The sequence below is a fragment of the Osmerus eperlanus genome, chromosome 14 (assembly GCF_963692335.1).
Source record: "Osmerus eperlanus chromosome 14, fOsmEpe2.1, whole genome shotgun sequence".
Taxonomy (NCBI): domain Eukaryota; kingdom Metazoa; phylum Chordata; class Actinopteri; order Osmeriformes; family Osmeridae; genus Osmerus; species Osmerus eperlanus.
In genome coordinates, this window is record NC_085031.1 from 12,175,302 (window position 1) to 12,245,298 (window position 69,997).

The following is a 69,997-nucleotide window of genomic DNA, read 5'->3' on the forward strand; positions in this document are numbered from 1 at the left end:
GAAGAGCAAATAATTTGCTGTAAGAAAATCCTTCAGCCAGATTTGAACACAAGACCCCTCACACTGAAGCCCACATCCTTAACCACTGAGCTATCAGGGATCATAACAATTTCCACTCAACTTTTAAATTTAACATTGAACTATCTAGTTGTAATAACCTGCAGAGTTGGGGTGTCAGAAAACCACAAGAAAGCAGGGCTCCCCTGTTAGCTCACTGGGTTAGTGTGCGTGCTCTGTAAGCTGGGGCAGCACCGCAACCCTTTTCTGTACATCTTCCTCCCTCTCTTTTCCTGTCACACTTCAATTAACGGTCCAATACAGCATGTACAATACTGAATACGATCGTACATCGATGTTTAATCGAATCGTGACCCCAAGAATCGATTCGAATCGTGAGGTACCAAAAGATTCCCACCCCTACCATCTAGTGTTGAGAGGGGTTCCAGTTATACGTGTGAAGACAGTTCATCCGTGTGAGGTCACTAAGGTGATGAGACTGGGCCTTCCCAGATTGAAGCCCTCACCTTGAACTCCTCTGGCGTAGAGTTATGCTCCTGCTACAGTTGTGTTGATATCATGTTTCTGCAAGATCGAAATTCCTGGATTACTCGGTGATACTGTGTACATACTGTATATTGTCTGTTTACCAATTGTCAACTGTCATTTTCAAGTAGAATGTTGAATTTTCTACAGCAAAGATACAAAGCCCAAAATAATTTGCAAGCACAACACAATGGTTTCAAATGTTTTTTGTTTTTATATTTCAGTAAAATCTACTTGAATACACTTTGAAACAAGAGTACAACAAAATAGAATATACTTCAAATGTTGAATATACAAACTAGTTCAGTCTGAACGCAAACATCTCTTTCTCCCTCTAAATCGGTTAACTAGGAAAGGCAAAATGCAGTGGACATGTCGGGTGGGGGGGTTATAAACTCATGCTGCCGAACAACCTGTCAATTTCAAATAGCTAGAAGTGAAGCGTCTAAAAGGGCAGTACAGGGTACCCAGGTCAGTTACTACAGATAAGGGAGGTGAGGAAGAGTTAACATCCCACTAGGAGAAACTCCAGGAATTCTGCGACAACAGTAAATCCATGGGCGAGACCAATCAGAAGGAACTCTTAAGAGCCTGACCTACACTGAGAAAACGATAACAAAATATGTGATTCTGTACTCCTCAGTAATACTGTGCTTGGTACAAGGTATTGTTCGTCAGAAAAATTATGCGAAAAAAAAAAAAAAGCTTGATTAGCTTATAAACAAACAAGAAGTCATCAAAACTAAGGCTGCTCTTGTTTTAAAATTCGTAAACTGTATAGTAGATATATACACATCAAGTCCCTTTTTCTTTACTTGCCTTCCAGGAGCCTAAAAGCGGTCTTTCCAAAAGTTCCTGGTGAGTGTGTGAGTGTGCGAGCGCATTGGTATGTGGCAGTGGTGTGACACTGAGTGTGAGTGGGGGGGAGACCGACATAGCACCTGGCACTGTCACACGAGTTCTGCACAGTGATAGTCAAACTAATTGCTGGTTTTACTTTGTCAATGCAAGAGAAACACACAGGCAAAAAAATAAAGAACGTTTCTATACAAAGTGTAACAAACTTCTTCCTCCCCTCCCAGTTCACATTCTGGTTCATTTGAATTATTTGCCTGCTGTAGTGTTGCGGTATCCCTTCCGATTTATCTTTCCAAGGAGAGACCGTTAAAATGTAGTGATCCCAGTTGGTCCCTTTGTCTAGACAAGTCTCTTCAAATGTCATTTGCCGGATTTCTATGTCTATGGGTTCCACTTTGGGAACCGGAGATCTGAGAAAAGAGGTGGACAAGCCCGAAAGAAGGGAGGCATGATGGGAACTTGAGTTTTCAAAGTGTCTCAAAGTATTTTCAATAATAAAAAGAACAAATAAAAATGTGGGGCCAACTTGTACTGTGCCCCCGCCCTCCCCTAGAGGCAAATAGGGGTGGTTGGGTGGGCTTTGATAGGTGTGTGTGTGTGTGTACGTAAGTCCACAAATCCCCCTTAAGTCTCTTTGTTTTTCTCAGCATTCCGGCTCTTCAGATTTGACAACGACAGTGCCGACCTCCACGCCTGCAACTTCTGATTGGGTGACGAGTGGCGTGACCTCGTTGGCGTCCTGGTTCACTCTGTCCGCCCCTGTATGGTTGGGCCCGGATAGGACCGGTATCACCTGGACCGCTGCCTGCTCCGCCCCAGTCCTCCCTCCCCCTCCCGCCACCGCCTCCCTGCTCTTGATGATGCTGCTGACGATGCGGGGCGCCACCACCGCCACTGTGGGATTGGCCGTCGTCATGGTAACCACCGGAGTCCCGCCCGCCTGCGACACCACCAGCTGATGGTGAAGCTGCTGATGATGATGCGTCTGCTGGGCGGGGACCGCCAACCTCATCACCTGGGTGCCGGGCGCCATGGAGACAGGGGTCAGGGCACGGACAGTGAGGGGGCCCCCCAGGAGACTGATGCCCTGGGAGGAGGCCCCGAAGCCAGACTTGGTCTGGAGCTGGCACTGGGCCAGCTGGTGGGCGGGGATGGTAATGATCTTGGCTAGCTGGACGGTGATCTTGTCTCCATTCTCCGCTGTGGCAGGGACCATGGTGGGGATTGTCTGGATCATGACCTGGAGGGGGGAGGGTCAAACACGTCACTTCCTGTTTAGCAATCTGACTGAATGGCTCCACACTGTGGTGGCTCAGTGTTGAGAAACTGAAGTGCACAGTGACCATTGTTTACCTTCTGCTGGGTGTTGGCGTTGCCCGTGGGCGAGGCGTTGGTGAGGAGGGTGTGGCCCGACGCCACCGTAGTCCCTTGAGCCTGCTGCACAGCAACTGTGGAGATTTTCTGGCCCATCGACGTCGTCATGACCACCGGCACCTGCATGGCGACCCGGACCGTCCTAAAAACGAGGGAGGGGGAGGGGTCAGTGACGAGGGGTCCGCCCTGTTTACAAGTCAACAGTGAGCCTACTAACTGGCACAAACACATCTATTGTTTTTGTTTAAAAAGACACAATTTTTGTTTTTGCATCACAACTCTTTTTCTAAAAACCATCAACCAATCATAAACAACCATACTTGGATATCAGCAGAGACAAAGATAAGATTTTGTTAATAGTTTCTTTATCGCTATAGAGCATTTATAGGAAACAACCAAAATAAAGTGACATTATCTCTTTGTAAATGCCATCTGAGGGGCATCAGTCTGTGGGAGGCTGGTACCTGGGTCCGGCTGCAGTGGGGATGATGGCTGTGTGAGAATGTTGCGTCTGGCTCCCGTCTGTCGCCGCAGAGACCGTCATTATCCGCTGGACTCCCGCCGCCAAGGCCCCTCCCCCTACCAGCGACGCCTTGCTACCCTTGATGACGGGGGAGTGGACCACAGCCCTCGCCCCACCCCGCAGGATGTTGGGCGTCTTGGAAAGCTCGACGGCGCTGAGCAGCGTTTCGGACGGGGGCGGGACCCGCTCGTAAGAGGCACACTCCTGGCCAATGAGATCATCGGAGTCCGCCTTGTCATCGTCGATGATGACAATGTTCTTGGGCATCTCCTTGAACTGGTACACCAGACGTTGACCTTCGACCTTGGCTAGGATGCCTCTCTGGTAGTAGTATCTGGATGGGAGAAGGGGCAGGAGGGTGGTGTTAAGGAGTTGGTAGAGGTGGAGACTAATCCCATGTTCAAAGTTGGTTTTCAAAACGGGCGTAGAAAAGCCACACAAGCGCACACTCCTCACCTGAGCGCCCGGCCCATGGTCTCGTAGTTCATGTCAGGCTTGTTCTTGTGCTTCCCCCACAGCTTGGACACAGCCTTGGAGTCCACCAGCTTGAAGATTCCCTTCTCCCTCTGAGTCCACTTGATGTACCTGGGACACGTGTTCTTGTCCTGGAGCAGGTCCAGCAAGAACTCCCACAGGTAGGTGGTGCTGCCCGCTGGGACACAAACACACAGGTTAACATTCCATGCTTATTTTCATGGCTGATGCTGTTGCTTGATACAAAATCAGTCATCATGACCAAGAGATGGCTGTTAAAATAAATTTCTGTTGGGTTGGCAACGGATAAAAAGGCCGGAAGTGTGTGTTCCACCTTTCCCCTCTCTGGGTTTCTTCTTAATGCCGAGGTCAAGTGATCCGTTGGGTATGGCTGCGTGGTGCGTCTTGGGTTTCCGCCCGGCTACAAGGACAGATGACCAATAAAGTTATTCAACCAGAATCGGATCAACGTCCAACCCCTCCTTGCTGTCTTGGCAGAAAGTAAACAGACTGATACAACTATGTCTAGTACGATACACAAGGACCATGAGGGCATTGCACCAACTTAGGATATGGTTTTAAGTCTTCCATACAGAAATGTTGCCTATTATAGGATGAGGTCCTGCCTCCCTGACAACCACAGGGAATGGGAGTATTCATTGGTTAGTTAGAATGAGAGATACATTATGGTCTGTTGTGTGGGCTGACCTTTCTTCCTCTTGACGGGCTCGTGGTCAGGTTCAGGCTCCAGGTCGGGCTCCTCGATGAGGGTGACCTCCATGGGGCAGTCATCCTCGCAGTCCTCCGTCGACACCTCCACCACAGTCTCAGTCATGGCGTCGGGCCGCATGGCGGCGTGCAGGAAGTCCGGTGTGGCCACGCATGCCGGCACAAACACATCTGGGGACGGCCAGAGGTGAGGGGGGAGAGGCAGGATTTGAATGTTGTTTTTGAAAAGCTTTTAAACGGCTGCATGGGCGGTGTTCCTATATGTGTGTGTGTGTGTGTGTGGGGGTCCTACCTGGACTGCGGTCCCCCCGCAGGCTGGAAGGTGAGTCCATATGCAGCAGGGCCTCTGCTGCTTCGATAGTCTTGTCTGAGCAGTGGATGCTGCTGCCATGGACAGATGCTTCCACTGAAACACACACACACACACACACACGTTAGAACCCGTGCACCGGAAGGGGGGCACACACTCATACAGGTAACAACCATATTAGCAATATTGTACACAACAGTAAAAACCTGCAACAGTGACGGCCACATTACTTGAACACAGATCGCTCAAATTCACTTGAGATTTCTGGTATAAAAAAACATTTTCAATCTACATCACAGTGAGAAACCTCTCAATGGTGCCCCCTAGTGACCTACAATACAATTGTACCTCTAGACTGATTTAGGATCAGCTCAATTTTTCCCAGTCCTGTCAGCCACTGTGACCTGCACAGCCTGACTGACGCTGAGACAGCAGACAGGCATCATGTTACCAGCCGTCCGTCCTCTGATCCCAACTGTTTGAAACAGTGCCTTCTTAGACATAGCCTTTCTTTCCTAATACCTGTCACTTAACTGTTAAGAGCTGAAATGTAGTGTGTGTGTGGGGGGGGAGGGGGATCCTTCCAGACTACTATGTAGACTGGGAAAGGAGGTGAGAAAGATGAGGAAGTGGGCCAGAGACAGCTCATGCAGCAGACTGAAGACTGGAACCCAGAACACCTGTTGCTGTCGTCAATCACTGAGGGAAATGGGAGGAGATGGGGTGGGGGCAATATCAGTTTACTTTCTACCCTGTCCTTGTTTGGATATCTGAGGGGAACAGAGGAGCTATCTTTAGGCTGTCTCAGTCATTCAGCCCTACACACACACACACACACACACACACACACAACATAGGAGAACACAGAGCAGCTATCCCATAGGCTGGACTGCCCTTGAAACCAGGCAGATCTGCAGAGATATTTCCACAATCGATTCGTTATGGTACTTTGAGTGCTGTTTGTTTGGTTATGTACTACATGCATAAATATTCATAACATGAGGAGCTAGTCTGAACACCACAGACAAATAAACAATGTAGTAAAAAAAAAAAACGGAAAAAAAAAAAAAAACGTGAACTGATACACGTGTGCATATACTACATTGTCATAATTCATCATGCTTCGTAAAAAAATGAGAAAGCTGGTACTAGTTTACCGAGCCGAGAATAGCCAGCTTGGACAAAAAGTAGTGCTGTCCCCTATGACTTCCGTGTTTACACTCTTCTCAGCCTTTCCCTCCAGTTCTCTTCGAAGACGCACTCAAATCCACCTGCCACTCAATACCCGCCCTGTGCACCATTGGCTACCTCTTCGCTTAGGACCCACCCCTCTTAAACAGCTTATTGGACGAAGGAAGTACTTCGAATGACTCGCTAAAGCCGTTGGACTAATGGTGCTGTCAATCATAGCGACGACCGCCTTGATGTATAACAATGCTTCCGCCATCAACTAAAACAAAATACTTAAAACAAAAAAACAATTCCTACAGAAATAACCTTTCAATCACTTACTACATGCAAACAATATGTATAAACTTGAACGCTAGATGGTAAATCCAAAAACTATGACCGGGACCCCTGCTGAAGCCACAAACTGCACGGGCCACGACAATCCCTCGTTTGGACAACGGGACCATTTTTGGCAATGAAATGTTGAAATGGAATAGAATAAAACAAGAGCATAAAATGACAGATAATTAACATAATGACCATTTCCCCAAACACGTAACCTCATGCTATGGTTAGAACGCTATGTCGCTTAGGGAAACTGTTGGTGGAACGTTATTCAATATGACCAGAAAAAAAAGATTTCCATTTGCAGCGGATAAGATCACAAAAGTGAAAACAGTGAAATCAAATACATGGGCACTGAATTTTAATTCAGTGGCCATTTACATTTTGATGAGAAATATTACAGATGTGTGGATAAAAATAAATAAATCTACATGCCCTTCCGACTCAGACAGCGTGGCAAAGACGTAGGAAAGACAACATCTTCCACACTTCCTGGTTTCTCAGCAGCTAGCTGTGAACCGTTATTCCGACAAATATCGAAAGCGTTATAGTGCATGCCGATGTGCAACAGACATTTTGTGCAGACTAGTCCAAGCTTGCAGAAAGACAGAATGAACAATACTTTATAGCAATTTAAGACGTGATGAAGAAATTCGGGAGAACGCCATGCATGTTGCTAGCCAAGGTGATTACTTCCTGATCTGCCCTCCATTACTTCACACAACTACTTAACGGATAAGAGCGCAGGGTTCGCCATAAACATAGGCAAGACACGTTACTAATCGCAAACTTGATGAGTTTTAAAGTAATTTCGTTACGTTACCTGCTCTGATGAGCAGATCGAGTTGGTTTGCGGGCCCCCCCTCATGCAGTGAAGTCGCCATGTTCTTCCCTTGCTGCAGATTCACATTGACTTAACTGAAATGCATTGGCAGCCACTATCTCAGATCACTCCGCCGTCACAGGAAATCTCAAATTCAGCTAAACGCATAACAGCCGCACTGCGGTGGAGAGATATCCTTCCGCGGCTAACACAGGAAATCCTCCGCCTCTTGCGTAGACTAGACGTCAACAGGAAGATAGCGACTACCTTCTAACATGACGATTCCTACATTATAATTTACCATCATTTACACTACGTTCAAGAATAGACAAGGTGGATTTTGACAAAGAAAAACTTCATGTCGGCTTCTTGATTCGTAAAATAAGGCTCTTAAAATAACATTAGGTTTCATGGTTTGTTTTCCTTCAAGATTTTCATACTCTTTTATAGATAGTTTTGGAGAGGAGTTACAAATTATGAGTGCTATGCTTACATAATTTGTAACTTTATTAATTTAATTTCTAAATTATTTTACGCTTTGATGTTAATAGACTTCTGCTTATTTCTTATTACAAGATGTGTTTAGGTAACTCAATACTGGTAGACAAGCAAGCAAGGCGTTGACTGTAGATGTCGATATGTCTAAGTGTCATTCTTATACAAATATTACTTGTGTAAAACTGGTTATTGTGCTTTTAATTATGTTGCGTGTGGATGTCCACACTGCCACTTACGCAATAAATAGAAAAGTATATTATCGAGCATGATTCTGACACTAACATTTATTTTATGTTTTACTACAAGGGAAAACCACAAGATGGCAGTGTCTACAGTGTAGCTGAATATGTGGTCAAAGTTTTTGTGGTCATACGTGAGTGACCTCGAGTTCTGCACATCTTCAACCTATCAGGTATATCCTATTGCTGAAGCAGTGGTGTAGATAGCAAAAATAAAGTGCCAACACTTTGCCATAGAAATTGGACTCGGACTGGGTGTATCTCACACCAGTAGTGTGTGTGCATGAGCGTGCGTGTTCACACATCCAGCTTCCTCTCACCTGTCTCCACCGTCTCAGTCTCCACCTCTTGCTCGTCCCCCACGTCATGCATCAGGTAAGTCCCGTCATCGTACACCAGTACCTGGGCTGAGAAGCACTGCTCCAACTCCTGCCCCAGCCCCGCGCCTGGAACCTCCTCTACAATCACTGCCTGGTACTCCCCTTCCACCTCCTCCTCTCCAGCCCCTGCTTCCACCTCCTCCTCGTAGGCCTCCCCCTCTACCTCGCCCTCTGCCTCGCCCTCCATCTCCACCTCAACTTCACACTGGCCCTCCTCCTTGAAAAATAAGGGATGGATGGAGGAGAAAGAGAGTGTCACAGTATGAAAACGGCCGTTGGACAGAGATATAAAATAAGCAAATAAACCGGGTAAACAAATATGTCCAAAAGAAAAAAGATGCAGCATAGAGAAACACCACCAATCATGTTCTTTTTGTTTATTTCAAATTGTAATACAAAATCTATCGTGAATGAGCACATTACCCCTATTTATCGAACGATCTAATTGAAAAATGTAATCCACTTCAGAGACGAGGGACAAGGTGTGTGTGTACATGTGCCTCACCTGTTGAGGGTCTTCCACTGCGGTTACATACTCCACCACCGCCCCTCCGCTGTCGACAAGCACCACTGAGGTCATGATGCATGCCCGTCCAGCCCTGGCTCAACGCCTGCCCCTCGCACTGGACCTTCTGTGTGGGTGCGCCCGGAAATACGCCCAGCCAACACCGGATCTCTGAAACAAAAAGTGGCATATGAGTTGCTTTGATAAATACCCACAGTGAAAGATTTAGAGACTAATTCGGTTTGGTAGCCACAACCTGGACGATAAACAACCTCGCAATCCCTATGCTCTCATCTGAGGACCCAATCAGAATGCAGTCCCAGGCTTCTGTAAGGCCTCCTACCTCCCCCTTCCCATCTCCTCTCTCTTGGCTACCCAACACAGGAAGTGCCTGTCTACTGAGTCAGGAATCAAAACTAAAACAGGAAGTTAGCTCAGTTACCTCCCTCTTGGTGTAGAGGATGACTCAGAGTGGGGGCTGGGGGGGGGGGGGACCATGGCAACCATTGCCATTAGCTACAGCGACGGCCTTCATTTCCTGCTTCGTAGTGCTCCGACAAGGGATGATCAGGCAGACAGGAGAGAGTACAAATCGCTCAAACACACACTTTTGTGAAAAGCACGGCAGGAAACTCACTGAAACTGAACCGTCAGCTCTTTCATCTTGTCTGGATCCAAACAGAACTCCCAGGAAAAGAGAAGGAGAGCACCATTTGTCCTCCTCTCACAGCTGTTGAGCCGCCTCTCCTCTGTCACAGTCACCAAACTCTGCCATCTATAATAGATAGGCCAGGCTGGTGTGATGTTCCCTGAGACTGACCCGGGATCTGTTCTAATGGAACCGCCTTCATTCATCAATTATTCATCAGCACACAGCTGAGACAGATCTGGGAACTGGCTCAGTCTGGAACAACCATGCACACTGTTGCTCTGGTTCCATGAGAGTGTGTGTGAGTGTGCGCAAAAACAACGAATATGTGTGAGAGAGGCAGAGAGTTTGTGTGTGTGGGTTTGTGTGTGCATGAGAAAAAGAGTGTATACTTGCAGTCGCAAGGCCTTGAAGATTGCATTGTCTGCAGGTTTCAATTCCATTGGCACTAAGATGATAACCACAGACGGGACCTTCATTAAAATGATGCTGTTGGAAAAGCGGATGCCAGCTCTCTGTTGATCTCTCTCTTTCCCACACTCTGTGCCTGGCTGTCTTTCCCGCTCTCTTCCTCTCCCAAACTCTATGGCTGCTTGTCTGTTTCTCTGTATCCATTTTTTTGTAGTCCTCACAAAAACTACCCTGCGCCCCAAAATAGATGTAGATAAGTTGTTAGTCTTAAAAGTTAGTTAATCTTTAAGCAATCTCTTTTTCTTTCCAATACAGATACACTCCTTTAAATACTGAGTCATTCCTTGGACAAAACAAGGTCTGAGACACTATCCCACTTTAGAGACGACCCACCCCTCCTTCACGCTCTGAACCAAGCCCAAAGGGCTTGACGAGCAAGTCTGCCAAACTAGACTTTCCACCACCAAACGGGTCCTACCAGACCTACAGGCCGGGGGCCAAGACAACAGCTCCATGACGCTGCCCATACAATCCCTTTGAAGGTTTTAGAAATCAACTTAGAACCAGGGAAATAAATTGCTAAAACCCCGAAGAGCAAGACTTGTGACACTGACAACGTTTACCACATCATCTTGGCTTGCTAATAGCAAGGGGAAGAAAAAAAGGTTAATCTAGGCTAATAAAACCTTGAGGTCATGAATCATTGATGAAGCCAGTTAGCGGTGTAGCACTAACTTGTAAAACTGTACATAAACATAGAATACAGGGAGGCCAGTAGGACCGAAACAAACCAACCACTTGCAGCAAGTTGGGTAACTTACCTTGAAGGAAAATACAGCCCATGATTCTATTACAGCAGTTAAGGGTTGCGATATTGAAAAGTAATTCCGTTTGCTAGGTGTCACCCAGTCTTATGACTGGTTGAATTCTTGCTGGGTCATCCTGACCAGGGAATAGGAAAATGTGTGTCCTGCTGTACGAGAGGATCATATGATATTCATGCTCAAATAGAGGGGGGGAGGGGAGGGGGGAGAGGATGGGAGAAATGTGGTCTCGCCAAAATGGATATTCTTCCACATTTCTCCCACCAGCCACATCTCCTCTTCAAATCTCTCATCTGCTGTCTTTGCATCCATCCATCCCTCCATCTCTCTTTTTCTCTGGCTCCTCTGGTTGCTCCATGCGGTAGAAAGAGCTTCTGAGGGCGACTCAGCACTTAGAACGAGCCCTGCCCCCAGATCACATGATGAGGGTGGAACACACACACACACAGTGTCACATGATCCAGCAACAACTGAGCTTTTGTTCAGACGGTTGCTAACGATACAACGCCCTGCCTTGTGTCGTGTCCTGTCATCTCCCTGAAGCTCACACACACACACACAGATGACTGACCATGCGAGTTTAAAATACACCCAGACATTTGCAATCATTTCAGTTTACACAACACGATAAACTCCTTCAAAGATTGTGGAATATTGATAAATAGTGACTGATAAACTATGACACACGCAGACCTATGCAACTATAATGCTATCATTAAAGCAAGGGTTAGACTCCATGTGGCCTCACCTTTCCCAGACTCTGTCCTGCCATGAACTCTCTACCTTAACAACAACAGTGATCTTGTCTGACTCTGAGCATAGTGAGACACACATAGGGTCTTTATTTCTCCCATCTCTAGCCTATTCCAGCACTGACCCCCCCCCCCCCCCCCCCCAAAAAAAAAACACCAACAGATTTAGTGTGATTTAATCTTCATTTGAAACCACACCTCACAGCTGCGGGGCTTTACTGAATTCAAAGAATGACCTTAATTTTTGGGGGGGGAAAAGACAAAAAACATTCCTCAAGAAGTTAACTTTTTGCACAAATACCCTAGTATAAGACTGAGTGAACTGCCATTGCTGTGACATTTGTGTAAATGATTTGATGTTCTCTTTAAAACAGCCTGGTGTATCAAAACGAGAAGTCTTAATGTCTCATCTTACGCCCAAGTGTGTGTGTGGTTATGTGTGTGAGAGAGACCTCCACACTTTGTAAACAGCAGTTCCGTTGTTCGACAAGTAAACCCAACACTGTTGCTTTCATAGCCCCATCCCCATGTTACCAAAGTAACCATCAGTCCTGCCACTGATCTCAGACGGATTTTTGGTCAAACAATAACGTTAACTAAACATTTATGCACAGACCAGCAAGCCTATAGCAAACATTACACAAGGCATTCAGCATTTCACCACAGTAGGGAAAGAGAGATAAGAGGGTTGGACTAATAGATGTTTAATGTCAGTTAGCCTACCCATGTGGCTTTGATTTCCATTCAAAATATAATTGGGCTTTTTGTGTTTATTGTACATGTTCTTCCGTCATTCTTAGTATAAGTATAAAAAAATATTTAAAAAATAATAAATAACAATACTGCAGTAGGATATAAATAATATTCCAAGACATATAAAATAGACAAATATAGGTGCAACTGAAGTTAAAATCGTTGTTTAATTGACTTACAGTTTATTTTGGTAGACTAGACAAGTATGCTCGATCGAAAACCTGAAACTTAACACACACATACAAACATCTGTGAGAATATCTGGCACCAAGCACATTTTTGAGATATGTTGGCTTTAGGTACTCTCTTTTAACAGAACACATCTTATATTTCCTAAAATATGCAAATGAAACTTGAAGTATCATTAGCCAACAAAGTAATTACAGATAGATAGCTACAACTGTATGCTTTTCAACATTGCCATCGTCGATAGAGTGTAACGTAATGTAATGTCAATGCCAACAACAACCACAACTTGGAAAAAAGCTAGCTAGCACTATCTATCTCAGTTTGGGGATAGCTATCGCCATATAGCTTGTTTAAAGGTCTAAGAGTTTGCTAGAAGAACAGTTCCAGTTGGCTATAAGAGTTTGTTTACATTCCTTTCTAATAAACGTGTTTACGAGTTCATGCAGACGGGCAATTGTTAGTGGTTAGCTAGCTAGCCACCTAGCTGAGCTGGCTTGTAGTACCACACGTCAATAAACAAGCTGCCCTTCCAAAAAGTCTGGCAAGCCAATTAACTAGTGCATGTCTTGCTATTGTGTAAAAAAAATTGACAGACCCGAGACACAGTTTGCAATTAAACCCGAGCTCATAAAAGTCATTTTGCTATGGAAAAACTAAAGCCAGGGCTTAGGCTAAAGAGATACATTCCAGGCAGTGACAGCAAAAACATGCCTCGCTTAATACTGTATTCCCAATTACAATAAAAACATTTTTAATATGTAGCTGGCTAGTTGGCTACACTGGCAAGCTGCAGCAGAAAACATGATCTGACAGACACAGGACCGAGGCAACCTGCTTACCTGGCTTAAAATGCTTCTTCAGCCCAATAAAAAGTGGTTTGATGATGAGGCGCCTTATTAATGCACACACAGGTAGCGTCTAGTAGCTGTATTGAAAGCAAACGTTATATGGCTAACTACGCCTAGGCTAACTTACTGTAGCTAGCTAGTTAGTCTCCAGTGGCAGTGGGTCTAGAGTTGACACCCCGTAGTAACCTAGTAGCTTGCTAGTTTCAGCTAGCTAACGAATGCGGAGTGGAGGATGAGAATCAACATGCCTCCGTAGCTGTAGTTATCCTATCCGGTTCATTTGCTTTTCAATAAAATAAGAAACACAATACATTGTTGTTCCAAACAGTAAACAAAGCCATTTTTCATGGAGGCTACTGCTTGTAGATGAGAAGATCCAGGTCAAAATCACGCACCCTGCCAGCGACTGACACACACATCGTGACGTCACGCTGAACGGCCACTGCCCCCCTCTGTTTCCAGAAATAACAACACACAATACTTCAGAAACGACCATCCAACAGAAATAATTTTTCCAATTAATTCCCTCTTTAAGTTTGACAGCAAGGGCATTTGCGACATGCTGGCTTTATGGAATTAATGTATACATGGCATATGAGACAGGCAACTTCATGCAGTGCACTGCAGTGTATGTATGTCCCACAGCATTGTTATATTGTTATGGTTATCTTTGAGCTTGTAAACTTGAATAAGCTGGGTTTACTTACCATAAACATTTAATTTTTCTCGAAATGGGAATAACTCTAACATGCATAGAATTGCATGTAGGCCTAAAACAAAGTATGTAGCACCATCTTCTGGTTAAATCAATGTTATTTTTGTTACAGAAACAATTGCCCACTGTTTAAATATTTATTCCAAGTGTCTAAACAAGAACATTGAAATATTGACTCACCCTGCAGGTGATTCAATGTGAGGTCAAGACATCTTCCTGTGATTCATTCAACAGTCAGGATTAGTGCAAAATAAGTTGATCACAAAATGTGTTATTTAAATGCATATTTACAGTTGTTTTTATTTATCTGTACAACATTCTATTGTGTGGCAAAAAAAACAAACAAAAAAATAAACACAAGTATCCTAACATACTCAATACTACTTTATATTTATATGATATTAAATATTATAGTCTAATGTTTAGGGTCCTTTGGAGACAATTGATTTACTTTTGTAGTTTATATTGTTTTCATAAAGGTTAGCAGTTAGCAGACGCCATTGCTTCATAAAACCATAATAGCCATTAAGGAACTGACATCACTTTTTACTTTGGGTATACAATCTATCAGACAACTTTAAATATGGTACTTTCAACAGTAAAGTGATTAACTTTTAATACATTCAATTGGTCATGTAAATAACTTTTAATACATTCAACTGGTCATGTGAATAAATTGTAATACTTTCAACTGGTCAAGTGAATACATTTGAATACAATCAACTGGCCACATGGATAACTGAATACAGTCAACTGGTCATGTTTATAAATATAAATACGTTCAATGAGTTTTGCAATGGCGGCACCTTGAGTTACTAAGTAGTAATTGGAACAAAAGGTCTAACTTCTAAACAAATCCTAAACAAAATGCCTATCCAAACCTTAGAAAAGTGCTAGACTATTAGCAGACAAAAAAGAGTACATGGTTTATTTGACCTATGGTTGACCACTGTCACATTAGTGTTGCTGACATTGGAACAGAGTAGAAGAACAAATCAGAGCTCATTCTAACGCTGTATGACTGTCCTGTTTCTGATTGACAGCTGGTGAAAGTTCCGGAAGGCACGTCTCTGTTCATCTCACGACTGGACTGAGATCACGGCCAGGCTATCAATGGCTGAGGAGAACAACAACAAAATAACAGGTTTGTTTAGAGGAAACTTCAACCAGTGCACTCTACTAGACCTACTCATGTACTATGGGGCCTAGTGTGTCGATCTGCTGTTCATAGAATTAGAATTAATTGAACGGACATTGCACCAAAATCCCAACCCAAATATTTTTTCTTCATAACAGATAAATGTAAAATACATGTCTATACAAGAATGAATAAATGAGTCCACCGTGAATACATTATTGAATATATCAAAGCTCTGATGCTACCGAATTCTGTTATGGGCTATTAGCTGTAATTGTTGCTGTATCCCATTCCAGAATTAGAGGAAGATGTCCGTTCTGCAGATTCAAATTCTATGTCTTTTTGTCTATTTACCTTCACAACTGTACTATTACATCACAGAGCAGCCTCTTTTTATTGGATTGGCCATCTCCTGTGATGCTGTGGGCATAGGCAGAAATGAAATGGTCTGTTTTTACTAACTTTATACGTAAATTTGATCACAAATTTCTTAGGTTTTGGTCATGTTTTTCATCGTTTCCATGAGCCTTGTGAATTAGGTGGTAGGTTGACAGGCTCACAGTATTCGATAATAAAAAAAAAAATTATATGTATATATATAAATAAAGCATCTTTTAGCGCCAATTGCACACTAAGCTATTATTGTACAACACTGAATAATGCCTGCCAGTTCCCACTGGTCAGAAGTAAAACGGAAGTCTTATTGACTTTCCAGGCCAATAGCAGCAAAGTAACAGACTAGTGTGAGCTATGGCATATTTTACCTAGCCCTGCCATGGGTGTTCCCTCCTCCTTGGCTTCCTCCGCCATCTCCACGGCTCCCTCGGAGGTGCTCTCCTCGAGCAAGGTCTCCACTGCCTCCTCCTCCACCTGGACATCCGCCTCCTGGACTTCTGTGCCTTGCACAGCTTCCTCCTCCACCCCACGTGGCACCACCTCCGCCTCCACAACCAGGGGTTCCGCCGCCTCCGAGGCCGGGCCAGTGCTGTGGCAGGAGTGGCAGTGCTCTGCAGCTGAGATCTCCGGAGCTGGCTCAGCTTCCTCTACTGTCGCTCCCGGCAGGACCTCCAGGGCGGCACTGACCGAGGCCGCTGCCAGGTGGGCCGCCGCTATGATGAGGGCTTCTGCCTCGGATATGGCCTCGGCCACCTCAGCCGCCTCCCGGGCTGGTTCTGCAGACTCCTCCACAGCAGACGCAGCTTCAGTTGGCTCTTCAATTGCTGTGGCTTCCTCCACTGCAACAACCTCAAGAGCCGGTGCCTCAAGAGCTGGTGCCTCAACCGCTGGTTCCTCAGCCTCTCCCACCTCTTCCACTAAAGGAGCGGAGGCTGGAGCCTCCTCAGGGAGGGGGGCAGCTTTCTCCTCTGCCTCATCATCTGCAGCAGAAACACCCGCAGCAGTGGTCTCCACCTCCACAACCAGAACTACTTCCTGCGGTTCAGAGGTCACTTCCGCCTCCGCCGCTTCTTCTGCACCTGCGTCATCAAGAACAGCCTCTTCAGGCCTGGGCTCCTCCATCTCCCCAACAGCGGAGGCCTCGACCGGCGCTTCCTCTTCAGCCACCACCACTTCTTCCTTGACTGTCTCTAGAACTTCCAGGGATTCTGGAACATCCAGGGCATTCTCCTCCAGGTGTCGCACGGCGCTAGCGATCCTCGTCTCACCCACGGATGCTGCTGCGATTTCCACTGTGGAGCTGGTCAGGATCTTCACAGCCGTCAGGATGTCAGAGACCGTCCCTGGGACCAAGGAAGAGGATGTGGCTAGGTTAGCGGTAGTGGAGGCAGTAGCACAAAGACTACATTTCTAATTCCCCGTTTTATTTACTATAGACAAAAACGCTAGTTATGCATTACACTACTACACTTAACGTTGGTCTTTGTCATGCTTGTTTTGTTTGAGATATTTTTGTGGTGTCACAGTGGCAACATTATCAACAGGGTTTTCATGTTTCACCTCTGCAGTAAAGTAAGTGACAATATTCTAGTATGGATGGGTACCTACACAGCACGGTCATTGAACATCCACATGGCACTCACCTCGCCCGCCGCTCCACCAAGGGGGTGGCACATGGGGGATGGCACAGGGACGTCTCTGGGGCTCTACAGGGGACTGCCAAGCCATTTCATGCTCCATCTTATATTATACATTATATAACATCAACATGACATCCACCTAACACAAGAGGGCATTAGTATGAAATGGCACCAGTGTAAGCATTCATCCTTCAGACCAGCAGGAGGAGTAGCAAGGCTGAGGCTTTTGGCAAAACTGTTGACAATACTGGAACTAGTCTTTTCTCCTATGGAAGGAACGTTTTATTATCTATGCTATGCCATCACTTGCATGAGAAGTATCTGTGGTCAATATATGGTTTAAAAGATGTCCACAAGGCAAATCTGTAAATAGAATTGTTGTGCAATAAAGAAGGATATGAAAACATCTCTCCACAGAGAGAGGTAAGTGTGGTTAAAGGAACTGGAATTAGTTTAGGTTCCAAGGACCCGTTTAACAGGTTCAGACCTGTCAAACCCAGCTGCTGTAGCCAGCGCTATTTGTGCAGTCACTTTTAAACTACGGTAGTGTATTTCAGGACTAACAAAGAAAATATACCAATTTGTGCCATAAATGTCCCTAAATAGATATCTACATGTTACATACTTCACTGTATAACATAGTAGCAGTATAACAGGGAATGTCCAAGTCATCCATAGGAGCATGAACAAGGCAGACATCAGCTCTATCAACACTACAGGAAGGGGGATAGCAGATCAGTAAGGTGTCTAATAGGCAACAAAATACAATCCTAAACTAGGAGCATTGTAGCAGTGTGGGTGGGTGTAGACTGGATAGGCTGAAAGGAACCAGTTGCCTTCTGAACTGGTAAACTGGTGTGGTTGTAAATGTTTAACAAAAAAATGCTTTTACATAATGCCAACATTAAGAAATTGATTTGAAGATGTCAGGCTGTAGAACATCGTGCCCTAAAAGAGCATACCCCAAGGTAAGGAAGAAAAATCTGTTACATCATAAAAAGCAATATTAAGTGCATTGTATATGCATGCAGTAAAAAAATGCAATTGAGGACGAGATGTCATGACGTCTTTATTGAATGACTTAAATGTCCTTATTTAGTCAGCAAAACATTCTCTAGATTAACACGATAGCGCATTACTTGGTCATGGCGACAATATACCAGACAGTAAAAAAATTCCAACGTTGGTAGAGAACAGATGTTTGGGGGAGGCTCATGAAAGTTTCCTAGATCTTTCCTTTCACAGATAAAAGATGACAAGAAAAAAATAAAGAAAATGGCTTAGACTCTAGAGGTTGGAGAGAGAAGTGTGAGGTGATTGAAACCCACCTGTTGTGGCACAAAGAAGTGTGTCACTTGTTAGAGTGTCATACGTGCCTGACGTGTGTGTGTGTGCGCGTGTGTGTGAAGCGCCTTGGTTACAGGAGGGCTTGAGTGCAGTGTATGAGTTGTGGACTGATCGCAGTTACACGTATAAGCACTCCACAAGAGGCAAAGGCGGGTAGAGTAAAAAACATTAAGATAATCCCTAAAGTCAGGTGAAGTAAACTGAAGGGAGACTGGCATCAGTTCTGTAAACTGCTGGTAAGGTTTGACGGTTTTACTGGAAGTCATCTCATCCCAAGCACTGATCTAAGATCAGCTTATTTCAACAATTACTAAAGGGCTCAGCTTGGCATTAGGGTAGGGGAAACTGATCTTAGGTCTGTGCTTGGATGAGTGAATGACTTATCCCTGGAGTAGAAGTACAGAATGTGACATAGAAGGGTCTGACAGGGACGCTCATTATATACAGTACCAGGAAGTACACCCGGGAGCCAGACAATAGTTTTATACGGTTCCATTTACAAAAAAAGTTGCGCTTGGCTCCCATTGGATATCCACTACTCCCCTAAGTAATTGAGCTGTATGACATCTCCGTCAAAACCTTGTTCATCTCATTCTAGAAAGGTGTGAGAGCAGCACTGTGGGAGAGAGGAAGAGAAGGCTGAAGCAGAGAGGAAGGCTCAGGAGCAAGAGCTAACAGGTTTTTTGGTCACATTTCACAATAAAATGCAGCAGAATTAGCAAGCCGTTTCATTCCCTTATTTTATGAAATCCAATGGATACAATTATTTTTGCATAAAAACCTTCACCTGCTTCGTGTCTTCAGGTAGCTGGAGTTCCCTGCACTTTGAATTGTCATTACGAATCAAACTGAGTGCAAACTGATTTAAATTGCATGAAATCCTGCAGCCCAATTAGTGCAAGAAGTCATGTTCCCCCATTTAGTCAAAGTAAAGGAAATAAAAGGTGCCATTTTGTGTCCTAGGATTTAAGGGGCACATACATCTTTACAGCTGTTACTCAGTGACTCAGGACAACTGTACTGTATACATTCAAAACTCCTCCACTTCCAATCCCTAAAACCCTCTTCTTTACACTCCTCCTAAAAACTGTTTGTGAATGTGATAAGTAGCCCAAACTGTAAAAAACGGCTCTAGATTTGCCCAGATAAGAATCAGCATAAACTAAAGTGTCCTCACAGAATAAAAGTCCACCTCTGCAGTTTATTGTCAGATGTTGTAGATTTGGGTCTGGGGATTGGGTAGAGCAGGGTAAGGGGGAGGGGACACCAAGACTAACCCAACCCCGTCCTCTAGGTTAACCTTTAACCTCTGACCCCACCCCCGTCTATGCTGCGACCTCAGCGGCGGGCGCCACCTCGGCCTCAGGGGCAGGGGCGGTCTCAGCAGGGGGGGCGACTTCCTCTACGACCGTACCCGCACTCTCCTCTGCAGGGGCCTCGGCGGGCGCCACATCCTCCACGGCGACGGATTCCACAACAACGGGAGCTTCGACAACGGCCTCCACGGCAACGGGAGCTTCGACCACCGCCTCTGGTGCTGCCTCCTCCACCACCACAACGACAGGCTCGGCAACGGCCTCTACAACAGCCTCGACGACTGGCTCAGCCGCAACCTCTGCAACGACCTCTGCAACCACTTCGGACGCCGGCGCTTCAGCTGCTGGGGTCTCTACGGCAACCGCTTCAACGACAGCCTCGGCAACAACCTCAGCAACGGGCTCTGGTGCAGCAGCAGTCTCCGCTACTGGTTCTTCTACAGCAGCAACAGCCTCTACGACCACCTCGGCGGCCGGGACCTCTACCGGAGCTGATTCAGCAGGAGCTTCTACGGCCACGGCCACCGGTGCTGCCTCTGCTGCTGGTACAAGAGGAAACGGAGAGAGTGAGGAGGGGGGGTCAGAGAGGATGCCCTGGCAGCTAGGACACATGCCAGCCAGAAGATTAGCACTAATATGACTAGCCATCAGTGGATCAGTGGCAGGAGAAGACCAGGTCAGCACCATACCCAAAAGGTCAAAAGGCGAGAACCATTTTAAAAGGGGCTTAGCGAAAAGGTTTTAAAACTTCAAATGAAATTAGTGAGGATGAGCTCAAAACAACCAGGTGGCAGAAATACATTTTCAGACAGAACAAGGCCAAAGACTAGGTCCAAGCCTCAGTTGACCTCCCATTTAGGCATGTACACAACTGGCACACCTCAACATGCAAATGCAATTAACAGTCAACACTGACAGATTTATTTCTATTACATTTAATAATTGTTGTCCAAAGACCTACAACAAGCAACACATCTTAGGTAGAATAGGGGGGTGATAGGAGGATGTCGGTCAGTAGCCGGAAAGATCCACGACAATTCAAGTGTTGTTTTTGTTTATTAGAACGAGCTTGGATCATTTAACAAATCAAAGCGGTTTGGTCAGATGAGTGTAGCACATGGGTTACAAACATCCTTATATACAATGAATAGACAAGTAGAAATATAGTTTCCACAGAATGTTTCCTTAAAAAGGCACAGCATGGGGTCAGCAAGTTTGTATATTTGAAAGACTACACCTGTCAATATCGTAAGTAATTTAAGCATTTTCCTGCATAATTTCTCTTCACTGACCCGTCAGTCTGAACAGGTGAGACCTTTATATGTGGACTGGAAGGCGCTCTACAACATGACCTCTTGACCTCAGAGGGAGAGAAGCGTCTCTCATACCAAAGCTCTACGTATCAGTGGGGAGAGATTCAAAAGACGGACAAAAGAAAGTTGAGAACAAATTTTTGGTTTGGTGTGCATTCTATGGAGAGTTGAAGATAAGCACTTGAAAAAACATCAAGGACATTTTTTATCAAAGTTCAGAGTACAGAACTTTTTTCTCCCCTTTTATGCACAAGCAAGGTTTAACTTCCAGATATGCAGAGCCCCTGTGGACTCAAATATGCACATTACAAAAGGGCTTTTATGTGTTGAGAGGCATTGCTATGGCTGTGAAGGTCATGTTGGCAACAGGTCTCCTTCGCATGGCAAGTTATGTAATTGGGTGGAGTACTGGCATGCTGGGTAGGGATTGGTAAAAATGCACGAGAGGGGTGTGATGAGCAGAAGGTTAGTGACTAGTTAAGAAAAACAAAATGGCTTTCACCATGAAGTATGAATGAGGACTACCTCCTCAGGAATGTGTGAAGAGAAAAGCCAAAGGGAATGCAGTCCACACGTTAGCACTGACATGCGCTTACAGAAAATACTCACCCTCTTCCGCACCTGGAACACAGACAGACACAAACACAGTTTAAAGTGGCATCTCAGGTTGTGTATTTGTGGTATGGGTGAGCCTTTGTATCCATGTGAACCCGTGAGAGGGAGTCAACTCTGACCAAGAGCAGTCTGCCCGGGCTCTCTCCCACAACACCCTCGGGTACGTAGACAAACTAATCACTGACGTATCGACTTTGACAGGCCAGATAAATGTGATTCAGATTGATCAGTCTACCATGTTGGCTTTGGGTTCCACCGCCAAAACATTTCGCCTTGCCCAGCGATGAAAAATCCCCTTTGCCATTTCACAATTGCCAAATGAAAACAGCTAGGCTTGGCTTACGAGCACCATGCTAGTTGTACGTAAAATTCCTTGTCCCTGACATAACCCTCTTAAAAGCTTCTCTATTTTGGAATGTGTGTTTTAATTGGTATATCATTACAAGTTTCATTAAATAGGTGAAAAGGAATATGTGTGCAGTACTCACTCTTTGTACTGGGGACTGCTGCGCTGTCACCATTCACTGTCTTGTAGGCCTGTGGGGGACAGGGAGGAATGTCAAGAGGACACTTTACTTTCCATAGAAACAAACCTAATAAATGCCACCAGTACTACCCACTTCCTTAACTATACCCAAACAAGCCTTTTATCAACATCAAATCAAATTTATTTGTATAGCCCTTTTTACACGCAAGCATGTCACAGAGGGCTTCACATATGCCCATAGAACTGCCCCTCAACCAACCTAAACCCTCAAGGAAGACAAGGAAAAACTCCCCAAAAACTCTCAACAGGAGAAAAAAAAATGGACATATTTACATTCATAAATTAAACAGGTTGGTGTTTAAAGAACATCTAGTTAAAGTCAAGAAAACTGCCCTATACATTGTTGGCTAACCTAGACAGGCACTTGTTACAATAACGGGGTCTACAGAAACAAAGACCCAATTGTGCTCTTCCACAGCCTGATCTATGGTAACGTCTAGGCTTGTTCCATGACAACAGTCACCACTGAGACCAGTCTCTGAGGGGTGAGCGCTGTGCAAATACACCATAGGCTTCTACTATGACACAAAATGGCCACCCAGACACCACAAATGTGCTGGTGGAAGTTTGGCAAATGACATCCGACTGTTACTCTTTTAAAAGTAATTTTATGACTACATTTGTAGTCTCTCTTTATCTCTCAATCTTTGCTACAGATTCAGAACAGCCCTGTAAAAATGTTGGGAGATGACAAACTGGCGACGACACAAAAGGGCTGTACTTACGTAGACTGCAGCAGCAGTGAGGCCTCCACCACACAGCACGACGTACACCACATTTGAGGATCCACCAGGGATCCCGAAGGACATCTGCCGTGCTGGAACAACTGAGGACAACGTGGATGAGTGGGGGGCAAAGTTAGGGGACGGACCAGGAACCAAACACAATCACAGCTGCATTTTACAGAGAATACAGTAAGTGAGTCTTTTTCATACACACTTGTTTTTGTGAATTGTGTACCACAAATTATTCTATGGAGCCTTATCAGCTGTGAACAATGGCCGGGTTTCCCAGATCCGTTAAGAAGCTCTTAGCGTTTAACGAATTTGGGAAACTCGGCCAATATGAATAGAGAAGATTGGTGGACACCTGTGCCCAGTCCATATAAAACGCACAGATATATGGAGGTAATACGCTTTTGAGAAGATTCCATCTTTAGTATGGGTAAATGCTGGGTAAGCCTCCTACTTAAAATCTCAATGCTTCAAAACATGATTTAGTTATGAGCTAATCAGGAGGTAGCAGGTCATTACAGTCCACCTGTGCCTGAAGACAGCCGTATTTTGGTACGTCAACAAGCCTACCGATCCTTTAATCTAATTAAGAAGGGTGCTACGCCAGTCATTTCCAACACCAGAGTGGAAAGTGTTCCCATAAGCCGAGCTGGACACATTTACATCCCAAATTTCTAACAAAGATTCCTTGTTTGAATTTTAGAGAACCAGCCCATCGTGCCCCACCATACGCGATGAGGGTTCTCCTTTCCTGCAGTCATCTACCAACTCATCTCATTAGTGTCATTATACCATACTTTACCCCTATCTTCGACAAGTACGCTAGTCTATTTTGTAAGTATTGTGCAGAGGAGCTTAGAACATTGCACTTGAAAACGCATTGGAAAGTCAAGGCCCTGGTAAATCTCATAATGGGCTGTTGTTGTTGTTGTTGTTGATCGTGATTGTATTCGGAAGCCAGGTCAGAAACCCTGCTTTGCCTGCTTATGGGATTGGTACCAGTGCATTAAGGCTCTTCCATAAATAAAACCTCCTAGCACTACCTTCACCCAAACACTGGCTAAGCTATGTACCCAGAGATGCAGCGCACACACATCCATGCAAACATCTACACCCACAGACACACACTGTAGACTACACTTTTTGGTCACTATATAAACCCTTTGAATGGATCTGTATTTTTTATATAAACACATATGGCCTCTGCTGTAATGCACAGTATACTGTATTCCTGCAGTACATAAGGAATTGGTTTAAAAGTTCAAGTGGAGGCTTGAGGTCAGATTTCTCAAACGAAAAAGGTCAGCATGGAATCCTACGCAACAGTGACACACAGAAGCACACACTTTCTATATGAGGCACTATACGTGTGTCGTGGAAGCGCACCAGCCTAGTCTGAACAGCAACAAGGGAACACAATGTACAACAGGCTAACCCAGCCCCCCCCCCCCCCCTTGCTCAATCCCTCCTATCTGACATGTTTCATGGTATCGCATTTCATCCTACACCTCTGCAGAGCACACACACTTACAAGGCATTCTCCCCAAGCGCGCGCACCCACTATTCCAATAGATTGTATTACGGCATACATTTTTAGAGCAGACTACTACATTTACATTTACATTTAGTCATTTAGCAGACGCTCTTATCCAGAGCGACTTACAGTAAGTACAGGGACATTCCCCCCGAGGCAAGTAGGGTGAAGTGCCTTGCCCAAGGACACAACGTCAGTTGGCATGACCGGGAATCGAACTGGCAACCTTCGGATTACTAGCCCGATTCCCTCACCGCTCAGCCACCTGACTCCTCGCTTTCATTCAGCCCCAAATGCAACACCACCATATAATTGCCTCTCATTACTGACTCCCAGTCCTCCACCTCTCTCCTTCTCATATTAAGATCCGCCCAGGGTTAATCTGATCACAGATCAGTGACAACTTTGACAATGGTGACATTGCCATCAGCTCTGACCCTGCAACACTAATACCTGTGACAGTACTGTTGCCTGGGAAGTCCAAGTGCAGTTATATATACAGGTAAGCAGTTAATCTGTGGCAGAGGTCAAACATGTCAGACAGGACACGCATGTGCCCTCTTCACGGTCAGCCTGTCAGTCTCTCCCTCCCCTGGCAACTGGCGTAATGTCAAACAAGTAACATGGCCAACATGACGTGTGCGATGTATGCATGTACACAAGGAAAGTGCAGGCAAGGGGAAATACGTAACATGCTAGGCCTGGCCAGGCTGAAGCTAGGCCCCTAGGCCGCCAAGGAGACAGTTATGTAAAGCAAGGGCAGATTCTGGCTGCTCCTTCTACTGAATAGAAGCCATTTTCTCCCTCTTTTGCACACATGTGCTCACATACAACTGTGTAGTCTCGCACACACACAAGCACAGGCACACTGAAGCCTTCCATGTCAGAAACATCAATATGAACATGAGTCAGCAAAGTAACCTGTGGTCAATTTTACTTGCGCAGAAAGAAAACGTGCTTCAAAGTCCAAGTGAGTTGGATTCACTTAGCTGTTTGCAGCTTGTGAGGTTCTACTACAAAAACAGGAAATTGATATACCATAAGGGCCCCAATGGCCCCCGAGAAAACATCACATTAATACGAGAACATTATGTGAATGGACGATCCACGAAATATTGAACGGGGTATTCTAAAAATACATGCCAAATCCTACAATCCCTGAGCCTGTGTACAATGTGGTCTCATTATCAACACATTCATCTATATATTTATGAGATTTTTCTAAACGGATACAATATATTTGACGTTTTGTTCCAAATATGGAGGCGCACGAAACTTGACGCTCAAGTTATAGCACACATTCTGCTTTGTTCCATATAATCCATACACTAGCTCTCGGACACACGTCCCCCCCCCGCATGCGAACATCCTCGGACATTTGATCTAATTAATTTTTCATAAACGACGAAGTTGTGACATTGCACGACGTTTCGTCCAATCTCATTTGACGCCATTCGTTATGTAAAAATGTCGAAAATCTTAGTGATGTGCGGTTTTTTAAATCTTTGTGCAGTAAGAACTGCGTGTTCCAAAAAGCAGGACACACCTCCTTTTGAAAAGGGGGCGTCCTGCCTGAACAACCACCGAACTAGGCCTAATGGTATATCGACATTCAATGCCACTCTTCTTGCATTTTTAAATAGTAACAATATATTTTAATAACATTTGACACAATATATCATTTTATTATGACTTCGTGTATGACACGGATGCAGTGCAGTGGCAACACGTTAAACAGTGCAATATTGAGGGACAAATGTGGGACAAACAACTCGAAAGATCACATTTGAGTGAATGGAACGAGTGTAAAAACATTCGACATTTAAATGAATTTCGATGCACTGATCTGGACCTATGCAGACAGAGACGCATTATACGTCGAGATGCACAACAGGCACTTCTAACAAATCTATTTATTGCCGTCGATATGAACAAAAACTCACCATTTCTGGATGAGGGTGTAATTGTCTTTCGTGCCAGAGGCCCGAGTCTCTGTATTGCCCGTCTGCAGAACATTTCTGTTCGGTTTCAGTGTGCGATGCGTGCCTTCAATAAGAGAGTCGAGGGATGAGTGGCGTCTGCGCACGCTGACTGAGGCGATGCTGGGAGACTGGAAACTCTCAGGATGGGGCAACCCCCCTTCCTTTTATAGCCTAAACGTCACTCCCTTGCAGGCGAAAGGGCAAAATAACACGTGGTTTTGGGGACTGACAAAATAGAGATAATTTTCCGGGTTGGAAACATCTGCATATTTTTGTTTTTTAAAGTGAAGTGTTAGGGGTTTGTGCAAGGTTCCAGAACATCTTATCGGACCATGAAGAGACTTCTAAGGTTTTGCACAGGTAGCACGCTCAGTCATGAGCCGGTTAGGCTATCTGTCACAGACAATTATACATTTTGATTATGCACATTAAATCGTCATAGCCGTGTTTTCAGAATGAATGGGCCGGTGTCCAGCTTCTTTTCTGCTAAATCCTAGTCAACAAACTGCCCCCTGCGATGTTTAAGGGAATTAGGGGCCTTCTTCTCTCGGAGGCTTGGGATAGTGGAAGGTCATGCACAGAGTCCATGTTAATGATATAAGACTTGGCTGCTGTGGGCCCACATCTGCGTGCTCAGCTTTGACTTCCAGGCCTCACGCTGACGGTAGGTCCTATGATAATGCACGGGAGAGGACAGTCAGACGAGAATCGTTGAGTCTTGACGCGAGGTCAACGTGTATTTACTAGTATCCGCGCACGCAACCAGACTTTCTACAGGAGGATCAAATTAATGTATTCAGTTGAATACATTTCCCTGTGTTTAAAGGCAGGGTATGCAATGTTGAGAAGCACTTTTTGTAATATTTGCCGAAAGTAACTTCGCGTCTTGATAGCAACCAATATATCTAAAGGGTTGACTGTAACATGAAATCAGTGGGCGTCGCAATACTGTAATAAACATGACCAATCATTAAGGGGTACCCTGACTATTGATTGGACGGGCTACCTGTCTGTCTACCTTACCTGCATGCACTCTGCCCCTCCACTCAATGCTTGTTACTGTAGTTGTGTGGGAGTGGCTTTGAAGGGAGGTGGGATATTTTGGTTTGAATCATGTCAAAAATAAGCTAAAATAGCCCTTAAGAAATACATTGCTATTTGTTATGGTGCCGGAGCCAGCTGTCCTCTCAGTCCATTATGCCTCTGAACAAGATACTACACACAGTGAACACCAGACAAGACTTGATTGATCCTCACATGGGACAGGGGCGTATCTAGGATCTGACCTTTAGGGGGGCTCAGCCCCCAATGAGAATGTGACATGGATACAGTACCTTGCAAAAGTGTTAAACCCCCTTGCTAATTTCACTGAGTAAGAATTCTTACATTTATTTATTATTATGCAAAATATTGAATGAATGAAAACTAAGAAAGTCCCTTTCTTCATAAACTACTAGCATCAAATGAAATGATGTGTCAACAATAAATAAACATTGTTTTAACACGTTAGAGCACTACAACGTATTTAAGATAATAATAATTCATAATAATTCTATTATTATTTTTAGGGGTGCTGAAATTTAGGTGTACTTGATCACCCCTAAAAAAAAGTCTAAAATTGCCACTGTGTTGGGAAATTTGGGGTTTTCAGCAGCAGACAGGCGAAAGATAAAAAGTAAAACAGTAATGAATATGAAGAAAATAAATCCTCCTTTCCAACACCGCTTCCAGACTGTCCCAACGACATAACCGGTCTTCCTCACCAGCTTGTAGTCTGTTGGTCTCCCCAGCCTTCATGCTGCCTCCCCATAATGCCGCAGCAAAGAACAGTGGGCTGGCTACCAGACTGGTAGAACATCTGCAGTGACCTGCTACACATGTCAAAGGACCTTATTTCTTGGAGAGCTAAATGGGCTTTGAGATTCAGAAGCTCATAATGCTTATCTTTGGCACCCTCTTGTGGATCTTAAACAAAAGAATGACACCAAAAAGTTAAATTAGAGGATTAAGTGTTATTTTGACAGTAGACATGTTAAACATTAAATGAAAAAATCAGGATATCTAAAAGTTAATAGATAAAACAAAGTTTCATTTAACATTGAACTTTTATTTTGAAAATGCACTTAAAAAGGTTACATCAGAGCTCCTGGCACATTCTGGAAAAAAAAACACCCCATCTAATGTACATCATTAACATCATGTAACAACATTCCAAAATTCCCCTACAATTTCCACTATAAAAATCCCTGAATTTGTGAGGTCACAGCATAACCTGAGGAAAGTTTTTCAGTCAATCTGAGAGGCAGAAGCAGATGTCCAACAGTTTCCATTTTGGCTTTTAAACTCCAAAAGCTAAACTTTCAAAATCCTTCCTTGCAAAAAAGAAATGAGGACCTAGAGGTTCAGATAAGGAAGTCTGCTGAGGAAAAAAAGGAATTAGGAGAGAGAGCCTTCTACTAGGCAGCGACATGGTGAATGTTGCACTAACATAACACATACTGTGCACGCACACACTTTTTCTGTCTGTGTTGGTGCACGTGTGTTTCAAGGCTTGTTTTAGAGTGGTTTGTGCACACCATGTGACTTGAATCTTTTTCTAGAGGCTCATGCACGCGATCACTCACTCTCTCACACACACACACACACACACACACACTCACACATGACAGTCTCTCCACCCACACTTATGCACAAGACCATAACATGACTGCATCACGTTGTTTTCTAGTGCATCCACAAAGAATCGATTTGTTCCAGTGCTAATTTTTTGGCAAAGTTATTCAACATTGATTATTTATTGCATAAAATTTAAGACAGTCTTAAAACCAGTATATCAAACCTAGTTTGCTTAGAAAGAGTGCTGTAGACGGGAATAAAGTTGATGTTACAGACTGTGCATGACCAGGCCCGACGACGCACAATCCAAAATGGATCCACCTTCAACCCTGCAGGTCCGAACTCACTCAACATTACTCCAGTCTTTCAGACTAAAATTTTTTATGAATTTCATATACCCACTAATCATACCTACCGCCCATCACAGAGGCTGTCCCTAGGCAGGAGAACGCAGTTCAGTCTCAGCAGGTGCACGACCACATGTTCTTCTCCGATCTCTTTTTAGCCGGTATTTTGAAAGAGCTTGTGTGTCCTCCAGTCGTGCTCTGCTCTGGCACCCTCCTCTGTCGGCTCAATCTGGCCCCCACTGATAGGAACACAGCCTCCACGCTCTCCTGGTTCTGGGTTCCAAACCCACCTCCTCGTCCTCCTCGTCCGCCCATGCCCTTCTCCCCCTGGTCAGGGCTCTTGGCCGAGGTCTCGAACAGCGTCATGCCGTGGGCCTCTGCAAACTTGGCCGCCTGCTCCCTGCTCACCTGCCTCTCGGACCGGTCGCCACGCTGGTCACAGAGGTCGATCTTGTTGCCCACGAGGAACCTGAGAAAAAGAACACCGGGGACACCGAAAACGTAGGAATTTTAAATGACTCCTCAATGAGATGTTTAGAAAACATACAGGGTCAATATTGACCCCTAACCCCTACCCCCTCCCCCCCCAGCCTCCCTGCCAAGCTCGCCAGCTGAACAACCGGAGTCACAACTAGCATCCAACTCCTCAGCATGAACATGTGACTGGAATGTTGAGTCTGGGACCAACTTCAGCATCAAACCCTGACCTCTGTTCTACCCTCCTAACTGTCTGGAATGGTGCCACCATGTCACTGGGACAGACAGAATTGTATTTGATTTGACTGGATGTACTAAACCCAGTGACGCTGATGACTTTATTGTTAATCGCTCTGACGCCATGATCATGATAATCGTGACAATGACGACCCACCATGGGATTTCCTGTCCGAGGGAATTCTGGCGGCACTCCTCAATCCAGGCAGGTAGCCCATGGAAGGAGGCGGGGCTCGTGACAGCATAGACGAACAGCACAGCATGCACGTTGCGGTAGTAGTGATGCACCATGGACTTTCGGAAGCGCTCCTGGCCTGCCGTATCCCATAGCTGCAGCTGGGGGTGGCACAACAAGAATGTTGTCAACAAAATGATTTGGGTTTTACCCACATTCCCACAGCACTAACCAATAAGACACTTTCACAAATCAAGAAAAATATGTAGTCATTAAAATAAGTAGGAGACTGGTGAATGAGAGTATAGGACTACAGACCATGTTCTGCTTTCTCAGTATGGACACTTCAGCATTGTGTTTGTGTTGGTGTCACTGCTCCCTGCACATGTGTTAATCTTGAATGACTAATAAACGATTGGTCTTCTAAAACAAAGTCTCAAATTCATTCAGGGACACTTCCTCAATCATTTGGTTGGCACAACACAGAGAAAAGAAGAACATGGGCAAACCCTCTCCTCCTCCAAGTTGCACATACAAAGCATATCACTAAACACATTTACGTTGGCTTACTTACAGCTAATAGTTTTGGCTTGCTTTGGAGACTGCAAGTCACGGAGAAATGGATGCATATAAACTTCTTGAGCATGTGTCAGTAGCAATTAAGTAGTTCTACGCCTATTGTAATTTACAAAGAGCCTTATTGATCTTATGAAGGTAGCTGGAGGAAGTTAAAGTTTAAACAGTGTCAAACGAATTGAACTGGGCACAGCCTTTGACATGGACGGGTCAACTTTGACTTGATTAGGAAGAAACTAGAGTCCGCCTAGTTAATTTACTTGTTCATTGTACCATGTTGGACAGAACATTACTATCTAAAACATCAATATGGATAATTAATGTAGTTAAGATGATTCATAAACATAGAAATGTCGGTGTTATAGCTCAGACGTTGTAAAACGTAGGCTACAGAGCGTACATGTTTTAAAGTACTTGATAGTTAAATTTACTTCAATGATAGAACAATTCGTTCGTTCGTTCGTTCGTTATCTGCCGCTTGTCCGGGGGTCGGGTCGCGGGGGCAGCAACCTAAGCAGGGAGGCCCAGACTTCCCTCTCCACTTCCACCAGCTCTTCCTGGGGGACCCCGAGGCGTTCCCAGGCCAGCCGAGAGACATAGTCCCTCCAGCGTGTCCTGGGTCTTCCCCGGGGCCTCTTCCCAGTGGGACGATGATAGAAAAATGTACAGCACTTATAACCACTTCAAAGCGAGCGTGCTTAAAACAAAACTAGAACCGTGTTTTGTCCGCACTCAACCCGTTCGTAAAAAAAAATGCCCCGAGTCAAGTGTTTCTCATTCGGTGACACCAAAAAACGAAATTACCTTGATTTTCTCGCCTTCAATATCGATAACTCGCTCACGGAAATCGACTCCTATCGTTGCCTCCGTTCTATCCGGGAACTCTCCGGCGCACCAACGGTGGGTAAGGCAGGTCTTTCCAACATCAGAGTCACCTATCACGATGATTTTAAAGATCCGACATCGCGATGGAATAGAAGAGACACTGCTAACTGAGTTGGAGAACTCCAATGAGGAATCCATAATGGGAGTGGGACGAAACACGAAACGTGTCTCAGAAACAATCGATCAATTAATTTCTTGTAGGCTATTTGATAAAGGATAAAACTCCCGTAATCTTTAGGTCAAAATGATCAGCATCACTGCCACTGTATGTGCAGTCTCTTGTAAAGACAAAGGACTGCACTTCTGAGTGTGAGTGCGCTTGGCACCCAGTAGGCTCCTTATTTTGACGGTGTGGTAATAAATACTCGCGAGAACCAGAGGGAAATGTTCGGAAATTATTGCGTAGTAGGCCTACCGTGATTCTCATTCACTTTTGTTATGCCTCCGGAGTTTTAAATTTAGGATAAGACAGCGACCAGACCCAATGGACTCTACATTCCCCTTTATCGTCTAAAATAGGTAAAAGTTTATTGAATAATTTATCATAATATATATATATATATATATATATATATATATATATATATATATATATATATATATATATATATATATATATATATAACTAGCAATATTGGAATTAGGAGAAAGAACAATTTGTCATCACAGCCCCACCACCCGCCCCCCAAAATAATCTTATCATACAACAGACCACAGGTTAAACTTAATTTTTAAAAATACTTTTATTGCATTGTATATTTGGTACCTTTTAGGTGTTTGTCAACAGGGGGTAGTTGTCTTACATATGAAAAAAGAAGGCAGGCTGATCTTTAAATAGAGGGAGAGGAAAGAACACGAACCATCCCTCACAACCAAGTCCAAAATATACGTTCTGGGGCAGTGGACACACACTGTTGTGATTCTTCATTCAATTTCTGCTTCAAACTGACTATTTATATACACAAAAACGCAATTAAAATGCTACTGGTTGTCTGTTATCGTTCATGATCCTCAGGTGGCGCTAAACACTGCTAAAAAAAAATCACACTGTGAAGAGAAACTGCTTAGAGTGATGAAAGTAAAGAGCTTTCTGTTAGAGAGGAACGAGGCTGTGTTTATTGATGTAGTGTTTGGGTATGGGTGGGTATGACACAGAATTCAGTACGAATGACGGGTCACAGGTCATCTGACAAAGAGAACCATTTCCATACAATTTTGCTAGACCAAGAGAAAAATCTGTATATACAGATGGCTAAAAACATTTGTCTTTTTTTTGTTGCCAAAAATCCAAAGCTATACATCACCATCTCATTGTTAACACTGGGACCCAACTAAGAGGTGGAAGATGAGAAGAAAAAATGAGAGAAAAACACATCGTCAGTCATACTGCATCCCTGGTAACCTTTTGACCTCTTCCTCCATAGTGACCTCTCAAACGTTGACCTTTTAAACCAGCTTCTGATTGGATGAGGCTTTCCAAAAGAAAAAGCAAGGTGCAGGACCTATTACACATCAACGCACTGGACCTATTCTTCTGGCACAGTCTTAATCAAACATTTGGTATTAAGATTAGCATTGTTATTAATCCCACATTAGACATTCATGGACTACATTTTCCATTTGCATGATGGTTAGTCCAACCAGTCAATCCAGATCCAAACATGTGCATCGCAGGTGACAGTAGGTCCTAGCTGTTGGCTTATATATGTGTGCACAAGTGCTAGGTAGCCACTGCCAATTGAGTTACTTTAAATACAGTCTCAATCAAACTCAAGTTCAGAGTCTGTAGAGGTCTAGGTTTAAATAACCTGACCACATACCCAAACAGTAACCCTTATTAAGGAAATGACCAGGTCTGATCCCGAATGTGCCAGGGCACAACAAGCACCCCTCACGTCTGGGCTCCTTAGCAGGTTTGGGCTGGGTGACATTTCCATTTGATCCAGGAAGGGAACAGCACTGGATTTCAATAGTCCACAGTTTATTTTCGTTCTAGAGCTATGGAAAACTAAAAGCTTTGGAAGTCAAATTTGGAGTTTGAGTTTCACTTGCTGGATTTATTGAAATGAAAATGGCTGTGCCCATAAAGCACATTTATATATATTTTTTTCTCTCTCATATAAATAAGATTAGTTTAAAACAATGGAATTGTGGGTCAGGATGCAGCAGTCGGTCTGACCAGCCCCCTCTTCTTCCAGACAACCGCACAGTGTTGCTCGTTGTTCATTGTCTCCATAGGAACTGTCTATCTGCTTTGTTCATTCAACAGTTTGCTAACCGTTCAATGTTTTTCCCCCAGTTTCAGTTAGAGTAGTCGTCAGCAAGATTAAAAAAGTAAAATGGCCATTTTTATTCTCTCTCCTCTCAAAAAAACTAATGTCACACACACAGGCCAGTTTTTCACGTCCGAGAGGGAAGCCAAGCTTCCACATGGAACAACCCAACCCACTCTGTCTCTCCAGAAGTGGCTTGAAAATGGCGTTCGGCGTACCCCAAGTCTCCGTTCCATTTCTCCTCCGCCCCGTTAGCCCGCCTCTGCTCACATGTCATTGGCCAGTTCCTCAGTCTCTGGGGAGACATCGCCATTGGCAATCTTGGTGTTCTCGTATCCAGGGGGCATGAAGGCTAACGTGTAGGGGTAAAGCTTGTGACAGTCCGTGCGGTACAACTCCGCCTTCTCCTTTGCATCTCCTAACGTGCCATTCCGAAGGCCCTCCAGGGCTTCACTGCAAATCTAAAAAGGGAGCAAGAAAGTACATTCCCATAAAATGATAAAATAAAATCCCTATGAGTCCGTGAAAAAAGCATCACATACATAATGGGTGAGTCTTTTAAAATAATGGTTTGTACATGACTATCGCAAACACACCTGAATGGATCTGTTGTTGAGAGACTCGTCTAGTGCAGTGGCTAGCTCCACAGCCTTGCTCGCTGTCGAGGAGTCCAGGTAAACCATCATCTTAGCCGCTACAGGAAGAGTTTGTTTTTTAATCATACGTTTTGTAGGAAGGGCACATGTATATGGCATTTTGTCAAAACAAATCAAGTAAAATTATTTAGAAGGACCATTATAATATCCACACCATACATAATACCCTAATGTCATGAAGATAATTTGAATTAATTAGTACTGAAATACCTCTAAGTAAACTACTAAATACATCATGTCATGTTAGTAATGTGCCCCTAAGCTGTCACAAGTCTCTAAGCAGTTACTATCTGTGGCTAGCTGTGTGTGTGTGTGTTGCCCTACCTGCCACTCGGTGTGGTATGGAGTCGTAGTGCTTGCTGAGGAAGGTTTCGTTGAAGCTGTTGGCGTTGCTGTCTCCGAACAAGCGCGTGATCTCTTGCTTGAGCACGGTCCTCACAGCCGTGGCCAGATCCTTCCTCTCAGAGACTGACACAGGGATGGGGGGAGAACAGGGAGAGAGGAGGAGACACAAAGGGGATGGATAGGTGAAGTTTCAAGAGAGAGAGAGAGAGAGAGAGAGAGAGAGAGAGAGAGAGAGAGAGAGAGAGAGAGAGAGAGAGACAGAGAATTACAGAGGAGAATAGCAGAAAAGGTGAGAGAATTAAGAGGTCAGAAAGAGAGATAAGAGGAGGAAAAGGAGGGTACAGATGAACAGATCTAAATCCAAACACGTGGACCCACATACCTTGCTAATCGTGTAGTATTAATTGACTGTTTGGGGGTAACAAGTGGTTTCCTCTCACCTCCTTTGAAGAAGCGCACTAGACACTGGTGCAGCCAGGGGTGGTCTGGGTCTATGGCCACTGCTCTCTTCACAGATTGCAGCATCAGCAAGTATTTGTCTAGGGAGGGGGGGGGGGAAATGCACATAAGAGCATGCTTTGCAATCACCACCCAACGGCTTCCTTCGAATAAGAGTTTTGTTGATGCCTGTGTGTGTTTCTGTGTATACGGTTTCTGCGTGTGTGTACCTTTCCTGAAGTAGATCTCGAAGGCCAGCAGGTGAGTGTCTATCTTGTCTTTAACCAGGTGCTTGAGAGGCGTCATGAACTTGACCGCTTCCTCCAGTGGGTTCTCTACCTGGTGGGGGACACGGGAAGAGAGAGGGCTGTCAGGACGAACACACACAAAACAGACCAATCAGGTAGAAACACCCAGTGGATCCAGTCAGGCACCTTGGCCAGCTTGTCGGGTACGAGCTCCTCCTTGGGCCCGCCGATCTCCTCGTCATCGTCCTCCTTCTTCTTCTTCTGGTTCTTCAGCTGCTTCTCCTTCTCGGCGTTCTTCTTCTCCTCCTCCAGCTGCGCCTTCTTCTGCGCCCGCCTCTGCTTGTTCCTCAGCTTCTTCAGCTCCTTGTCAGAAAGGTTGGCTGCAGGGCGGAGGGAAACCACATTGGATTGGCATGTGTGTTCACCAATACACACAGACAGACTGATCATACATCCTCCCACCCTCTAGATAACACCCCCCCACACACACTCACCCGTGTCAGCCTGCAGCTCCTTGTTGTCGTCAGCCAGCGGGTTGTCGTGGAGACAGAGGTAGATTTCGATGGCGGTACGCGCCGCCTTGTAGTAGAAGGGGTGCATGCGCAGCACGTCCTCCAGCTGGAGCAGGTCCACGTAGGAGCGCAGGGTCATCTTCCTCATGCAGTACGTGTGGAAGTCAAACTGGTCATCCGTGATCTCCACGAAATGCTGATGGGACACGTGGAGAGGGGGGGGTCACACATACTAGAACATCAGTCAACAGCCTACATTACACCCTTGCCACAGTGTGATGTAGCACTAGATTCAAAATGTAGAAGTAGTAGTTCTTGTTTTTTGCGCCTGAATGACTTTGAGCCGGTCTGATTGTATTTGATGGTAATTCATGTTTTAATGTACACATTGGTCAACGGTCATTGTTTTTAATAGTGCTCTATGAATAATACATTGAAAATGTATTGAAGAAAGGCCAGCCCATGTAAGTGAGGAGGACTCACCCTCTCGATCTCGTGGCACTTCTTCAGGGCCTCCCCGTACTTGTTCATGGACTTGTAGGCCAGAGCACACTCTGTCTGGAACCACATGCACTGCATCTCGTTCAGGTTCTCCACCGCCGACGCACCCTCCTGGAGAACATAGGGAGACCAATGTAGGAGTAAGAAACGCACACACACCATCATCTGTTTCCAATTCACCGAGAGCTAAACAGATGACAAACACACACAGACACCGTTGTCTGTTGCCAAATCACCAAGAGCTAAACAGATGACTAGCACACACGCACACAATCTTCCTCACCCGAGTGAACTTGGAGCACATCTCCTCAGCCTCCTTGACCAGGCCAGCCTTCAGCATGTACTTGGCACACTTGGAGTTGATGAAGCGGTCGGCCGTGTCCAGAGCCTGGGCCTCGTCCATCCACTGGGCCGCCTCCTTTATGTTACCCGCGTGCTGCACAGCAGGCAAACACACAGACACACACGGGGAAAAATCATAGGAGAAGGGAAATGGTAAGAAGGATTCTAGAATGTTGGAGGATGTGACTGTTCTAGAATGTTCAAGTCTGGGACAGTTGGGGGATGTTGAGGGTTCTACATCGGGTTTTTTTTATGTTTGAGAATGCTTACATGAGGGAAGTAGGGAATACTTGTTATTTGATTAGTGACACACACATGCTCTTACCTTGTATATCTTAGCTTTGATCAGGAACAGTTCTATGAGTGTAGGCGTGCTCTCGATTGCTGTGTTGATATATTCCAGCGCCAGGGTCTGCTGGCCAATCATGTCGTAGTGTTGCGCCAGGAAGTACTGCACCCAAAGCAACGTCGTGGGAGGCTCCTCCTTTCCGTCATCTGCAAGAACCCATATCAACACAAAAATGACAAATTCATTTGAACAAAAAATTTATGTTTCTCTAATCATGTTTTCTGCAAATCAGTTACAATTCATTGTGAATAGTTTATCCTTTTCTTTTTCTCACCGTTCTGGTTAAACATTCTGCAGCTGTTTAATGACGTTTCAAAGCCCACAACTAATTCTTCAATGATTGAAACCTGCAGGAGAAAAAAAAAGGACCCATTATTGATGCTACTATATGACGAGGAGGCTGGTACTGATGGAGTGTGTTTGTTCCTCTTTACCTTCTCCTTGTCATGGTAGAGAGACTTGAGGGTGGTGAAGACAGGCGGGCAGCCTTTACTGAAGTTCATCCTCAGGTAGCGGTCAAGACACTCTCTGAACTTCTCACCTGAGGTGAGACAATGAGAAGGAGATGTTTATGTGCGTGCATTCATACGCCCAAAGTACTGTCAGAACTACAATCTTCCTTGGTTTTCTCCTGCACACTTTGTGTGTGGGTTTGGATAAACGCGTCTGCTAAATTAATCAAACGTAAAACAACCAAAAAAACACCTGTAAACTTAATGTTCCTTTTTTTCCACAGGTACCAAAGAAGCAAATGAACGAACCAAGTTCATACGTGATTGGTCATACCAGACAGGAAGTTGAGGGGCAGTCTCCTGGGCACCAGTCCTTTGGGGTACTTCACCCACGCATCTTCAAAGATTTTCTGTCTCTCCTCCACGCTGCCTAGAAGCCCACCGCCACAAAGGAGTGAGGTCAGGATGAGAAATCCATACGGACCCAAGGAATTTGTTTCAATAAATTCCTAATATGAACTGTGAAAGTCAAGTTAAGCTTGAGAAATTCTAGATTGTTGCATTCGTTATACTGTAGTATATATATATATATATAGTGTATTCTATATCAGATCTCACTACGTCGCATAATGTAGGTTGCAGGTTAGAACAGTCTTATCCTTTGTGCCATCATGATAGTGCTGTGTAGTTTAAGAGCAGCCTACCAGGCTTCAGGGCCTTCTCCAGCCCATGGTAGTAGGACCAGTTCTCGGGGTTCCTCTCCAGCAGACTGCGGTACACCTGCGTGGCCTCCTCCAGACGATCCAGGTTCAGCATCAGCTCTCCTGGAAGGATCAGACACACACCATGCAGGAGGTGACCTCTTATACGGTGGCCCGGCGGGCGGCACACTGGAGAACATCCGAGTTCACGCCGCTAAACACCCACCTCGCGTCTCCTCGACAGCCAGCTTGTCGCAGATCTGCTTCTCGAAGGTGGTCAGGTGCTCCAGGGCCTCCTTGTGGAGGCCAGCTTCCCGCAGCACCTGGTTCTGGTACAGCAGCAGCTCGCTGTACTCGTAGTCCACCTTGTCGGGAGACGTCTGAAAAGAGGGGGAGGGAGACGACGAGAAGAATGTCACCTTCAGCATGATCATTAGGGGTGCCAAGAAATGAGCTGGGAATTGATTGCTGGGACAAAATGTAGGAAGCAGCCACAATCTAGAGTTGCCTCAACAGATACATGCTATGAAATGATACAACATGACAGAACCAATAATAAAAAGAAACCTTATTATGCAGATGTTGTTACATGATATAATACTGTCCATGGTCCACATCTGTACCTTTCCACCCTTAATTTAACTTTTAAAACATTTGATACAAAGTTGTAATGATGTATTGCCAGATCATTTCAACAGCATTCTGGCCTAAGAAGGATATCCAACCTGTCTATCCACCTTCAAGAAAAGGCTAAAGACGCACTTGTTCCGGGAGTACAACGGTACTACGGAAATATTTGTTTGATCAGATGTTAGTTTATTTCCTCCAGGAACGCAATGACACTTATTGAGGGACTCGTTGCACTTGTTGGTTAGTTGTAACTCATTTAACTACTTGTACTTGCTGTGAATTATATTATTGTTGCTTGCTTTCCTCCAGGTACACTCTAGCACTTTTGAGGATCATGTTGTTTAATTGAAATTTGTTTAACTACATGTTCTTGTGGCTCCACCCATTGGCATGCATTTGCTCTTCACAATGTATGCTTCATGTTTTGGCTACCTCCAATGTTTTTAGGGCCATCTTGTTGTTTATGATCACTGACCTATGCACCCTTTTCTCTTTCTTGTAAGTCGCTTTAGATAAAAGTGTCTGCTATATGATTAAATCTAAATGTAAACCGAGTCACACCTCATAAGTCTGTGGTGAAAAGAATATCTAAATACTCATTCGTGGTTTGGTTGCCTAAATGAACTTTCCTGTTTGTGAATGTTAAAAGCAGAGGTTGGACCTTGTAAGAAGTGTTACAGTGTCTCAAAATTGATTGCTATTCACGTCTGCAGTAGGGTATTGTGTTCTGTAGAAAATAAACTATTGTAAACTTGGTACAATGTAAAACCCAACTTCTGTACCATTTTTGCCTATACAATATAGTAGGTTTTGATATCACACTGGACCTGTGGTGAAGACCCTAACTTATTCCCATGTGACTTGAGACTTAAGTATCATACTAATACAGATGCTATACTATTGTTTTTTTTAACACATATATACTCTAAAATACTGTATTATGTCACCACTGGCCAAAAAGTATTAAGGAAAGTGTATTCTCAATCGTCTGAAATGTTGAGATAAGTTAACTTTTAGGTTTTATGTTAGAAAGCATCAGCAGATGGATATCAGTCGGTGGTCTGAACCCACAGACGTGTGTGTAATATCCTGTTCATGAACAGAATTACAGAGGGAAATGTGAAAGACATGGGAAAAGAACATAACACAAACAACTGAAACATTTTGTGAAGTTTCAAAAGTATACAAACTTTGATTTATACATGGAGATGGAGATTAATATTAATATTAATGACTACGAGAAAGTAGCAAAGCAACAAAGAGAAAATATGAGGACAAGAAGGACAAGGACTGCAAATTCAGGTAAGAACCAAATATGCCTGCAAACAGAAAGCCATAAAAACCTGAGAATGATCATTAGAGGACAAAATTCTTTCTTATTGGGTTATATGACAGCTAGGCCTCATAAACACCAACAACCAACTGACATAACAATGGTATTACTGCTTGAGACCTTAATCATCACAATTCATTAAAATCTATCAAGTGCAAATGTTAATGTAGCAGTCAAGTGTGGCAAATGCCAGACTAGCCTACTAAATTGCAGCCTTTGCTTTGCCCACATTCCTGCAATCTCTTTAACATTTATTGTAATCTATATTATGTCCCATAAAGTAATTACTGGCAGGACATAGCGTGCAGGGCAGACTCAACGTGAGATAGAATGAAGATATTGAGTTTGTTGCTTTCAGCCCACCTTGATCTTCTAAAAACATTTTCTTTATTACATTAAAAGAATAATCAACTGAACCACGGAAAAGACGATTGAACTTTGACAGCCATGGTCAGTTTGTTGCCCTACCTCCCTCCAGACTCGTCCTGTGTTTAATTAGGTTTTTTTTGTGTGAATATAGCAAATGAAAGTGTCCTGTATTTGCTCAATTTATTATTATGAAACCGTATTTCAAATGCAGACATGTAGGCCTTGGTCTTAAAGAGGGTGATTTCTGTGCTAATTGAAGTTTACTTTTACACAAACAAGGACATCTAACAGTCCACACCTGAAGGATGACATGAATGTTAATGGGGGGGACAGACAGGGGTCATCACAGTGCCATCTTCACGCTCCACAATGTCAGGCATTTGCACTCATTGCTTGTGTGTCATCCATATATTTCCAACCAAAATCAAATGGTTCTTTCCAACATTATTCAATGACAAAATTCCTGATCATAAAAATACTTCAAAGTGGATTTGAACCCCGGATCACTTATCTCCATCACTGAGCCATCTCATCTCTTATAATGCAGCGATTTTAACAACACTCATGTGGTTTAAACATTGTGTCAACGTAGTAGAACATACATGTAACACCTGTAACACCGTTTGGGGGAAGTTCAGAATAACTGTTGTCGACGCTATAATGTCTCCAGACCACCTCGTCAGCAGAGTTTCATCAAACAGAACGCAGAAAGAGCGATGCTAGGACTGATGTCTACCCTCCTGAAGGTCTAGAATTAAGAATGCAAGTCAGTGTGAACTGTGTCTGTAATGGTAAGCAATGTCACGAGCGGCCAATGAACACTAATCGTAAGCAGTGTCAAACGTTAAAGCCTCCCCAGTTTATGATCTCAAATGCAACGTTCACAGCATTCCACCTCCCCCTATAGGCTCAAATTTGTAGTTCATCACATCCGTTCTCCGAGTGAAATCCTTCCAAATAAGTGGGTATCTGTACCATTGGATATTCCAACTGGATGTAGTTAAACTGTTTCCTTTACAGAAATGTGTGTACCTTACAGTTCAAAGGAACACATAACTCATTTTCAGTGAGTACAAAGGCTCAGGCTGACAAGTGATCCTAGGTGTTTGTTCCTGTGTTGCTCCTACAGGAAGAAGAATGTATGCACTGGTTGTTTTGACAGTAGGGCTGTTATGTGTCCTCCAAGCCACTCTCAACATCTCCCTGAGACTCTTCTCCTGTGAGTCTGTTTCAGTTTTACATAATCTTGAAACGTCCAAGTAGTAGATAGGATAATACTACTGAAAAAAATCCTTCCTTCTTTTTTTTTTCTCATGTGAAAGAGGCAGTGCTTAACAGAGTTGTTTTTCTCTGTTGGTGTAAAGCTGAGAGAGAGCTGACTGCAGAAAGAAACCAGCTACAGAGAGAGAGAGACCAGCTCCAGACCGGCTTCAACAATCTGGCTGCAGAAAGAGACCATCTTATGAAAGCGATAGAAAGGTTGAATGCGACAAACAGTGGTAAACAACCAATTTTAGCTTGTTCTGTTACCTCTGTAAATAGCTCAATCAGCGATTCTAACATTGTGATATAGTATGTGTGTGCAGGGCTCAAAATTAACGTTGTCCCGTCCTCAATGAAAACGATGTCTGGGACAGTACAACCCAGACTAGATGTCTGGGACAGTTCAACACAGACTAGATGTCTGGGACAGTTCAACACAGACTTTGGGACGACTGCGGGACGATAGACCATAACAATATAAAATGCATACACCAGTGGTTCAACACTTTTAAACACAAGGCGGGAGAAACATATCATCACATTTAGCTCTAGCTTAAAATTCCATAAATTAAGAACAATTTGTTCACATTAGAAGCGCTGTTATGTACCGTACTGTGAGGGTAAAAGTTAGTTGAGAGCCTTGCAATAGAGTACAGCAGAGTCCTCATCAAGGATGCAAACCTATTTTTGAAAAGAAATCGCAAATATTTTTTCAACTTAAAAAAAACAACTATCTACAACAAAAAAATCCACACACAGTGAAAGGAGGAGAGAAGAACATGTGTTAGGAAGAGTTGTGACTAAATCAAATTCTTTGAAACTTCTAGAAGGCTGTCCCCATGAATGGAGAAAGTTTGACTGTCACTGTTACTATGCCTCTACTGGAAAGAAACCCTGGGAGGAGAGCAGACAGGACTGTCTGGCAAGAGGAGCTTATCTGGTGGTCATAAACAGCAGAGAGGAACAGGTGTGTTTGAGTGTGTGTGTGTGTGTGTGTGTGCACACGCGCGCATGTGCGAGTGAGTGTGCGAGTGAGTGCAGGAAAAGCCTTTTCTCTGATCAGTGTTTTGTATATTTTTTCTGCCACAATCAACAGACATTCATCAATGGGTTATATGCATCAGGCCTTCATGTCTGGATTGGTCTGACTGACAGAGATATTGAGGGGAATTGGACCTGGGAGGACGGAACACCACTGACCACAGCGTAAGACTGAATTTAATAGCTAACAAGTTAGAAACTACCGGTATATGTATATTTATTATTTTGTAGTCATACTTGACACAATTATTACATTTGCCAGAATTTCCATTATCTTGCCACTAGCACATTTAATTAGCTTTATTTATTTTTCAAGCCATTATTAAAGGTGTTATTATTTTACATCTCTATTTATACCTTGCTTAATGAGTTAACATACAAAAATAACCCTTTATAAGCAACATTTTCCGATTTAAAATCCTTGAAAATGTTCAGCATTTTATAGGGTCTTTCCCACCCCTTTACAACCTAGTTGTCACAGAAGTTAATGAGGGACTAGAAAGTGAATGTGTCATCTCCACTGCAGGTACTGGCAAAAAGGACAGCCCAACAGCTTTAAAACAGAACAAGACTGTGTCGAATTCTTCCATCGTGCATTAGGCCAACTGGGGGAATGGAACGATGAGTCCTGTTCTGCTGAAAATCAACGTATCTGTGAAAAATAGGACCTTTGTCTGCACTGCTGTTAGCTCCTGTAGTGTATTGACAATCTAACATGATCTTGTGCTGTCCAATTACAAAATATAACACTTAACAGGTCAATGTTAACAATAGATTAGTTCTTCTTACACTTCTTTCTGTACCAGTTTTAAAGGGTAACTAAATCCTGGCCTATATCCCTTACCTTTGCGATTGGGATGTACTGTTATTATAGTGTGTTTTATATCAATACAATACAAATTTTCGTATGTAACATTCAGCTAATGAACTGAATGCATAGGTTTGATGATTGTTGATGATGTTCATGCATACAAAGAAACAGTAACTGCATTCTTTTAAGTACAATAAACAGATGAGTATTGACCATGAAATGATAGTGATTTTACTTATCTAAAGTTACACTTAACCAGAGTTCTTAGACTCTTCCTCATTAATGATGCCCCCCCCCCACCCCCGAAAATGACGCACAGAGTGTGTCTTAGTGAGTGTAAATAATTGAGTGATTTGGTATATGAGATAATACTGCCCACTGTCTGCAACCGCCACTTTCAACTCTTCATTTTACGCCATTAAAGCATTTCATACTGCTAGCTTTGCTCTAAAAGAACGGTAGATCTGTGAAAATAGGATTCCAGCTAAGTGTCCGACATTACAGTTAAAAAGTCTAGGTGTATTGTAATGATGATCTTGCTCTGTACCCTAATAGGATGTGCTGTTGTCTATAATACAGTAGCTGATCTTATTGTGTTACATTTTACAACTAATAATGCGATTAAAAGTAATCTCTCGTTTTGCCCTGAGTGAATGGTATTACTGCTCATAAAAGGACTTCAAGAGTCACATGTACAGTAATCACCTGCTTAGCTATCATGCAGTACAAGACAAGTTGTGTTCTGACTTGCCTTTGTACCACTCCCTTGTAGAAGGAAATATGTGGAAGGAACATGACTCATTCACACTTGAATCACTTCAATGGGATATGATGGGACAACTCACGTCTCTGGTCAACAAATCAAAATGTATTTTTGTGCCGGGGGTGGATATGGTTTTGGTCGTGTGGTGAGGATGACAGCCTACCTGTTGTGTTTTCCTGAATTCCTCAATGATCTTGGCGGCCATCTCGTAATCCTCCAAAAGGTGGTAGGCGATGGCATAGCCGATCCACGAGGCCCGCTGGGCCGGCCGCAGCTGCAGTAGCTGGTACCTCGTCTCCTGCAAATATGAACAGGATGGATGGCAGTCGTTAGCTTAGCTTGACTGCTCTGCATGGAGAATGTGATGGAAACTAGTTGCTAGTTTAGCAGAACTGCTATAATATTGATCTCACAGGTTAGCATGTCATGTTAGCAACTGGTACCTCAACAAAGGACATTACTTAGCAGTTCTTTTCTTGACATAGGATACATTTAGCCTAAAACCATACAGGTTACAGAAAACTTTAGCTGTAAAATATTTGGTTATGTCAAAAAAGTTCTTAATAAAGACAAGAAGAGGAAAGTGCAGAGTCATGGTACCCATCTCTGATAGAGAGAACAGTAAACTTACCCACCCCTCTATCCCCATCCTGCCTTCCCAGCCACAGACCCCTGACCCCACACCCCTCCTCACCCGGTATCCCTCCAGGTCCCTCATCTGGATCTGCAGGAGGGACAGGTCCCGGAGGATCTGCAGGTTGTCCTTGTCCCACTTCAGAGCGTTGCGGTAGCACTTGATGGCCTCGTCATACTTCTTGTCCGACCTTTGCAGCAGCCCGTACACGTGCCAGCCTGGGAGGTCAAGGGTCAAGGAGAAGGGCTGCGCACGCACACTTCTATACGAGCAGGATTGTTGGCATACACATACCAGATTATGTTGACTTTGTCAGATAGAAGTTAACCCCTGTAAAATAAATCTGCCCTTGAGTTTCCTGTGTGTGTGTGTGTGTGTGTGGTGTCAACACTCACACAGTAGCACTTCTGTGTGTTGAATGCACGCTGGTTGTGTTTTCCTGCGCGTGTGTGTGTGTGTTTCTACACAGGGCTGCGTTCACAGTAGCCTGGGTCTGAGACAACACACACTTATCTGCTGGAAATGTCAGCAAGGATTTTGCTCAAACGTGTTTGTAGGTCTGAGGGGAAACAGTCCATGCCAATCGCTTTCAAGGCAACAGCTCTGCAATGCAATATCTGACCAGTGTGTGTTGACATTGTCATACTCATAAAAACCACAAGGTTTCAACCATAGCAACCTCTGCACTATAATCATAGTGAATGACCTAACCCCCACACACTCTGTGTCAGGTGCTTAAGGATACAGACGTGGCTTTTGAGGTCATTGCGGAGGCCTCGTCTGACCAGTTCGTAAGCCTCCTCCTTCTTCCCAAGACAGTTCATGGTTAAACCCTTCATCGCCAGGGTCTCTGTACAAAGCAGAGAGTAAAGGGACGAGGGCGAGAGAGCAAACACAGAGGGAGAGAGAGAGAGAGAGGGGACAGGAAAAGAGAGGACAAAAGAGGAAAAGAGAGGTAAAGAGAGGGGAGATGTTCAAGGAGTCATCACTGTGTCTTGTGGTGTGAGGATGTGCAGGGAGCAGGAGGAACGCTCCCGTTTTTCTTTACCTCCATGCTCGGCGAACTTGGGGTTGGACAGGATCTGTTTGCAGAACTTGAGCCCGTTTCTGTACTGCTTGTGTTCGTAACATCGCTGTAAAGAGAGAGAGCGAGAGAGAGAAGGAAATCATTCCACTGTCACGTACTGTTTACACGTTGGCTACAGCAACATACACAAGATTTCCTCACTGTGGCAAGAAAAAGATGGAAGGGGAATAAGATTTTTGATTCAAAGCAGTCTGTCTCCAACTGAAAGTGAAGATACAGCAGGACTGCTGGATTCTGGCCCAGTGAAACAAAAGTGTGAGTGTGTGTGCGCGCGTGCATGCCGCTTGTTATTACACAAGACACACAGGGCTGGTCCCCACAACGCTAACCCTCATGCCTCAGTCGTTCCTGTTGAAGGTGCCCCACTGGCCCGCAGCGCGTGGGTCAGCAAGGCCATTCAATAGGTCTTTCTTACAAATGCCGCTGTCTTCCAAACAAGTTATTTTTAGAATCGCTCCCTGTTGCACAATCCCCACTCTACTCCACAGTTTAAGCTGATTGGAGTGAGAAGGGGGGGGGGGGGGGGGGTATGAGGAGGGAAGAATTTGTGACAGAATGTGTTGGATAGAGACTTAGCCTGTGTGTGTGTGTGTGTGTGTGTGTGTGTGTGTGTGTGTGTGTGTGTAGGGAGCATGCAATCAGCAGATGACATTTCTGCTGCCTTTTAACACCACTGATGTCCAGTATGATGGTGTAAGCCCCAGACACTGATCTCAAATCAATTCTGAGCAGCACACATTTCCCTAGCATCAGGGGAGGAAGGCTAGTCCTAGACACTTGGAGCGCACAGCGATAACCAAGCTTGTTCCTATTGGGATCTTCCCCATTTTGTCAAGATTTAGCACTGGATTGGTGGAGCAAGGGCGGGGTGTCCGTTCAACTGGACTGGACAAACCTCACATTTAATTACAGAGCCCTGTAAGCCTAGCCTGTGTAGTGAGGTGACCATCTTAACTAAGCCTACAGCTCAAAACATGCCATGAGGCAGTTGTACAGATTTATTTGGAAAAGCAGCAGAGAGAGAAAAAGAGAGAGGAGAGACGAGAGAGAAGGAGGGAGAGAGGAAGAAAGAAAGCGAGAGAGTGACGTAGCTAGCGATGAATGAAGAAGGCTGTTGAATCAGCGGTAAACTTGTTCTCCACCTTAAGAACCAAACCCATTTCCCTGTGGGCCAGGCCCATACTGTCTCGCTCCAGAGGTGAGGTCAGACGCAGGTGAGCAGAATGAGTTCTGCTACTAATGTTCAGAGAGGAAAACGATAAGGCCCACTGTATCAGCATCATAGGCCTTACGGACAGGCCACATCCAGCGACTCAACTTCCACTATGGAGCGCCTCTGCCGACTACATAGGCTAGGCTCTTCCATTTTAAACGCAGCTCCTTTAAAAATCTATGTACGTTATTTACAAAACACCAACACATTCGAATTTCAACATCGATATGGAACATGTTTTTTTTTTTACAACCAAAACACATGCCATCGAGGTGCTACTGTTTGTAGCCTACATTTCGCTGGATGTGAGAAGTAGCTATCTGAGGTTGTACAGAATGAAACGTGTCGAAACACATTTGGAGGAGGAGAAGACACACTGACACACACACACACACCCACTTGCAGCTTTAATGTAACCTTAGTAACACCAGAAGTGCTTATCTGGTATGTTCAACACCTCCCACCAAAAATAGCTTAGTCCACAGTGGCTGTGTGTGTGTGGTGTGTGGTGTGTGTGTGTGTGTGTGAATGCAACAACTAAGACTGAGGCTAGCGAGGGGTACAGGGTACATGGACAACTAAGGCTGTGAAAGCCACTGGGGAGGGACTTAAGTTGAAATTGTGTGGACCACACTGCAGGCGAAAAGCACTGTGTGACAACGGAATCATTCCTATTCCACCAGTAACCTGGGGACTTGCCAGTGAAGCACTGCCAAGGCTGAAGAGAATGGACCAAGGGGTTTGGCAAGACGGAGAATTTCATTTTGTCAAAACTTGCATGTAATGTCAATAGCCTACTCTGACACCGCACATCACATTTGAACAGAAATCAAGTCAAACTTGAATGTGTTTATAAAAAGGCAAAGTAGTTTACGATGTAGGAGGGTCAACTTGCTAATGAATGGACGAAAAATATAAGTTGTCTAATCTATGTACCATCAGGATGTAAATAACTAAGCTCTCTCTATAGAGGAAGTGTTCCTTGACCTCTGTCCCTTGCCTATAGCCACAGAATAAACCATCTTCTGGAGTGTATTTAGTACTCCAGAAACACAATGCAATGTTAATTCAACATCCTGACCTTGTTGAATAAGAACAGCATTGAACAGCATTCTTCAAAGCAATCCCCTCAACAATTGGCCTATTCGTGTAGGGAAATAGTAAGGCATTTGACAGATCATGGCAATGTCAACAAGAAAGGTTATTAGTCAGACCTGTATTGCAAAACACGTAATTAAACCAAAGTACAGCACATAGGCAGGAGAATCCTACGTTTCCAAATAAGTGAGAACCCTACAACTCCAGAAATGGAATTGAGAATGCATGTCGAGGATATGTATTAATTACACACATTGTTATTGACAATGTTGTCATATTATTGGACGAACTAACGGAAGTGATGGAATGAACTTTCACTACTTGAGCCAAAATCGTAAATAGCTAGCCTAACTAAGGATATATACGGTATGTGTTGCACATTGTCATTGGAGACTGTTCGGAAACTGATTAAGACTATTGTTCTTCCTCCATTCAGGGATCGACAGCTAAACAGGTTCACTAGATAGGAGAAGTAATATGGCTAACCGCAAATTACTAGCTAGCTATTTTCATAGTAGTTAGCTCAAGCTAGTTCGTAAGTTACTACAATTGCTTTACCAGTACCAAGCTAGGAGTTTCTAAGGCAGTTGGTAATGTTGTCTCTATAGCTCTATACTTAGCGTTATACCATGACAGGCAAACAACTGGTTTGACAACTAACTGGCTAGCTCCTTGCTACTGGCTAGCTAGCTATGTCGATATCACTCATATGGTACTACTACTACAGTAGTCGCTTAATAGTTTGGTTAGAATGGAAACGGTAGGGTACGTTAGCTAGACTAATTATCAACATTGAAAGCTAGGTCGCAAGAGCACAAAGCAGACAGTCTGCGAGAAAAATACAGGTAAAGCTTATCCGGGCACATCTCTGACAAACACATCTTGCTATCTGGGGGCTGAGCATGATGATGATGGCTAACAAGTTTGCCAAGCTACTGTAGCTATGCTAGCACTAAGTCAGCAATGGTTCAGTGTGTGAGGGGCCTTCTTTCATTCTAAACTTTCTGGGCAGGCAGGCAATTTGTTTTAAAAAAAGTGACACATTGAATAACCTCGCAATGCAACTGACTGAATAAACACATTTTGTAAATGCTGGGAATAAAATGCCACCAGTGCAGATGAAACAAAGAGCTTGGTTGACAGTTTAGTCCCCATCAATGCTTGTCATGTTGCCAACAACAGCAGCAGGCTAAGGACGGTATCTAGCTAGCTAGCTAGCTAGCAAACAACTGAATAGGCGAGTCCGATTATTAGCCAAGCCAGCAACATTTGTGCCGTTGGGAATCCAGGCAGGGGGACATGAAGGTGCCGGTGTATATAACAATTGACACTTAACTAGCAACCCACTATAACGCATCAATGTGTTGGCTCACCAAAATCCTCTTGAAGAGAGCATTCTCCTTAGGTGGTAGGGTAATTGTCGGCATTGTTGTGGTTGCAATTTAAATTCCCCCCTCGACCTCAGCACATGTAGATAAAGAACGAGTTGAATATGTCGCCAGATCTCTCCCCCCTTCTCTCCGCTCGATTGCTTCGTTTTCGTGCTCTCGTCTTTCCTCTCTCACGTGGTTGACGGTGGACCAGGCAGCCTTCAGCCCAAAATGGCAGTCAAGCAAACTTCTCCGGGTCAAAATGCGGTGCGCTGGTGGGTCGAGCTGTTCAATTTTTTTTGTTAATCATGCATTTTTGTACTGACTGTTGTAATTGTTCATTGTCCAGTGCTCAGTTTCCCCCAATTAAGGGAATGTGTGGGACTTTTAATCTTTTATTGAATTAAGTAATGAGAAAACCGTTTAGATAAAACAATTTAAACAGTGTTTTGCCCTCAAAGTGACTGTATGCCTGTATGTTTTGGCATAAAATCAAATCAAACGTACTGCTGTGAGCTATTCAAGGATTCCCCACAAGAGGGGGCTATAGCCATAGAAAAAGTGACACCATGCCCCTGTACCCCTGTTTTGCATTGTGCGAGGCAGAAGGTTAGACACATCTCTTGTTATCAGGTGGCCTCCGACTCCTGTACACCACACTATGTTTCAATATCATTCATCAACACGTTTTTCAGAAACACACAGACACAAAGGTACTGCTGCCCTCAATTCAGCATCCTGTCAGCATACTCTTTTTTATCTACCTCTTTTTATCATGTCTCTTCTCTCTCGATTTATCGTCTTCTCTTCAGCCCCTCATTACCATCGTTCTCGTCTCTCTCCATCCCCCTTTCCCTCAATCTCCCTGGTGGGTTAGCCTATCAGGCCAATAAGCAACAACAAGGAGGGTGTATGAATCCCCCCCCATCCTGTCTTTGTGACACATCATTTCTCCTGCTGATTAAACCACGGAACACACCCCGTCTCTGTCTCTCTCTCTTTCTCTCTCTCTCACACACACACGTCAGACAGCTGCAGCCAGTGGATTAGCATTTGGAGCAGGGATTGATTAAGACTGTCTGGCTGCTCTCAAGCTTATTTCACTAAATGGGACCTGAGGAGGATAATGTCCCTAACTAAACGCTGGTCCCTTGGGGAGGGTGTGTGTGGGTGTGTGTGTGACAGAGGAGATGTGGCTCGTAATAAACCTTTTATATATTCTCCCATCCCCTCATCTCTACAGTTCCATGTAGATCACCTTCTCATGGCCTTCTGTCTTATCTTCTCTCTTCCTCTCTGTCTGTCTGTCTTTCTGTCTGTCTCCCCCTCCCTCTATCTAAAAAACACTAAGGCTAAAGTATTTTTACAAATGCGTGTTAGGGGGTAATGTGGCAACAATTAACTCATCATTTGACCTTATCCACTCAACCCCCACGCAGCCCCTCTCTATGTCCTCTTCCTTCTCTCCAACCTTACCTCTCCCTCTTTCTCTCTCCTCTTGGTGGCATCTCTCCTGAGCTTGAGTAATGATGTTGTCATCTCCCTCCCTTTCCATTCATCACTGTCAGAGACATATATAGGGGGGAGAGAGAGATATAGGACGAGAGATGAAGAGGGAGAGAAAGAAGAAAGGCAAGAGGGTTAAGACAAAGGGAAAGAGATTGGGAAGGGTGGATAGACTTGCAACAGTGTGAACAAGGGAATGGAGAGAGAGAGTTAGAGAAGGCAGGTGCATGGGTTTGTTTTCTCTTCCCCGTCTAGTGGACAGTGACACAGAGTGTGGGATGATTCATGATTATTATTAGTGTCAGACAGAATTAAGACGCTGCTCTTTAGCATTTGCAAGTTTAATTATGCAAATTAGGTATTTCTTCGACACGGCTTTAGGCCTTGGCTCTGCCTGCCGTGAGATATTATATTTCATGTAGAGCAGGATGGTTGGAACGTTTGTTAAAGCAAGTTTCTCTGCAATTGAACATTTCTTTCTATATTTTACAGTCCTTCACTGTTTTAGGTCGGGATTTCATTTCTTAGTCATTATAAATATTTGCAGGACACTCTACAATTGCACTTAAAGGAATACCCGCACGTGCTTGTGCACACACACACACACACACGCATACATGCACTCATATCCAGAGAGATGCCTTCAGACAGAAGTTTCATTTAATATGATCAGCGAGAACATTCTCTCTTTATTGTTGTATCTTTTCTGAAAAAAAAGAAAACAAAAAAGTGTTTTTGTATTTCTCTCGTGTTAACATTTCAGAATTCTGTACAGGATAAAAAGAAATAAGCACTGCTTAAGAGTAAAATCCCAAACTAGAAAAAAATTAGAAGAGGTTTACAATACAAATTAGTAGTAAGACATTGTCTGAAGTGCAATGGCATAGCTCAGATGGGTTAAAAGTGAAAAAAAAACAGAAATAAAAATACTTCTCTATTTTTTGACAAACAGTATTTTCTTTACAGAGAGTAGAGACAGTATTATCTGATGTATTTAAACCTGTAAAAACATATTTACAAATAGCCTTTTTCTTTTATATAGTTTTTCTCATAGTCAACAAAAAACAAAAAGGAGAAAAAAAAAGATACCGTAAAATGATGTTCACAATTGACTTGGTCCCAGTATACAATGATATTTGGAGGAAGCTTTGTTTAATTTTTTAATATTTTGTATGCGTGGGGGGGGGGGGGTGTCCTTCATATTGAAAAAGGACTAATGATCACCAACTGGGGCTCCTGTGTCCATTAACACTGTTTCCCCCACCTGAAACAGCAGGCCTAAAGGAGCAGGAAGTAACACATTGAATGAGCTAGCTACTCCTGGTCGCTGGTCTGAAGTCTGATTTACACACCTCCTAACTCTTATAGTTAGGGTTCGCAGGAAAGGTAAACTGACTCTTGATCTCCAGACACTTGGGGGCAACTTCTGTGCCAAACGCTACACTCTTCCTTCCAACACCACACAAGCACCAAACGGGCTACATCCCCCCGAAACATAAGCAGACAAAAATATAAAGGTGACTGTATGGGTGTTACCAACCTTCCCTGTGACTGGCAAAAAGGTCTTTCACCTACAAATGTACTGAAAGGGTTCTGGGAAACAGTATTAACACTATGGCATGGACATGGACAATAGATTGGCCATAGAAAGATAGAAAGAGCGAGAGAGGAAAGGGATTTGATTAAGTTTGTTGTGGGAGTCAGGTGGCTGAGCGGTGAGGGAATCGGGCTAGTAATCCGAAGGTTGCCAGTTCGATTCCCGGTCATGCCAACTGACGTTGTGTCCTTGGGCAAGGCACTTCACCCTACTTGCCTCTGGGGAATGTCCCTGTACTTACTGTAAGTCGCTCTGGATAAGAGCGTCTGCTAAATGACTAAATGTAAATGTAAATGTTGTGACATTTTGCATTCAGTCCTCGTTGAATGTTGTATGTCGGTTGGTACAGAAGAGGAAATCAACACTTTATCTCGCAGTATCAAATTATGAAGCATTTGGAAGCTATGCGTGCATCATCCTCTGACACAGTTAAGTCACTAGGGAGAGGGCGTTCAAGCACTAGTGTTCCTAAATCACACTTCTCCTAGCTTTGAGGCCTAAAAAAGCCTGGTACAAAATTTCTCTCTACCCCTAGTTTCACCTCTTAGGTTTCAGGCAAAGGCGGATTATGTGTAGGCAATGAATTACTGAAAGCATGGGTAGATGCCAGACACCACAACCCTTTCTAATCTCCTTTTGTCTCAGCTCTTTATAAAAGTATATAAATAGAAATCAAAGCAGAGGTCACACATTATGGAGAACAGTGGTTAGGTTACGCCGTGGTGAGGCCTCGGTCAGAGTGATCTCAGCCTCTCTTCACAGTACTAGGACCGCTATTCATGTTTCACATACATCTGAACGACAGAACAAACGGCGAAAACAGAGCGACGACAGCCTTCAGGTCCGAGAACCTTCAGATGGACAGAGAGACACATTGAACAGTGAGACTATCCTTTTTTTGTTGTTGTTGAACAGATCTAATGTTTTCTAGCTGACACAAAAAGCATGTGACAAAAAAACGTCAAATAACGAGTGTGGGCACTCCAAGATGGCTGACAAGGTTTTTTTTTTTTTTTTTTTTTTGTCCATTTCAAATGAAGTCACTTGCGGTGCTTGATATACATTCAATGCCTAGCTATCCTTTCCTACTTGTCTTCTAGTTGAACTACATTTATATAGATTTCATAAGAGAGATTGAGAGACAGACGGTGATTATTAGGTGTGATGGAGCTCCCTAAGTTGCATCTCTCTCTGACTGATAGTTCCTTTCCCTCCATTCTCCTTGGCCATTGGGGAGTGGTGTGTGTGTGTGTGACAGAGAGTATGTGTGCGCGCTAGCTGCCAGTTCTCTCAGTTCTCTCTCTCTTCCACACACACAGACGTGCTCACATACACACACAGCTACAGCGAACAGGAAATGAAGCCCTGGCTCGTCGGCTCAGGCTGGTTGCCTAGCAACAGTGGTAGGGGGGCCCCGTGCGTCTGCGCAGCGCACAAAAGAGAAACACCGTTTGTTTTGTTGTGATGTTCACAGTATAAACAGCAGGCTGAACGCAGACAAAAAGCACAACTCTCAAGAGAGAGGGAGGAAGAGGAGAGAGGGAGGGAGGGAGGGAGAATGGAGTGCATGAATCTCTACCAGGTTATGACAGATGCTTCTGTTGCCTCTCTTTTTCTGTTAGTTGATAGCACTGAAGCCCCGAGTAGGAAGATGAGAATGGCTTTTCTGTGTCTCTCTGAGTATGTGTGGGTGTATGTGTGTTTATGTCTGTCTGGCCTGTCAAAGAGAATGGCATATGTATAAATGCTATGATCATTACACAATATACCCCCCCCCACACATAAAATGACAACATGGAGTTAGACAGCACCACAGACTCAACCTAGCCACCAAAACCCCCAAATCTACCAGAGAACTTGAGTTTGGCCCAATGAGGATACACTTCTAAAAGGGGTTGGTTTGGGGCATTGGAAAAAAGGATAGTCATCTCATGTAAAAACTAAATAAAATTAAAATAAAAAACAGATACAAATTCACTTCTCAATCTGTGTGTGATATCTATTACCACAAAACCACATTCATTGAGAGGCGCTTTAAATATCATGATAATACACACAGATTTGCTTGCAAACGCGCGCGCACACACACACACACACATAATACAAGACAAGGAACTCATCTAAGCTTTTTCATGTTTTTCAAAACAAAACATGTTGCTTGTCCCAACTCCTTTAATTTCATCTCTATTTCCCAGTTAAAGTTCTCCCCTCCCATTTTCTTGTAGTCCGTCTAGTAAAAACTCAATGTTTCACCGTTGGCTATTGGCTGGGAAAAAACTCCTCCATCCAACCATCGCTCGAGTCCAGCTCCGCTCCCGTGCCATCGGCCAATCCGAAGCCCCCGCCCGAGGGAGCCTGCCCGCCCCCATAGCCATATGAGGACATGTCCTGGCTAGACGTCCGCTGGTAGCCTTGCGGCTGACCCCCAACCCCACCTCCCTGGCCATAGGGCCCTCCTCCACCTCCACCCCCCATTGCCGGGCCCCCGGGCCCCTGTCCGAAGGTCCCCATGCCGGGCACGCTCTGGCCCATCACCCCCTGGCTCATCACCATGGGTCTGGGCTGGTTGGTCCTTGACTGGCCGCCCATGTGAGCGGCCATCATGGGCCCGGCCATGCCTGCTGCAGGGTTCCCCACCCTGGGGTCCATGGGCTGGCCCATGCCCTGGGGGAAGTGCTGCTTAGCCATACGCGGTTGCTGTCCCGGCTGCAGCCCGTAGCCCTGGGAGGAGCTAAATCCCACCATGTCTCCTGTAGTCCTGCCTCTGCCGGCCACTCCGCCACCCATAGACTGCATGTTCTGCCCCTGTTGCTGTGGCCAGCCTCCCATCCCCCCTGCCTGCACCCCTCCACCCCCTCCGCCTCCCATCATGCTCTGCAGCCTCTGGGCCTGGGCCTTGGTGTTGGGTGGCCCTTTGAGGGGCTGTTGGGACATGGAGTTCATCATCATCCCTTGGCTGCCATATCCTCCTCCCATGCCCCCGACCCCCACACCGGGCCCCACCGGCCCCTGCCTTTGGGGCTGCCCAGCCGGGTTGTGCTGGGGGGGGAGCCCCATGGGGCCCTGGACGCTTTGGCTCTGGTGCTGCTGTTGTTGCTGCTGCATCATCTGGCTCATGGAGGGGTTGAGGCCGTAGAGGGACTGCTGGCCAGCCCCCTGGCCCCCGTACGGGAGTCCCATGTCGGACTGAGACCCCACCGAGCCCCCCGGGCCCCCCTGCATGGAGCCCTGGTTCTGGACAGAGCCCATCTGGACCATCTGGGCCTGCTGGTTCTGCTGCTGGAGGAGACGGGCCGCACGGATATTCTGGAGTGCCTGGGAGTGGGCTGCCATCTCCTGGGGGGTACCTGGTGATGGGGGGAGGGGTTGGACATTAGAGAAACGGTTTTCCATAGAAACAGAGGGTGAAGGTGAGAGATGGAGGTTGGATGTGGACAAATGAGTCAACGGGTAACAGATGGATGGATGGATAGATAGAATAAATGGATTAATGGATTACTGTATAAATGGATGGGTGGATGTCAGCCAGAGACAGTGAAAGACAGACATAGTAAACAGAGATAGGGATAAAGGGCCAGATGCACAGGGGTCAGAAGAGGAGAAGATATTGGATCGTATTGGACCAGGTGAAGCGTGTCCTGCGTTTCTGACAACCCATCGGCAGTGGTGAGACGTACACAGCAGAAAACCACCCGCACACAGTCCAGTCCTACACAGTCCAGTTCTTTTTTAGCCTCTTTGCTCTTTGCAGGAGGACATAAGGTTTGTTTGTTTTTTAATCAAACCTCAAAAGCCCAAAAAGTTCAAAGCCAAAAAACGGCCAGGAACCCATGTCAAGATGTTCTCTGGCCGGCTTCTATCTAGCTGTTCTTGCATGGCTCTGGGCGCGTGGTGGGGTGATGCGCCTCCGTAGCGTGGAAATGTCTCCAAATCCCCCATTAAACCTCTTCTGACACCATTCCGCTAATCCCTCACCTCACATCTCTCTCCCCCTCTCTCGTTCTTTTTGATCATTCTTTATTTCTCTCTAATCAGTGTCTCTTCGCTGACTGACTGTGCAGTGTGTGCAAGGTGTCCTTTCTGTACTGAAAACAGGAGCGGTGTCTATTCTGTGAACCAGACAGACTGGTGCTTTACTGCAGACTGCAGAAGTCGAGGCTCTCGTTGGGGAACGTTGCTTCCATAAGCCCAGACAACATAAACAGTTTAGAGGACAAGCGATATATAATGCTGATGCCCCTCCCTCCCTCCCAGATGTATTACTTTTCTCCCGACTGAAGAAGACAGCCAGCCAGACACTGTAATGGCTGCAAATGGCTCCTCTTCACTCCTCTCTTTCTCTCCCCGGTCTCCCTCCCTTCTCCCTCCCTCTTTCAGTCTCTCTCTTTTCTCTGTCTCTCTCCATCAGGAGACTCCACCGGAACTCTGGGGGATCTGGGACAGGTTGCCACGGTAACAGGCAGAGCAGGAATATTTTCCGGAGTGAACGAAAATGAAAAAGAGACTTGTGGATAGACCGAAAGACGGGTCCCTGATTGGTCATAGATGACCTCATATTTATGAGGAGTGTGTGTGTGTGTGTGTGTGTGTGTATGTGTGTGTGTGAGACAAGTGTGTGACTTACCCTGGTACTGGTTGACCTGTGGGTAGGGATTCCTCTGGCCTTGACCCATCTGTCTGGGAAGATGCTGCTGCTGCTGGAGCTACACACACACACACACACACACACACACACACACACACACACACACACACACACACAGAAGAAAGACAACAGCATTACTTCCGGCTCAGAGTTGATCATCTGTCAAAAGACATCAAGGATTCTTTTTTTTCACGTCACCAGTTCCAGCCTGATCGACCACAGAAAGAGAACAGTGTGCTAAATAACTCATTCACACAACACAGTAGCCAGTGTGGATAGACGACCATAGAACATTCTAGCCTGAACAGTTTAGAGTTCAAAAACAGGCTCATGAAATAACTATTAATAGTAATAATAATGATAATAACAACAATATGTTACATTTCTATAAGCACTGTGTGTATAAATATATTGCAGTGTGACGGGGATGTGTGAGTGTGTGTTTCAACGAATACTGAAGAGAAAACACCAAACGATCACAGCAAGTGAACCCCCCCCACGCACACCACGCACACCACGCACACACGACGTAGACAGGGTGAAGATCAAAGGCAGTGTTGTGTTTCTGGTGGGAAGGAGGGGGCTGGTGTAGCGAAGGGGGGGGAGGGCTCAGACCAGACGGCCAGAAGAGAAGAGACACGTTCTGCTGTCTCATCTGCTGCGCACAGACCGGAGCGGAAACACACACACACACACACAGCCACACGGCCACACCCACACAGCCACACCCACACCCAGACACACACGCACGCACGTGGCATGCTCTACCTGTTCAGCCAGGAGCTGCTGCTGCTGCTGGTGCCTCTGCTCCCGGAGCAGCTGCTGTTTCTGCTGCTCCATCAGGTGGAGCTGCACCCTCTTCTCCTGCTCCAGCGCCATCATCTGCTTCATCATGGCCTGCTGCTGGTTGCCCAGGTAACCCGGGGGAGGCCCCGCCCCCTGGCTGGGCCCCACCCCCGAGGCCCCGCCCCCAGAGGGGTGTGGGGGCGGGACGGCGCCGGGCGGCCGCGACATGCCGACCACGCCTTGCTCCTAGAGAAGGAGGGGGGGGGGGGGGGCAGAAGGAGAAGTGAGTTGATCGGGTTGGTCAGTCAAAGTGACGTCAAGTGACGGGCCAATCAGTGGTCAGCTGTCAAGTCATATGATTGTTTGTGGGGCACTTTTATCTGTCTTTGTCAAAGGTGACTCCCAAGCAAGAGTTGACACACACACACACACACCAGAGACCTCCCTCTCCCTGGTGCTTTATGGGTCTCCGCTACCAACATCAACCCCTCATTAGCATATAAAGAGCCACTCCTCCCCTCAACCGAGCGCTAATCTCTTATAGGATAAAAAGGCCCCAGTCAACCAATGAGAGGAAGCCCTCAGGAAATCTATTAAAGGTTAGCTCTGTGATCGCTGTGGGTGTTATGTAGGAGAGCAGCAAGCATCGACTAGCACTGCCTTGGGGTAAATAGGCAGTTTTAGATGATGATAAGGCATTTTTCACTTGACAGAGAAATGAATTCACTGAGTGTGTGATACCATTCTGAATGCAGTCTATCAACCTTCCGTCAAAATGTAACTCTAGACAGTCAGACCTGACTAGTCGCCTGCCCGAGCTCTTTCATCCCTTATTGGCACGCCGTCCATGCCAGGGGCAAAACAGACCTGCAGCAGCCACCCCTGGCCAGTGGGGGTCAGTAGTGCTCTGTAAGAATGTGTGTGTGTACGTGTGTGAGTGTGTGTGTCTTAGTCTCAAATGGCCACCTCTCAGCAGATGGCTCAATCATGACAGCTCTGATCTACGATCTCTCTCTCTCCATCTTCAATCTCTCTCTCACTTTTCTCCCTCCCTCCCTCCCTCCCTCCCTCCCTCCCTCCCTCTCCCTCTCCCTCTCCCTCTCCCCCTCTCTCCCTCCACCTGAGTCATGTCCACACAGTCACCAGGGACAGGAGGAATGACAGAAGATGGAAAAGGAGAGGAGAAGAGGAGTGAAGAGATCAGGGAGAGGCAGGTAGCAGAGGATTCAAAGAGGAAGAGAGACACAGAGAGAGAGAGACTGCGAGAGAGAGAGAGAGTGAGAAAAGAGCAGCTCAAAAAGCAGAGAGAGAGAGAGAGAGACAGAGAGGACAAGAAAAGACGGTAATGAGCGTAATAAGGTGACGCCTAAAATGAAAAGAGAGAACGAAATGCTTTACTGAGAGGGCGGCTGGAAGGATAGAGTGAAGGAGAGGCCAACAAGGGAGAGAAAGTGAGGAGGAGAGAGGAGAGCAGGTACCCCTGGCAACGGTGTCCATGGCGATGAACAGATGGCGCTGGTAGGAGCAGCAATGGCCACCGTGCCTGGTCGCCCCCGACAACACCGGGCATAACCGCAGGAATATCACACACGCACACACACACACATACGCACTTAGCACGCACGCGCACACACAAACACAGTTCTATGCCCCCACCCACCAACCCCCATTTCGTTCTGTCCCAGATCTCCTGTTGACTAATGTAACAAAGAGCATCACTCCTGCACCTTCTAACCAGCTCCTTACATTCCTCTCCACTACACACACACACACACAATGTAGGCCTAACGCTTGAGAGCATATAGACATTGAAGTACTGAATAGGCATTGATGCTGGCTCCTTATTCACTCTAGAAAGATGGATGGCAAGCCAGAAGACTGGCTTTTTTGCAGTAGAGTGAAATAAACATCCATAGTATCAAACACACCTGAGAAAGACCAGTACAAGGTCAAGGCAGAGGAGAGGAGGAGAGGGGACGAGGAGAGGGGAGGAGGGGAGGGGAGGGGAGGAGAGGGGAGGAGAGGAGGAGAGGGGAGGAGAGGAGGAGAGGGGAGGAGAGGGGAGGGGAGGAGAGGGGAGGAGAGGAGGAGAGGGGAGGAGTGTGCTGGTGGGAAAAAGAGGCTGTCATACTTATTGGGTTAGGGAGCCAGGAGAGCACAGGTGATTACATTACACTGAGAAGGAGCGGAAATATACACGTGTGTGTGTGTGTGTGTGGGTGTACTTATAAGTGTGTGTGATTAGACGGGACTGAGTGTGTAGAAAGAGCATGAGAGTGAATTAGTGTGTAAGAGAGGGGTGGGTACAATTGTGTGTGTGTGTGTGTGTGTGTGTAAGAGGACTTTCTCTTCTGCCAAAGTGAAGTCGCTTGTCCCCTTGGTGACCACCCTGCAACAATCTGGATGCACAGACACACGCACACTATGTGTCTCGCGCGCGCGCGCGCGCACACACACACACGTGCACACTGTGTCTCACGCACACACACACACGTGCACACACAGACACACACACGTGCACACTATGTGTCTCACACACACACACACACACGTGCACACACACACACACGTGCACACACACACAGACACACACATAAGCCTCTTAGAACCACGGTGCCTGGCTGCGCAGCGTTGTGTCTGTGTGCTTTCTGAAGCGACACACATCTGTCCAACACCAGAGAGACGACAACGCCCTTGCCTGATCAGAGTGTGTGTGTGTGTGTGTGTGTGTGCACGCACGCGTGTTCTCCCAAATGAACATACTAGGTAACAAAAGCATCCCATGTGTTGTGTGTTAAAACATGCCGTCTGACATGGGTATTATGCAACACCTGCTGGCTGGTCCGCACCACACACACACACACTACACACACACTAACCCTGAGCAGATGGTGCAGCCAGACCTCACGGTATTAAAGTATCCCACAGTGCCACAGGTAAAGAAGACATCACACATACACACGCACGCACACACAAAATGTACTCTGACATAAGATACACACGCAGACACATACATCCTCAATACACACACACACTAGGCTACATACACTCACAGCAAATGTAGATCCAGGGTCAGCTGACAGTTACACACACACTTTACAAATACCCTCTACGACACAGCTTGATAGAGACAGACACACACACACACTTACTCTGATTCTCTCCTGGGAGAGATATATTTAAATTGTTAGAGAGATAGAAAGATGCAGGGGGGGGGGAAGAGGGAGGAAGAGAGAAGTTTAATCTCCACCATCTCTGCTCTAAACCCTAACTGGCCTCATTCTACTGTAGCACCCTACACACACAAACACACAACCACCCTACACACTTAATCACTGCTTCACTTGTGCCCTACACACTAGTGCCCTAAGTCCTTATCTCCCTCTCCTTCTGAAGTCCCTGTCCTGGCCTCACTCACTGTCGCTGACTGCCTTCCACACTGACGCCTGCTAACCTCCGGTCTCCTCCCTCCCTCTCGTTTCTCCATGCCCTACTCCTCATTCTCTCTCTCTCTCTGTCTATTCGGTCTTGCTCTCCCCCTCTTCTCCCTCTCTACTTCTGACAGTAATGCAGTGTTTTGTTCCTGACTAGAACACAACACCGATTTGTGTACACATACACACAGAGAGCGAGAGAGAGAGAGAGAGAGAGAGAGAGAGAGAGAGAGAGAGAGAGAGAGAGAGAGAGAGAGAGAGAGAGAGAGAGAGAGAGCGAAGGAAGGAGAGAGGTTGGGTAGGGAGAGGAAGGAGGGCAAAATGAGAAAAAGCAGAGCTGGGGGAGAGAGAGGATAAAAAGGAAGGAAGGAGAGGTGAAAATGAGGGAGACGAGGGAGAGGGTAGAGAAAGAGGGAGGGTCGAGAGAGTCCGGGGGAAGAGGGAGGAGAGAGTAGGGGAGGATGGGGGTGTGGGATGAGATCATTGGTGGTCAGGGAGCAATAGTGGCGGATGAGTGTACCACCCTGAGAGGGACCAGGTGCTACAGTAAATCACACTGTACACCTGTTGCCATGGCAACCTTAAAGGCACACACACAGATGCAGACACAACAATAAGCTAAACGGTGTTTGAGAGTGTGTTTGCCTTTGAATGTGTGTTTTGTGTTTGACAGTGTGTCTGTGTCTGTGTGTGTTAATACCTCTGCTGTGTGAACTCTCTGTACTCCTTGGTGTGTGTTTGTGTCTAAGGCTGCCTCTGTGTGTGTGTTTGTGTCTAAGGCTGCCTCTGTGTGTGTGTTTGTGTCTAAGGCTGCCTCTGTGTGTGTGTTTGTGTCTAAGGCTGCCTCTGTGTGTGTGTTTGTGTCTAAGGCTGCCTCTGTGTGTGTGTTTGTGTCTAAGGCTGCCTCTGTGTGTGTGTTTGTGTCTAAGGCTGCCTCTGTGTGCGTGCGCCTCTGTGTGTGTGTTTGTGTGTGTGTTTGTGTGTGTGTTCTCGGCGCTCAGCCGCCGTGTTTGTGTGAATCTCTGTGATTGATGCGGCCCTCTGTAATCTAATCTAGCTGGCTGAGAGAGGTACATCTGACTGACAACTAGGAGCCACGGCAGGTGAGGGACACACACACACACAGGCACGCGCATGGACAGGAACACACATGCACATGAAAAAGGCATGGACGCATTAAATGCGAAGCACTCGACACGCAACCTCACCTCTCAGCCAGGTAGTCTAGTGGCAACGTGTGTGTGTGTGTGTGTGTAGGGTGGTTCTCCTGCTAGCCTGTTGATTATTCCCGTTCCCTCTTGCCAGTATTCTTGATCAGAGTGTTTTAATAATTCACACCCAGGATCTCAGCTATTACACGCCTTTTAGAGGAGGGGAGTGACTTCTCAGACATCCATTTATCCCTCCCTCCCTCCCTTTCCGTCTCTCCCTCACTCACTGTCTCTCTTCCTATCCGTCCTTATTCCTCCCTCTGATCTGTTCTTTCCACCTGATCTGGTCTCTTCTTCTATCGTTTTGGGTGGCTGACTTAGCCCTCCATCCTTACCTCCATCCCTCTCCCCCGCTCTACGTGTTCATTCTCTCCTCTCTCCTCCCTCGCTTTCTCTCCCTCTCCCCCGCTCTATGTGTTCTTTCTCTCCTCTCTCCTCCCTCGCTTTCTCTCGCTCTCACCCGGGCGGCTTTGCTCACTTGCTCTCCCCTTCATGTGTGCCTCCCTCTGCCTTTCTCTCGCTTGATTGCTATTCTTCCGTTCTATATCGCCCTGCCTTCATCTCAATCCATCCCCTCCCTCCCCCTCTCAATCGCTATTATTCTGATTCATCTCTTCCTCCCTCTCTCCCTTTATTCTCCCGCTGCCTATTTTTTCTTCCCTTCCTTTGGACACTCGTTCTCACATTTACCCAATACGGCTAACCGCTCCCCCCCAACCCTTTGTCTCTCTCTCCCTCTCTCCCTCTCTCTCTCTGCCTGTCATATCACCCCTCATTACTCTCGTCCTCCTCCGCCCCTCTCTCCCTCCCTCGTCCATCCCTCCCTCTCTCTCTAGAGAAAGCATTAGGTGCTGCTATAGGGCCATCACTCTCTCTACCCCCCTCCCACCCACCTTTTTTGCTGTAGTCTCAGGGTAGTACCCTCCCTCCCTCCCTCTCTCTCCCACCCTCCTCATCTCAGTAAGGCCATAATGTGTTGCTGTAGGGTTATATATCTGTCTATGGCTCTATTAGACACTCCGGGGGACTGCTCCAGCAGCAGCCGCATCAGCACCCTTCATCCCCCTCCCCCTCTCTCCCTCTCTCCCTCTCTCCCTCTCTCTCTCTCCCTCCCTCTCTCTCTCTCTCTCTCTCTCTCTCTCCCTCCCTCCCTCTCCCTCTCTCCCGCTCTCACGCACGCACGCTGCACCCCTCCCTTTGTCTCGCCTGTCCACAGTTCAGAGATGCATCTCTTCATGCCTCTCCTGTTCCTTCTCTCTCGTTTGGTGTATCAATCTTTGTCCTTCCCTCCTTTGTCCACCTCATCCTCTCTATTGTCGCTCTGTCCTTCTACTGGAGAGGGTGAGCTAGAGAAGGATGGAGTGAGGGAGAAAGCAAGAGGAAGCGAGACAGAGAAACAGAGAAAGCTGTACAGCAGCATATTATCTACAATGGGCCCTCAAATACTGTTTGGTAATATGATGAAATCTGGTGTAAAAATAAGAAATGACGCTCAAAGTGGCAGAGTGGAGACAAGCCTCCATTCCTGAGCTGCCTGATTAAATTATATCATTCAACTCTCAATCTCTCTTTCCTCCCTCTCTCCCCTCTAGCTCTCTTTCTATCTCTCCATTTCTGAGAGAGAGCGAATCTCACCGGCAAACAGTACTCTCCAAAATAGAAATTCCATTAAACAAAGTGTCGGAGCATCGGACAGCAACACCTCCTCTACCCCCCACACACACACATCCACCACCACATCCGTGCTTTAAAACACATGGGCTTCACCCATACTAACACACACACGGGAGTGCATACACACACACACACAGGACAAAGGCAGCCTACCATCCAATTACTATCATGCCAAAAATAAGTGCTTGAAAACAAACAATAATTTTCCATCATCGCTAGCAGCTGTTGGGGGGTGAAGAGAGAGAGAGAGACAGAGAGAGAGAGAGAGAGAGAGAGAGAGCGAGAGAGAGAGAGAGAGAGGGAGAAGGGGGAAGATTGGTGCAGAATAAGAGGGGTTTACTGAAGAGAGGGATGATGAGAAAAAAGGAAGGGATAAAAGAGGGAGGCATGACTCTTCCCCACCCCCTACCTCCCTCTTCCTCCTCCCTCTTCCTCCTCTCTCATCCCCTTTTCTGTCCCCTGGGAGAAGGAGGGGTGATGTATGGACCCTCTACTGATCTCACAACTCAGCAGAACAGATGGGGGGGGAGAGAGGGAGAGAGACAGAAAGAGGGGGAGAAGGAACAGAAGTAGACAGGAAGGAGGGGAAAGTGCATAGAAAAAGAGGGGGGGGTTGAGGTTAGAAAGGAGAGAGAGCAGAGCATGAAGGTTTGCCAACAGTGGAGCGTGATTCCCTAGATGACATGGCCTGCCTTAAATGACAGAGTAAAGAAGAAAAAATAAAAATGTACGACGCATGTGTATGCGTATGACTAAGCCAGAGTTTGAAAAGCTAAGCTAATGCTAGGCCAGGTTACAGTATCTTAAGATAAACTGGGCTAGGCTAGGCTAATCCTTAGCAAGGCCCTCTCCCTGACACTAAGAGGTAATTATCTCTGCAGTGACCATAAGCTCCCTCTCCCCACCCCCTCATCTCTTCACAGGAGTGGAGATGGAGAGACTGAGAGCGAGTGAGGATGGGAGGGAGGGAAATCGTTCCTGGAGGAGGGGACTATCGGTAACCCAGGGGGAGAAATAGATGTGTAAACAATCACAGCCGAGAGAGAGAGGGGGAGAGAGAGAGAGATGACGGGAGAGAGGTAGAAAAGAAGAGAAAACAAGGACACAGCCATATGTTTAAGTCAACAGAAAGGAGCGAGGGAGGGAGGGAGGGATAAACGTCAAAAGAGAAAGGCGTGGGAGTGAACGAAACACTTCGGCGACAGAGAGCGGTAGAGAGAGAGAGAGAGAGAAAGAGAGAGAGGAGGAGTAGAGACGCTTCTTAACATTGTACCAGTGTTAATTGTTGGTGGCAGGGAAAGACAACACAGGGAATTAGACAACAAGACAAAAAAATTATTAGTCTGTGATTGGCTAATTACCACTGACTGACAGACCACCGAGCAAAACAAGATGTTTATGAACATGGGGCTGCCTAGGCTGTAGCAGAGGGTGTGGGATAAGAGGGGTGGAGCGAAAGAGAGAAACAAAATTAATGTAGTTAAGTATTCCAACTCTGAATAGATAAAAAAAAAAATCTGAATGCTCATGAAAACAATCGTGCACTGGCATACATTTACATTTAGCAGATGCCCTTATCCAGAGCGACTTACAGTAAGTACAGTGACATTCCCCCGAGGCAAGTAGGGTGAAGTGCCTTGCCCAAGGACACAACGTCATTTTGCACAGCCGGGAATCGAACCAGCAACCTTCTGATTACTAGCCCGATTCCCTAATCTAAGCATAAGAGAGAACAAGGGACAGTGTGCGTTCTTGTGTTCCTGAGTCCAGTTGTGTGGTTTGTGTACTTGCACCTGTGAATATAGGCGTAAGTACTTGTGTGTGTGTCTGTGTGATGGAGACTGAGTGAGTGTCTGAGCAGGACCGAGGCTCATTTGCAGTCTTCCCCTCTCTGCAGTGGTGAGCTACGCCACGTGCCAGAAGCGTGGCTCTGCACAGCATTAGACGCACACACACGCTCTCCCACTCTCTTAAATATCCAGACCCACACACACACACCCCTGTACACGGGCACACACACCCCTGTACACGGGCACACACACGGCTACCGGTGGATCGGAGGAACGAGAGGGGGCAGAAATGAAAGAGCTAGGTTAAGTCCCTGAGTAAGGGGGGATTTAGACCTCAAACAGAGAGAGAGAAAGAGAGAAGGGGGTGGGAGAGAAAGAAAAGAGACTAAGAAACTACTGACAAAATATAGATGATAGGGAAGTGAAAGAAGAGAAACAGACAGAGACGGGGGGGGAGGAGGACAGGAAGAAATGTATGGAATGATCATCACCGACTCACAGAGGTTGCTCTCTGAAAGAACCAAAAGCATGGTGTATTAGCCGTCACGAACAGCTGAATACAACCCATCCAATAGGCATAGACGGCAACATTAGGCTTAGCATGACTGGCTGAGCCCTGTGTTTAGGACCTGGGCCCGCAAGCTACGCTAGTGGCATGCTAGCGATATACCGGCGCTGCTCAAGAATCCACCCCCCACCTCCTCCTACCCCCTCACTCAGTAACCGTTAGCCGTGTGTGCTCTTGTTCATGTGTGTGTGTGTGTGTATAAGAGAGGAGAGAAAATGTGAGTCTCTCTCCATCCCCCCCTCCTTTCCCTGTGGCTCTGTCATCCATCCTGATCAGATGGAGGTGTCTGATAGGAATGGTTCCTTTCCTGCAGCGGATGAGGCCGAGACACTGACCATTTGATCTGGCACGCTGAGATAGGGGTGTGTGTGTGCGTGTTTGTGTGTGTTGGGGGGGGGGGATTAAAATGTGCTTGTGTGAGTCTGTGTTTGTTTTGTTACCCATGGTTGTATGGTCGCTTATGTGTGCGTGTGTGTGTGCACGCGCCATGCATGTCCCTGCAGACTGGTTACACCTCTCTGCTGCAGAGAAATCAATGACCACACAAGCCCTCTGGCTTCCTTGGCCGCGCACGAGGTGATCTTAGCAATAGCTTAGCCTCTTACCTACCATAACCCAAAGCTTGTTAGCATCTAGCACCTGAGGGCTAACATTTCAGTATTTTACCCCTTAATTGCTACAAGAAGCTAGTCAGCTTGCTGTGCTACCTTTGTTAGCGGGGGATGATAACCCATGAACGCTCTGGTTAACAATTGCGAGTTAAGTGTTTTATCCGCTACTAGAAGACAAAGAGTGGTTTCTGGGTTTTGCAAAGGCGGTTGTGATTGATCAGGGGTGGGCTAGCGCAGCATATTGGAGAGTCGTTAGCCTTGCCGTATTGACCACATGGGGATCAATACTTAGAGCAGTCCTAGGACGGACATACTCAGATACACACACACACTGTATGCACACACACACACACACACACACACACAAATGCATCGACAGGTCCTCTTCCCCGTCTAAATAATGCTAATGATTCCACCATTACAAACAAGGTGTACATCAGCGCTAATAGCTATAGGAGAGGGTTGGTTTATTGAGGCAGACACGGCGAGCACACGTTAACACACAGTCTAATAGCCCACACAGAAGCCTGCTAGCCTGGTCTGCGTGGCTCGCTTGGCAGGTGCAATTGATAACGGCAGAGCAGCTTGTGAGTTTGAAGATCACAGAGGCAGGGCAGAGAGAAGTCTGTCTGTGTGTGTGTGTGTGTGTGTGTTTGTGTATGTGTGTGTGTAGGTATGTGTGTGTATGAGTGAGTGATTGTTTCCAAAACACGACTTAAGTCCTGAGGCTCTCCATCATGGGGGAATGGTTTCTATGGAGTCACAGGCTAAATATACAGTATGTGCTGTCTCAGCAACGAACAACTGGGGACTGGACACACACACACACACAGGGGCCTCGCCAGGCGAGGGTGATACAGTAGCGTTGGCTAACCAGTAGAGCCAATGGAAAAAGACAGGAGCATTTAGGGGGCCAAACTCCCAGGTGTGTCTGAAGACGATCGCGGCTATTTAAGTCTCATCTGCTGCGAAAAAAAAGAAAAGAAGAAGAAAAAAAAAGAAGCAAAAGGAGTGAAGGGGAACGAACGGAAACAGAGGATCTAAATTTAGAGCGATGCGACATTCCAGAAAAGAATAATACTGCTTCCTGCGGCACTGACCTGGCGAGTGCTGGCCTCAGAGAGAGAGAGAGAGAGAGAGAGAGAGAGAGAGAGAGAGAGAGAGAGAGAGAAGAGAGAGAGAGAGAGAGAGAGAGAGAGAGAGAGAGAGAGAGAGGAGGGAGGGAGGGAGGGAGGGAGGGAGGGAGGGAGGGAGGGAGGGAGGGAGGGAGGGAGGGAGGGAGGGAGGGAGGGAAAGTGAGATGGGTAGAGTGAGAAGCAAGACAGATTCAGAAGGGAGTGAGTGTCAGAGGGATGTGGGTGGGGGGGGGGGGTTAGAGAGAGAATGAGAAAAGACACAATCTTAAGTTTAAGCGTGGCCACTCAGACTAATTACACAGTACTTTCAGGTAGTCACACGGCCACTACTAATTACAACAACGCAACGAATTCAATAGCACACCTCTTCTAGTCTTCTGACTAGTCTCTGCCAGAGAAATGACACTACGTTAACGCGGCCTTGGGAGGGTTTCGTAGGTTTGTGTACTGAGTTTTGTTGACCCAGATTGCACTGGAGTTTCTGGGAATGTGTCACATGACTCCCTCAGTGTCCTCCGTACATTGACCTCCCCTGTGAAGGAGGAAGGGAAAGAAGGATGGGAAGAAAAATAAGGTGGTGGGTGGGGGGGGGGGGGTCGCAGGGATGAAAACATCCTTCGAAAAACAGAGGAGAGCAAAGTTGAGAGTAAATGTGTGTGTGGTGTGTGTTTCTACACACAGCTAGCATGTTAAAACACAGGTTAGGGTGTATCCCCCCCACAAGGTAGGAAATGACTGTGTACTTACATAAACGAAGAAGAGGGGTAAATACATGAACATTTAGAGAGAGAGAGTGAAGGAAATATAACAACGGAACGATACT

General features: G+C 45.6%; 5 protein-coding genes across 14 annotated transcripts; all 5 read right to left on the reverse strand.

Annotated features, from left to right (window-relative positions):
- Window positions 1–734: 734 nt before the first annotated feature.
- elf2b (E74-like factor 2b (ets domain transcription factor)) lies at window positions 735–13,587 on the reverse strand. Of its 5 annotated transcripts, none has more exons than XM_062477718.1 (10): window positions 13,189–13,587; window positions 8,772–8,942; window positions 8,207–8,483; window positions 4,794–4,907; window positions 4,481–4,672; window positions 4,107–4,193; window positions 3,755–3,950; window positions 3,240–3,632; window positions 2,755–2,917; window positions 735–2,641 (listed from the first exon to the last, which is right to left on the reverse strand). In XM_062477718.1, exons 2-10 carry the CDS (start codon window positions 8,844–8,846, stop codon window positions 2,045–2,047), a joined length of 2,094 nt encoding a protein of 697 aa, XP_062333702.1. In that variant the 5' UTR covers window positions 8,847–8,942; window positions 13,189–13,587; the 3' UTR covers window positions 735–2,044. The 5 variants fall into 5 exon arrangements, with proteins under 5 accessions (XP_062333702.1, XP_062333703.1, XP_062333704.1 ...); XM_062477719.1 differs by lacking the exon at window positions 13,189–13,587 and adding an exon at window positions 10,653–11,012; XM_062477720.1 differs by lacking the exon at window positions 13,189–13,587 and adding an exon at window positions 9,214–10,454.
- A 596-nt stretch (window positions 13,588–14,183) lies between these two features.
- Window positions 14,184–26,623, reverse strand: mgarpb (mitochondria localized glutamic acid rich protein b). 6 transcript variants are annotated; one of them, XM_062477605.1, is made up of 8 exons: window positions 26,436–26,623; window positions 22,950–23,050; window positions 22,166–22,214; window positions 21,672–21,683; window positions 19,848–20,288; window positions 15,815–16,789; window positions 15,405–15,470; window positions 14,184–15,029 (listed from the first exon to the last, which is right to left on the reverse strand). In XM_062477605.1, exons 1-7 carry the CDS (start codon window positions 26,506–26,508, stop codon window positions 15,421–15,423), a joined length of 1,701 nt encoding a protein of 566 aa, XP_062333589.1. In that variant the 5' UTR covers window positions 26,509–26,623; the 3' UTR covers window positions 14,184–15,029; window positions 15,405–15,420. The 6 variants fall into 6 exon arrangements, with proteins under 6 accessions (XP_062333589.1, XP_062333588.1, XP_062333593.1 ...); XM_062477604.1 differs by having other exon boundaries at window positions 19,848–20,291; XM_062477609.1 differs by lacking the exon at window positions 21,672–21,683 and having other exon boundaries at window positions 19,848–20,285.
- Window positions 26,624–28,987: 2,364 nt separating this feature from the next.
- Window positions 28,988–32,122, reverse strand: LOC134034217 (ras-related protein Rab-33B). Its single transcript, XM_062478609.1, has 3 exons — window positions 31,707–32,122; window positions 30,309–30,487; window positions 28,988–29,906 (listed from the first exon to the last, which is right to left on the reverse strand). Exons 1-3 carry the CDS (start codon window positions 31,923–31,925, stop codon window positions 29,552–29,554), a joined length of 753 nt encoding a protein of 250 aa, XP_062334593.1. The 5' UTR covers window positions 31,926–32,122; the 3' UTR covers window positions 28,988–29,551.
- A 1,991-nt stretch (window positions 32,123–34,113) lies between these two features.
- Window positions 34,114–50,490, reverse strand: naa15b (N-alpha-acetyltransferase 15, NatA auxiliary subunit b). The gene is made up of 20 exons (XM_062477787.1): window positions 50,220–50,490; window positions 46,497–46,581; window positions 46,194–46,298; window positions 45,509–45,666; window positions 44,978–45,112; window positions 38,831–38,984; window positions 38,608–38,727; window positions 38,238–38,333; window positions 37,886–37,992; window positions 37,726–37,798; window positions 37,428–37,597; window positions 37,044–37,196; window positions 36,743–36,871; window positions 36,242–36,455; window positions 35,934–36,127; window positions 35,730–35,838; window positions 35,502–35,600; window positions 35,041–35,184; window positions 34,657–34,754; window positions 34,114–34,521 (listed from the first exon to the last, which is right to left on the reverse strand). The coding sequence occupies exons 1-20, from the start codon at window positions 50,271–50,273 to the stop codon at window positions 34,327–34,329; spliced, it is 2,592 nt and encodes an 863-aa protein (XP_062333771.1). The 5' UTR covers window positions 50,274–50,490; the 3' UTR covers window positions 34,114–34,326.
- A 2,398-nt stretch (window positions 50,491–52,888) lies between these two features.
- maml3 (mastermind-like transcriptional coactivator 3) lies at window positions 52,889–58,992 on the reverse strand. The gene is made up of 3 exons (XM_062478142.1): window positions 58,733–58,992; window positions 57,944–58,022; window positions 52,889–56,666 (listed from the first exon to the last, which is right to left on the reverse strand). Exons 1-3 carry the CDS (start codon window positions 58,976–58,978, stop codon window positions 55,579–55,581), a joined length of 1,413 nt encoding a protein of 470 aa, XP_062334126.1. The 5' UTR covers window positions 58,979–58,992; the 3' UTR covers window positions 52,889–55,578.
- Window positions 58,993–69,997: the final 11,005 nt, after the last annotated feature.

Coding starts and splice junctions, on each gene's coding strand:
- maml3 (XM_062478142.1), bottom strand. CDS start 58,978: ATGTCGCGGCCGCCCGGCGCCGTCCCGCCCCCACACCCCTCTGGGGGC. Junction 58,023..58,732: donor AGCAGCTCCTGGCTGAACAG/GTAGAGCATGCC, acceptor GTGTGTGTGTAG/CTCCAGCAGCAGCAGCATCT. Junction 56,667..57,943: donor ACAGGTCAACCAGTACCAGG/GTAAGTCACACA, acceptor CCCCATCACCAG/GTACCCCCCAGGAGATGGCA.
- LOC134034217 (XM_062478609.1), bottom strand. CDS start 31,925: ATGGATTCCTCATTGGAGTTCTCCAACTCAGTTAGCAGTGTCTCTTCT. Junction 30,488..31,706: donor TTGAAGGCGAGAAAATCAAG/GTAATTTCGTTT, acceptor TGCCACCCCCAG/CTGCAGCTATGGGATACGGC. Junction 29,907..30,308: donor CTCGGACAGGAAATCCCATG/GTGGGTCGTCAT, acceptor TCTTTTTCTCAG/GTTCCTCGTGGGCAACAAGA.
- mgarpb (XM_062477604.1), bottom strand. CDS start 26,508: ATGTTCTGCAGACGGGCAATACAGAGACTCGGGCCTCTGGCACGAAAG. Junction 16,790..19,847: donor CCCTGCAGAGGAGAGTGCGG/GTACGGTCGTAG, acceptor CCTTGGTCCCAG/GGACGGTCTCTGACATCCTG. Junction 15,471..15,814: donor AACACCCATGGCAGGGCTAG/GTAAAATATGCC, acceptor CTATGCCCACAG/CATCACAGGAGATGGCCAAT.
- elf2b (XM_062477718.1), bottom strand. CDS start 8,846: ATGACCTCAGTGGTGCTTGTCGACAGCGGAGGGGCGGTGGTGGAGTAT. Junction 4,673..4,793: donor GCGGGGGGACCGCAGTCCAG/GTAGGACCCCCA, acceptor GGCCGTCCCCAG/ATGTGTTTGTGCCGGCATGC. Junction 3,951..4,106: donor GAAACCCAGAGAGGGGAAAG/GTGGAACACACA, acceptor TTTGTGTCCCAG/CGGGCAGCACCACCTACCTG.
- naa15b (XM_062477787.1), bottom strand. CDS start 50,273: ATGCCGACAATTACCCTACCACCTAAGGAGAATGCTCTCTTCAAGAGG. Junction 38,334..38,607: donor GGAGAAGGCCCTGAAGCCTG/GTAGGCTGCTCT, acceptor GTGGGCTTCTAG/GCAGCGTGGAGGAGAGACAG. Junction 36,456..36,742: donor AGTGCCACGAGATCGAGAGG/GTGAGTCCTCCT, acceptor GTGTCCCATCAG/CATTTCGTGGAGATCACGGA.